Raw genomic sequence first — 72,089 nt, forward strand, 5'->3', positions numbered from 1 at the left:
AGCCCCACGCTCGATGATCGCTTTCTCCTCCTCTAAAGCTTCTCGTAGGCCTCCATCATGGTCGTGTACCCAGAAAAGAACCTCATGTTCCCGGCCTCCTAAATTTTCAAGGTTTTATTAGCTTCTTAGCTAAAAATAAAGAAGATAAATATAATTGGTTTAATATAAAGACAAGGTCGAAGTTTACCATGCTCCTTGCCGCACGATACAACAAGTGACTCTCCGCTGACCAAATGAGATGTCGACCATCCCATGTAACACCCCGGCCCAAACCGGGTCGGGAGCGGTTACTTATGATAGCTCACCAGGTTGTGTACATGGACCACTGATCAACACGGGTCCCTTCCAGCGCATTTTGTCCTCACTCATGCGCATCCCGGAAACCTTCCCAGGAGGTCACCCATCCTAAGACTGCTCCCAGTCAAGCACGCTTAACTTTGGAGTTCTTTTGCATGGACAACCAGAAAAGAAAGTGCACTTTGTTGATATGAGTAGTATTTTCAATCCCCTTCAGCACTAGTCATTTAAGCCTATCACTGTACCTCTTTAGTTAGCGTGGGGTGTTACATCCCACTCGTCTGCCCACTGAGGCGCAGACACAAGCTGGCGCCCTCTCCTCCTCGCATTCACCCTCCGCGCCACCTCTTCCTCCTCCATGTCTTCCCCGTGAACTACCTGGGTCAAAAGGGGATCAACGTCAACCTCCATGGCATCTCGCGCCGAGGTAGAAGGTACATCCTCTGCAAAAGGAAAGAAGAAAAGCGAAATCAAGGCATTTAGAGGCCGTTTTGAGGCGTTTTCGAGGCATATCTCAAGCCCTACCATCAAGCAAGTCAACAAAGTGATAAAACTACGTTCCTACGTAGCTAAACTAAGCTTAGTCACGGTCACAAGCCGAAAATTTGGCAGCATTTTGCTACTATAAGCCTAAACCCATACAAAAAGTGTCCCGGAAGACCTGCGACAAACAAAAATTTCGACATGCTAGGAAGTTTAACCATCGTCCTAGGATTCTGAAACATCAAGTTTCATCAACAATCGACAAGTTTTGAGCTATTTTCGAGTCCTTTGAAGCGGTTTAGCAAGATCGTCTTATTTTGGACAAAATTTCATCAAAACTCAATAGAAATTCGAAATGAATATGTGGTTATGGTCCTAGCATGTTCAATTATGCATTTCTAATGTCAATTTAAAGGGACAAATTCATTTGGGACGGAACCCCCAAATTTTTGACATTTTAGGGCATTCAAACCCTAATGTTTTCTATCCAATTCCAGGTACAAATGCAATATAAAGAAAAGGCGAGACACATACCTGGATTTGTCATGATTAATGGCGGATTTTGATCGAATTTTTGTAAAATTTGGTTGGGTTTTGGGTGTTTGTTGAGAGGATGAAGAAGAAGAAAGGTTTTGTGTTTAAATGATACGAACTCGCGCTGAGTTCTGTTTTACTCAGGCACGGATGAACCAAGGAGAAAACGTAGCTCTTGCTGCGCCCTTTCCTCAGGTCTATTCTTTGCTGCGTCTATTCCTCAGCAGGTTTTTGTAGCAGCTTTCTTTTCAAGTCGTTATAAACTCGTTAGGGGTGGACCCAAGCCCTATACTTTCCCGCCTTGGGATGTTTCCATTGATGCAACGAGTATTTTTTACTCCGAATATTTTCTACGGATGTACTCTTTTCACCCATCCAGTGTACATTCTCCCCAACGGTTGCAAGGTTTTGTTCCCCAACGAGAGTTCAATTCAAGTTTTCAACCAAGTCAAGTTTTCAACCGAATCAAGTTTTCAATCAAATCAAGTTTCAATCAAATCAAGTTTTCAATCAAATCAAGTTTCTAACAAAATCAAGTTATCCTTCAGTGGTTCTCAGAGATATCCGCCTCCTTCAAGTCAATTAACCCTGATGCCTTCAGTTGCCAAATTATCTTCAGACAAAAGAGATTTATCGAAGCGCTTTCGATCCCGTTTCGCCCAGAGAAATCTCAGGTATGATTTTTTATTATGGCTGGCGAGCCTCCTTAGCTTATGTAGTTTAATGGATTTTAAACGACCCTCTCCGATAGTCGACAAACTCTAAAATGTTCCCGACGACAGGTCCCTGGCTCAGACCCCTTGAGCCGCCTCGCGTCGCCATAATCTTCAGGTTGTAATCTTCGATTGACCTGAGTGCTATACTTTGACATTTGCCTTGTCCAAGCCACAGTCAAAGTGGGGGCTCTGTAGACACCTCGTTTCTGCACCTCCTGCTAACCAACCAGAGATGATTGGGCCGCATGTTTGATTATGCGGAGCGATTTATGACATTTCATAAGTTCGTCGACACCTGATAGCTCAAACAGTCGAGTCAACTTCATGGTCGTTATCTACGCGCTGATACGGTCATTTTGAAAGTAATTAGAGTTCATTTGGAGTCCGGGTCAAAAACCGCTTCCATTTTCTAAACCGTTTAAAACCCGAGTCGGAATATTCTGGAATTTTCCGGAGTAATATTCCTAAATTTTATCTATTATCACGGAAATATCTACCTTGCGGAATAAGGAAGCTTACATCTTCCCTAATTCCAAAAATCAACCGTGGAAATCTTTCTTGCTGAGGAGGAAACTGCCCAAGAGAGAACGCAGCAGGTACTGCGCCTCTTGGAAAGGTCGCAGTTCCTGCTGCGCCTCTTCCTGGGCTGCTTTTTCTCCAGTTTCCATATTTCCTCCAGATTCCTTTTCTAATTCTACCCTTTCCATAATTTCTTCGTGTGATTAGTAAAAATAGAGGCCTCCGCCTCACATATTTCTCACGCGAGTGTCCGCCCTTCTCTTCTCCCTTTGCATTCTAAGACGACGCTCTTGCTTTTCGACGCCTACGTGCTTGATCAATCGACCACGTAAGCTCAGATCCTTCTGAGTACCAGTCATGTTTGCATGACCGACCAATTTGACTACTACACTTTAATCAATTTAATCAATTTTTTCTAATTCCTCTTTAGAGGGCACTTTCATTCTACATCGAGTTGAGCAATCACTAATACGACAACTTAGTTAATCTCGGTTCATCAAACATGTAAGTCTGAGGGTGTAAATCCCAATTTGTTTATTGTATTTTATTTTGTATCAATTAATGTATGAGTTTATATCACGAGTATGTTAAAACCGTTTTCAAAATCACGTTTTAAACCCTTTTTTTACGGAACAGCACAGAGACACCGTCGAGAAGAAATAAAATAACTGTTGCAACTTTTGGAATAGTCGCAGCACTTGCTGCGCCTTTTCCAGAGGCTGCTTAGCCGTTGTTGCCCTTCGTCTTCTTCCTCATGCGTCTTTATTATTTTGTTCGAAGGTTTTCTTCCGTTTTCTTCCTTATTCCTTTCAGGTCTTCTTTCTTTTCATTTACAAAATTTGTTTTATAAAATACCTTTCGATAATTCCGAACTAAATCCCTTATAATTCGATTTTTGCGGGTTTTCATCATTAAATTCGAACCCGGATTCAAGAGGCTCGATTTGTTCATATCAAGTCCCTCGAATTCGTCTTTGACACATGTTTTTAACTCTGTTTCTATTCTTCTTTTTATCTTTTAAATCTCGTCTCTAATTTAAAGTTTGTATATAAATCCATTTTCCGACATCGCCTAATGACTAATTCGTAATAATTCGTTTTAATTCGTTTTTATTGCTTTATGACGGCGCTTTATGCATATAATGTATTTAAATCACTTCTACTCGAGTTGTGTGTTTATAATCAACCTTAATCAATCAACGAACTATAACGATTAACAAGTCTGACTTTCACAGTCAGAACTCAACTCAAGAACAGTCGCATGAACTGATGCGCCTCCTCTAAGAGACGCAGCAGATGCTGCGCCTGTTCTGAGGTGGTTTCTGCCTCTGAACTCGTCTTGTTTTGACGTAGGCCTTTTTAATTAGGTTTTAATCGGTTATTATCCTTATTATCACTACTAATTCGACATACTTGTGACGTAAACTCGATTATTCATTGTAATTCGATTGTAATTTATTTCTTGTAATTCATCTATTGCAATTTATCATTCTTGTATGATTTACTTACTTGGCAATTCATATGTAATGAATCTAATTCCCACTTCGACCTTTAAATTGAATGCTAAATTGTTTGTCAAACCAATATAGTCTAATTTCACATGATTGGATTAAAATGTGGATGTTGCATTGCATGCATATAATTGACATCATTTCGAGTATAAATAACTTCTCTGATCATTAGTAGAGGCCGCTATCGAGGCGGGCGGGATTAGGTGTTCAAATAAACGAGCTTTGTAATACGTACCCTTATCCCTTACTCAAGATCTCTGTGAATATCCGTGTTCATTGGCATCACGAGAGTCATTCTAGACATATAATGCTATGGGTAACGAATTTCTTAGTGTTCATGTCCCTACGTTGTGTCTTGACATGACGCGAAGTATTCGAACGATTCCAATTTTCCATAAAAATTAGTGACGACTCCACAAATGTAGGCTTGTCAAACCTTTCACCGGTTTCAATGCCTTTCAAATCATTAACGGCCCATGACGTGCCTCGGCCTCGCGCCGGAGTTCCGTGGGAGAAGTGTCGCCGCCACGAAACCAACGCGCGGGTGCACGCGGCGCAGGTGGCCGTGTCCACACATAGAAAATATATGTAGTGAAAAATTAGATTCTTGTCAAATTGAACAATAACCACGCGTGAAATGTAGTGTGAGAGTCATATCGGTTCATATATTTCAAGTAATAAGAAAATGGCAAGCATGGGCAGTTGGTACTCCTATAGAGTAAAGTAATTTGGATGTCTCGGAAGTGACAGAGATATTTGAATGATAATAGATGGCCTATATAGAAAAGGAATTGTACCATATATATATATATATATATATATATATATATATATATATATATATATATATATATATATATATATATCGAATCACTCCTGACAATATTACGAGATCTTGAAATTATATCGATATAGTTGAGGAACTGATATGCATTTGAGCGCGAAGTTTAATGGACTAGAGAATGGGAATCTGATATTTAAGTCCAGTTTTATTGTTGACACATAATCAAATGATTATAAATGACCTGAAATCAGTTTAAGTTATGAATATTGGAAAAAGAAGTTGTACAGTTTGCATTATCGAGTCAATCATCATGTGCATATAGATAGTATGTTCATCATTGCATTTAGTTTTACTATATAAATTATTATTATTGCATTGTTTTAGAATATGTTATTTAGAAATTTGTTTCATATCATGTAACTCCCCCTCATACCAAGGTACCTTACCAAGGACTACCCTAGCATGAAAGGCTGTCACCATCTCGGTTGCCCGAGGTTAGTATATAGAAAAGTAACAATCCAAAACACGTTTATTAAAGTATGAAAGAGTAAAGTTTACATCGTCACAAGGAATCCCAAAATAAAGTACTGTTATGAAATTAACAACTACAAATGACACTAGAACTCTTGACAGCGGAAGCTAAGCTTGTGTGGTGACTCCCCATGACTGTCCGAAAGCTAAACGACTGCATCACCTATCACAATCTGCTCACCATCCCCGAATGGATCACCACAGATTTTACAAAATAACAACGGGGTCAGTTACTGAATGATTAAAATAAGACAAGTACAACAAGGTAACCAGCTGTTCACCATCCACCCCGTCTCCCGATCACACACAATCATTGACTACACACCAAGGTGTGTAGCCCTGCCAGATTACTCATCGCAACAGTAATCCTCGCCGCCAGTGAGGGACCGCAGCCAATCCCCACCTAAACCCCGCTCATCAATGAGCGATAACCCTGTCCCATTAATGTGCACATCCCCTCCCGTGGCGGGTTCCACGGAGGGCGAAACTAGGGCGTGAAGCCACTCCCGCAAGTGACTCCACTCAGCCGAGGATGCACCTCGCGAACCAATATCATCATCAATCACCACAACACCACCACCCACTCCAATACTCCAACAACAACAGAAAATCACAACAAAAATTACCACAATCGCAATACAAATTAATTCAATTAAACAGGAACTGAGTAGGGAAACCCTACCTTAGCACAACAGCAAGAACACAAGCAAGCAGTCTAGAATGGCTCCTCTACGAAGTCCTCGCCTAACAACAATCACATAACAACAATTACTATATGCAAAACCCCATTTTCCCCCAAATCATAATTAAAGCCAAACCCTAACATATGAATCAATGAATTATAGAAACAAAGACTTACCGACGATGAAACAACGGAATGAATGCACTTGTTAATGATCACACACACTTTAGGGAGAGATTTGGAGAGGATTAGAGCGTCGTTGAGTGATTAGGTTTTGTAAAAGTGTAATTAGAAACTGATTTACGTTTTTATATAACTCTAATCATTTTCAAATCAAACCGCGGAAATAACACTCGACGGACCGGATACTCGGTCGAGTATAGAGTATACTCGGCCGAGTACCCTCTACTCGGTCGAGTATTCCACATACTCGGCCGAGTGTTCCTAGGCAGTAGCCAATCCAGGAAACACGACTCGCTATACTCGACCGAGTAGGCCATACTCAGTCGAGTACCAACCTAGGAAAACCGTAGTATTACAGTCTTCCCCCCTTATAAAGAACTTCGTCTCCGAAGTTCACACTCTACAAATACACTCTACAACCAAACACAACCAACAACCTCCCGACACAACACACCAAACATCATAAAACATAACTAAGCCGAGTCAAACTAACCCAAAAACACACATGCGACCATCTCCTACCCCCCTAAAAAGACAATGGTTACGTCCCCGTAACCAACCATACCTGATAAAAAAGGTTAGGAAAACGCTCTCGCATAGCCTCCTCAGGTTCCCATGTGGCCTCTTCCACATTATGATTGGACCAAAGCACCTTGAGTAAGACGGTCTCACCATTCCTTGTCTTGCGTACTTTGCGGTCTAGAATCTCTTTAGGAACCTCAGCATAAGACAAGGACTCATCAAGCTAGATGTTCTCAACCTCAAGTACATGTGACGGGTCACTTACATACTTCCGGAGCTGTGAAACATGAAAAACATTGTGGACTCGATCCAAAGCTGGTGGTAGAGCTAACCTGTAGGCTACTTCACCTACACGATCCAAAATCTCATATGAACCGATAAACTTCTGGCTCAACTTACCCTTCTTCCCAAATCTCATCACTCCTCGCATTGGTGACACTTTCAGAAGGACTTTATCACCCACTGCAAACTCGATGTCCCTGCGGTGCAAGTCGGCATAACTCTTCTGACGATCTTGAGCTGCTTTCATCTTTTGACGAATTAGCCGAACTTGTTCAACCATATCCTGTACCAACTGTGGTCTTAAAACCACTGTCTCTGAACTGTCATCCCAACAAACTAGACTTCGGCACTTCCGGCAATACAAAGCCTCGAAAGGTGCCATCCCGATACTAGTATGGTAACTGTTGTTGTACGAAAACTCGATCAAATCCAGTCTGTCCTCCCAACTTCCCCCAAACTCCATGGCACAAGCTCTCAACATGTCCTCCAAGGTCTTGATAGTCCTCTCAGTCTGACCATCAGTTGCAGGATGAAAATTTGTACTCATCTTTAAGGTAGTATCCATCAAATCCTGCAGTTCTTGCCAAAACTTGGATATAAACCTCACATCTCGGTCGGACACTATATCCTTAGTTATACCATGTAACCGGACCATATGTTTCCTGTAACCCAAGGCCAGCTGCATCTTAGTCCAGGTATCCTTCATAGGAACGAAGTGAGCTGACTTTGTTAACCGGTCGACAATCACCCAGATCATATTGTTACCTTGTTATGTCCTAGGTAACCCCACGATAAAGTCCATAGAGATCGACTGCCACTTCCACTCAGGTACCTCAAGAGATTTAATCTTACCCTGTGGTCTCCTGTAACACCCCGTATTTTAATAAGTTGGATAAAATTCTTTTAATTGCTACTTTATATTTAATTTCGTTGGTTAACGATTTATATATTTATTTTCTCAGCTAATTAATTAATTTCATTATAATTCGTTACGTTAAATTTAATAATCGTTAATAAGTTCTTTTAAAAGTTAGCTCGAGTTTGTTTAGTTGACTTTTTATGGGTTCATGTAAATAGTTTTATTTATTTAATAACTTTTTGTTTCTTTCTAAGTCCCTTATCGAAGTCGAGCTAAGTGGGCTCCAGACGGATCAGTTAGCTATTTCGAGTTTGTTCCGCTAAATTAGCAAATATCTTTAAAAGCCGCTAATTTAGTTAAAATCTCTAATAATTCCGATTCGAGCTAATTTCGTATTATTTTAGTTAACTAGCTGAGTTTATTTTATTTTCATTCATTAAATTTATTTATTATTGAGTATGTTTTATCTCGAAAAACTTTACTAAAATCGCTTCTATTTAACTCGAGACGATTTTAAAAACGAGTGAAATTACTTAACGATGAAGAAACGTACGTATAATATATAGCAGGCAAGCAAGCTCGCCACTCATTCTTTTATTATTATTATTATTACACCCGTCCCTACCCCATTCTTTTCCCCTTCCTTTCGTGTTTCACCAGCAACAACGAAACAATAGCAACAATCAACAGAACCCCAAATCACCATTTTTCCGTCGACATTCAACCTTAGATCCCGGCCCATTTCTCGACCAAATTCCGTAATTTTTGTACCATTCTCTTCCCCTTTCCTTCCTCCTCCTTTTAAGGTAAGAAAGTCTCCTTTTTGTAGTGGTTTCGTCTTTCGCCGTCTTATAAAAGTGTCGTCTTTTAGCTTCTTTATTCCATTTTCTTGCCCTTTTATGAAGGATTTGAAGACCCGGAGCAGTTTGAGTCGGAAATTCGTGAGGTTAAAGGTAACGGTGATAGGTTACTCGACTTGAACCTTTATGTTTTTCTCGTTTGTATGTAAATTTTTCCGTCTCAAAATGATGCTGGTTTTGGAGCCGTGTTTGGCACGGTTTCATGTAGTTTAGTGGACTGTTGTTGGCTCGGTTTCTCTAGGGGATTTGGATGTGAAGGGTGCGGCTGAGACTGACCATACTCAATAATAAATAAATTTAATGAATGAAAATAAAATAAACTCAGCTAGTTAACTAAAATAATACGAAATTAGCTCGAATCGGAATTATTAGAGATTTTAACTAAATTAGCGGCTTTTAAAGATATTTGCTAATTTAGCGGAACAAACTCGAAATAGCTAATCGATCCGTCCTGGAGCCCACTTAGCTCGACTTCGATAAGGGACTTAGAAAGAAACAAAAAGTTATTAAATAAATAAAACTATTTACATGAACCCATAAAAAGTCAACTAAACAAACTCGAGCTAACTTTTAAAAGAACTTATTAACGATTATTAAATTTAATGTAACGAATTATAATGAAATTAATTAATTAGCTGAGAAAATAAATATATAAATCGTTAACCAACGAAATTAAATATAAAGTAGCAATTAAAAGAATTTTATCCAACTTATTAAAATACGGGGTGTTACATCTCCGCTGCTCACCCTTGACTCTCTGACAGGTCAAACATCTAGCCACGAACTCGGCCACACCCCTCTTCATATTAGGCCACCAAAAAGTCTTCTTGAGATCTTTATACAGCTTGTCACCTCCTGGGTGAACCGAATAAGGAGTGCAATGAGCCTCTGTCAGGATTACCCTCCTTAAATCTGCATCATCAGGAACACACCATCTCCCATCAAAGCGAACACTCCCGTCTGTGTGGATAGAAAACCTGGAAACTGTGCCACTCTCCACCCTAGACTTCCACTCTTGGATCTTAGGATCAAGCTCTTGTTTACTCTTGATGTTCTTATATAAATCCGGCTCGATCGTCAGATCCCCGATGGCATTCCCTTTCCTAATCATATAGATCCCCATCTTGGACATCTCATCCCTCATCTTCAGCAAGGACATAGCTGTACATAGCGAATGAACTCTCTTCCTACTCAAAGCATCTGCAACGATGTTAGCCTTACTCTCGTGATAGATGATCTCCATATCGTAGTCCCCGATCAACTCCATCCATCGTCTCCGTCGCATGTTAAGCTCCTTTTGAGTGTAGATATACTTCAGACTCTTATGATCTGAAAACTCCTTAAAGGTTACCCCGTAAAGGTAGTGCCTCCAAATCTTAAGAGCAAAGACAACTACACCCAGTTCCAAATCATGAGTAGGGTAGTTCTCCTCATACGGCTTCAGCTACCTCGACGCATAAGTTATCACCTTCCCATTCTGCATCAAAATACAACCCAAACCATTATTTGAAGCATCAGTATATACTTCAAAGTTCTCATATCCCTCTGGCAAAGCTAGAATATGAGTTGTGGTCAAACGCTCCTTTAAGGTCTGGAACGCCGTCTCACAACTCTCATCCCATACAAATCTGGTCTCTTTCCTCATCAAGGCAGGCATAGGCCATGCTATCGTAGAAAAGTCTTTCACGAACCTCCTGTAGTAACCAGCTAGACCCAAGAAACTCTGAATCTCAGCAACATTCTTCGGTGATTCCCACTTGGTCACTGCCTCAATCTTGCTAGGATCCACGGACACACCCTTTTTAGATATAACATGACCCAGAAAAGCCACCTCCTCTAACCAGAACTCACACTTGGACAGCTTGACATAAAGTTGGTTGTCCCTCAAAGTCTGCAAAACTAGCCTCAAGTGCTCTTCATGTTCTTCCTTAGTCTTAGAGTAGACTAAGATGTCATCAATGAAGACAACCACAAACCTGTCCAAAAACGGACTAAAAATCCAGTTCATCAAATCCATAAAGGCTGCTGGTGCATTCGTCAAACCAAAAGGCATCACGACATACTCATAGTGACCATAACGGGACCAGAAAGCCGTCTTGGGAATATCCTCGTCTGCTATCCTCAATTGGTGATAACCTGAACTCAGATCGATCTTAGAGAATACCCCTGCTCCACTCAGCTGGTCAAACATATCATCACTCCTAGGCAAAGGATACTTGTTCTTCACCGTGACACGATTAAGTTCCATGTAGTCGATACATAGCCTCATGCTCCCATCTTTCTTCTTTACAAACAACACTAGTGCTCCCCATGGTGATACAATAGGCCGGATATACCCCTTGTCTAACAGATCATGCAGCTGTTTCTTCAACTCTTCCAGTTCTTTAGGTGTCATACGATATGGTGCTTTAGATATAGGACCTGTTCCCGGTTTAAGCTCCACGTTGAAGTCGATATCTCTCTTTGGCGGTAACCCCGGTATCTCTTCTGGAAAGACATCACTAAACTCTCCCACCACATGTATGTCAGAAGCTATCAGCAGTTCCGCCCGTCGATCTCTCACTTGACAAAGAATCAAGGGACACTTTTTCCTCAAACATGACTTTAAAGTCATTACCGCGATGAACTTACACTTAGGCCTCACAACAAACCCCTTATAAGACACCCTTATACCCTTAGGACCCTTTAAAGACACTTTCTTTGGCCGACAATCTATCTTGGCATCATACTTACCCAACCAATCCATCCCGACGATAACCTCAAACCCATCCATAGGAAACTCTAGCAAGTTAACGGTAAGTCTACCCCTCCAACCAACATGGACACGCTCCTATACAACTTAACACATGACACCAACTCCCCAAAAGGTATAAACACATCATCTTTTACAAGCTCAAACTCCCCCAAACCCATAGACAAGGCATGACCCCTAGACACAAAAGAGTGTGTTGCCCCAGAGTCAAACAAAACAAAAGACGGTGTATTATGAACAAGAAAGGTACCGGTAACTACATGAGCATCGTTCTCAGTTTCTTGCTTGCCCATCATGAAGAGCTTCCCACTGCTTTTCTGACCTCCACCCTGGACCGAGGCATTAGAAGTACTCGGCTTAGCTGCCGAAATCTGGGTGGCACTGTTGTTCGGGCGCTGGTAAGATCCTCCACTGTTGCGGTTAAAACCACCATTATTGTTCTGTTCCCCACGGTTGCTCCACGACCCAGATGGCCTGTTGCTAGCGAAGCTCTGACTCGGACCCTGTGAGAAATTCCCCTGAAAAGCTCCCGAGCCTCCTCCAGTTCTGGCACTCGTGCAGTCACGTCTCTTGTGGCCTACGCCACCACAGTTGAAGCAAGAAAGGTTGGAGTTGTCACTCACACTCCGTCCACCACCCCTACCCCAAGCTCGTGATCCGCCAGAAAACCCAGCTCCGCCTGAAAAAGCTCTTGCTTGATTGAAGTTGCCCTTCTTGTTACCTGACTGGTTGTTATTCCCACTCTCTGATTTCCTCTTATCAGCAGCGGTTCTCTTAGTAGCTTCCTTAGAGAGATCTACTAACCTCTCCGCTTATCCAGCCCTCAAATACACATCTTTCAGATCGGTGATTACCCCAGCTGGTAACCGGTTCATGATCTTGGACGACAAACCCCTCTCGAAACGGAGAGCCAAACCCCTTTGCCCTAACTGCATATCTTCCGCATAGCGAGACAACTCAAGGAACCTGTGATAGTACTCGGTGACCGTCATGTCTTCAGTCATGGTAAAGGAATCGAACTCAGATCTCATCTTGTGACGGATATGCTCCGGCATAAACAGTTCTCTCATAGCACTCTTCAAGCCCGACCACGGTATAACACCGAGTCCCTCACCCTGATAGAAAGCTCTGGCATCTTCTTTGACATTCTGCCGCCATACTGCAGCTTCGCCCCTCAGGTAGTACACTGCCTGCTCAACAGCCAACTCCGGAGGACACTTAACAACCTCCGGAAGACTCTCCATCTCACGATGCCAATTTTTGAGCAACTTTGGTTCTCCGACGCCCTCGTAAGTAGGTGGATTGAAGCGGGCGATGATAGTGCTCAGGTGGGTAGCATCCACCGGTTTATCCGCTCCTTTACCCACATTCTTGAGAGTCTCAAGGAGTGCCTCTTGCTGCTCGATCATACGGGCTATCTCATCGATAGTCATCTTAGATGCCTAGATTTGCGCGGCAGTTCTCTTTGGCGGCAGCTGATAAGAAGCAAGGAAACGTAAGCACAAAAGCCTATGGCTCAAAATATAAACGATCCTCCGCCAAAGAAGCACTCGACCGAGTATGGGTGGATACTCGGTCGAGTATAACTGATACTCGGTCGAGTAATCCACTTCAGTAGCCAACGTCAAAAACACAGGAATCATACTCGGTCGAGTATAGACCATACTCGGTCGAGTATGCTCTACTCGGTCGAGTACACTGACATACTCGGTCGAGTACACTGACATACTCGGTCGAGTAGACACAACCAGTAGCTACTGCTACACACACCCAAACAACACTCGGTCGAGTGCTTGGTTACTCGGCCGAGTACTCCCTACTCGGTCGAGTACCTGCCCTGCTCGGCCGAGTCTGGCCAAAAACGAGTTACTGCTATCCGTAAACATATCTATACATGCTTTTCTACTCCAAAGATACTTGCAATACATCATTACTCTTTAAAAGCCACGTAATAAACACGTAACATGCCATCATATTCCATACTAAAATCCAAATCAGTAAATCTCGCCACGTTTTCACATGTTTCCACATACCACTTCTCATACCGCATTATCCAACCATTCAAGTTCCAAGTACCACACACATACATTGACTTGACATACAACAATTTCCCCTCCTGGTGACCAGTTTGAGATCGTAAGGGCCTTAGTGCGACTTCGGCACGTCTCCCAAGTCTTTGCAGTAGCTCCAAATAACTATCCCCGAGTTCATTTTATTTAGATTCCCTAAGTTCATTGGGTTCATTAGTTTTAGGTGCCGGAATCGTTGGCTCTTATACCACTTTGTAACACCCCCTCATACCAAGGTACCTTACCAAGGACTACCCTAGCATGAAAGGTTGTTACCATCTCGGTTGCCCGAGGTTAGTATATCAAAAGTAACAATCCAAAACACGTTTATTAAAGTATGAAAGAGTAAAGTTTACATCGTCTCAAGAAATCCCAAAATAACGTACTGTTATGAAATTAACAACTACAAACGACACTAGAACTCTTGACAGTGTAAGCTAAGCTTGTGTGGTGACTCCCCATGACTGCCCCAAAGCTAAACGACTGCATCACCTGTCACAATCTGCTCACCATATCCGAATAGATCACCACAGATTTTACAAAACAACAACGGGGTTAGTTACTGAATGATTAAAATAAGACAAGTACAACAAGGTAACCAGCTGTTCATCATCCACCCCGTCTCCCAATCACACACAATCACTGACTACACACCAAGGTGTGTAGCCCTACCAGATTACCAATCGCAACAGGTAATCCTCGCCGCCAGTGGGGTACCGCAGCCAATCCCTACCTAAACCCTTCTCATCAACGAACGATAACCTTGTCCCATTAATGTGCACATCCCCTCCCGTGTCGGGTTCCACGGAGGGCGAAACTAGGGCGTGAAGCCACTCCCGCAGGTGACTCCACTCAGCCGAGGACGCACCTCGCGAACCAATATCATCACCAATCACCACAACACCACCACCCACTCCAATACTCCAACAACAGATAATCACAACAACAATTACCACAATCGCAATACAAACTTAATTCAATTAAACAGGAACTGAGTAGGGAAACTCTACCTTAGCACAACAGCAAGAACACAAGCAAGCGTTCTAGAATGGCTCCTCTACGAAGTCCTCGCCTAACAACAATCACATAACAACAATTACTATATGCAAAACCCCATTTTTCCCCAAATCATAATTAAAGCCAAACCCTAATATATGAATCAATGAATTATAGAAACAAAGACTTACCGACGATGAAACAAAGGAATGAATGCACTTGCTAATGATCACACACACTTTAGGGAGAGATTTGGAGAGGATTAGAGCGTCGTTGAGTGATTAGGTTTTGTAAAAGTGTAATTAGAAACTGATTACGTTTTTATATAACTCTAATCATTTCCAAATCAAACCGCGGAAATAACACTCAACGGACTGGATACTCGGTCGAGTATAGAGTATACTCGACCGAGTACCCTCTACTCGGTCGAGTATTCCACATACTCGGCCGAGTGTTCCTGGGCAGTAGCTAGCCAATCCAGGGAAACACGACACACTATACTCGACCGAGTAGGCCATACTCGGCTGAGTACCAACCTAGAAAAACCGTAGTATTACATATCATATGCATGCACATGTTAATAAATGTTTAAAAAGGAGAAATTTTATCTTATGAGATACTCTAACGAGGATAACTCCCTATAGGAGCCTCTTATAAACGATCATCAAATGATGATGTTTTATTAATTGAGTTTTGGGAACTAGTGATTATATATGAACTTCTAAGACACGATTAAAAGGTTATCGTGATTATGTCCAAAAGGGAAAATTCAAACTCATGTAGAGTTACTTGAAGAAAATTATTATTGTCTCAACCTGAAGTTGAGCATATGAGAATTCCGATTTAAATGAGCTTCTTGCTAAACATATGAAATTAGTTTATAGTCTAGAAGTACCATAACGATTGGAAAATAATGTAGTTAAAGTCTACTATGAGAATGTCAATCCATACATATGTGGTTTAGCAAAGAAAATTACTCACAGGTATTGGATGATTTATTTAATAATTATCGGATTGATTCTTCTCAAGACAAGGACTTAAGGAATGATAGCTACACTCTTTTCCCTTTGACTAGGTTTTTTGTCCCAATGGGTTTTTCCTAGCACGCTTTTTAACGAGGTAGCACTATAAGCGCATTATTATGCTATAGTCATGTCATCGTGATTGTTGAGATGGCAATTGTCTTAGACATATAATGTTATGTCATTTATTGAGGAAAAACTATATCACTATTACGGAAGTATTATTTTGAAATGAAGATCCAAGAGTTATTATAAAATGATTATATCCGGATTGTGAGTTCTCAAAGAAATATGATACCGAAGCTGCCATGGATTTCTATTGACCGAAGATTCAAGTTTATCAACCACAATGGGTACTACTTCAACGATCATCAAGAAGTAATGTCAAAGCATGGATCATTTCAAGATTTATCAAGTTATGTAATCATCAGGGGGAGTTTAAATTTGCTGTACTCTTTTTCATTATCCATGGTTTTGTCCCACTGGGTTTTCTATGGAAAGGTTTTAACGAGGCAACTGTTATTATGCGTGTTTGAAAATTATTGTACTCTTTTCCTTTCTAGCATTTTTTCCCATAGGGTTTTTCTAGTAAGGTTTTTAACGAGGCATTTTATTCAGTAATGGACATCCAAGGGGGAGTGTTATGAAATATTATTATATGGATGTCCATATCTTAGAATATTCTACAGTGTATTATTGTATGGAGACTCTACCTTCATTGTATGTGTATATATACCCCCTCATAATGAAATAATATATGGTTCTGTCTCTCCCTATATTCTCTCCAACTTCTTTCTACAATCCTCTTGTCTTTATTTCACAATAATCCCTTTTTAAATTTAACAACTTTATTAGATTTCACTAGTTTTAAATCCGTGCAGAAAATACACGGGTCGTAATAACAGACGCTATCATTAAATATATGGGCATATAAATGAAGTTTATTAAATAGTCAATGCAATACGACAACATATTATCTCGACAATGTAGTAACCCACAATCCTAATCTGCCCAAATTACAATAGGGCCGACGTTCTCATTGCTTTAAAAACTCATACGACTATAATGTGAGTATGAAACTAATACTCTCTCGTCCCGATCTTTTGTTATCTATTTGGAGAGAGAGTAATTAAATGTCTATTATTAACATGGGGGACCCTACTTACATAAATTATTTTTCAAGCCCTAAAACCAGGAGCCAATGAGAATCCAAGAAAAAACTCATCTTTTATACTATGTAGATGCCCGGCCAACGTAATATAAAAAAATAGTTTTTGAATATTTATCTTTAGATGGTTGCTTTGAAGCACTTCATAATGAAAAATGCTTTTCAATGTTGCAACGTAGAGAATTTTCCTTTCTTGTATTTTAATTTTATAATTCGTACTAATGTCTTGTGATTTCTGGGGGTTCGATTCTTACCCGTGACATAGTGCGTTCATTTGAAAAAAAATGTCTTATGTTCGCTTTAATTGTACAAATCTTGTAGAACTCCGCTCCACTTGGCCACTAATATGATCGCACAAGGGTCAAATAGTAACCTTTGTAGAGCGACAGAATTCGACTTAGTGAATACACTGACATTACTGATTGTAGAAATTGGCATGCCTCAATGATAGAGACATTAAATGTCTAAATGACGCGTTCATGTCAAATGATATAAATCAATAATGGTGTCCTCCTTATATACACATGTCAAAACTTGTATGAATATACGTCAATATATACATAAATGTAGTGATATATAATGATAGAAATTTAGAAGTTTTAGATTTATTGTAGTTCTCTTATTTGTATCAAAAGTATCCCATCCTAGTTCATATAGATTCTATATATGTAGGAATTCCGATGAAGATCATTCACTATTGCACATCTAAATACATTATTTTATAGAATTAGTAGTTCGCAATATTTGGATTCCCCAATATTACTCGAACGTCATTTCCAAAAGTTAATTAGACCCTCTAGTATCGCTTTAAAAATTCCTTTAATAAGTTACGGCCTTAAAGTGTTTGATTGCTACAAATGAAACTTAAATGGTTTAATTTCACCATTAAACAAAGTTAAAGGGATCATTTGCTACCTTTTTATGGGCCTGTTTGGCCTCGTTTTAGAAAAATTGTTTTTGCTTTTAAAAATGAGTTTTTTAATAAGCTACTTTTGGATAAAACTGTTGGTGTTTGGCCTAACATTTTACAAAAAAACTACTTCTCAACAAGACTTTTTACGTAAACGGATGAAAAATGAAATTTTTTGTTGAAAAGTATATCAAGATGGGTCTCGATTTGTAAAGAATGAAAAAAAAAATGAATTAATAAGTATTAATTTTTTTTTTGACATGTTTACAACATATAATTTGTCATTTATGCATTAAAAATCTTTAAAGTAAATGTGAAAGCTAGAAGCACCAATTACTTCTGACTCTCAAAATTGACTTTTGGGCTTAAAAAAACTATTTTAACTTCTTCAAAATTGATTGTTTGGCCTAAGTTATACTTATTCAGTGGAACAACACTTCTAAAAGCCGGGCCAAACAACACCTATATATTTTATTATTGGCTTCTATAATTTCTTAAAATTTTGACTCTTGAAGATCGTTTTAATGTCACTCGGAAGAAATAAAATGCAATATAATAAAATAATTTTTAAAATAAATTGTAACCCGAAATGACCCGTTATTTTAAGGTCAAAATCTGCCCCGATGGGTTAAAGATAAGTTAAGAGTATTACTAAAATATTAATATTTTTATATTATATTTGAAATAATAAATATAAAAAATATCATTTTAATATTTTTAGTTAAAAAATTAATTTAAAATTCAATTTTATATCATTGAATAATAAAATAATTTTTAAAATAATGAATATAATAATATTATTAATATTAAATATGGTTTAATTTTAAAAAGCATGTTTATTCGGATGAAAAATGATAAAATAAAAGACGTCTTAATCTTTTTTTCTGACCCGTATTTTGACCCTAAATTGACCAATATTCAACCCGTCCCATTTTTCGATCCGACTTGTATAACACGACCCGGGACATGACGGACCGTTTGAAGGTGTAAATTTGCAAGTGATGATGTAGCCCTGACACATTTTATTTTATAAGCAATTAGTGATCAAGTTGAGAAAAGTGAAATGGAGGTTGACTTGAAGGTGAAAATGTGATAAAGTCAAGAGTTTAGAAAAGTGTTGTCTTGTAAATAGAAAGGAGTCTTATCAGTTATCACTTTAGACGGACATTATTCGTCTAAAATTGTAAAAGAGTTAAATATATAATCAATTACATAATAATATAAATAATAAGTGAGATGAAGAAATTATTTTATGCAAAAATGAGATTAATCGACCCGTTTACATTTTTAAATGAATTAATTGACCCATATACAATGAGACTAATTGATTATAGGCGGGCAGGCGGCTAACAATTCCTCATGTCTTGGTCAAAACATCTGTCATGATAGTGCTGTTTTAATTTAAAACTTTGATTGTTTGGCTGAGTAAACCCTAGACCTGGCAAACGGGTCAACCGGGTCGGGTTCGGGTCGGGCCAGTTTAGGTCGGGTCATTTCGGGTTTCTCAAATTTTCGGGTTAGTTTGGATCGGGTCAGTTCATTTCGGGTTACGGGTCTATTTCGGGTTTGTTGGTCGGGTGTGTTTCGGGTCAAGCGGGTCGGGTTAATTCGGGTCGAGCCATTTTCGGTCAAAGATTAAGAGAAGAGAGGCATTTCAAGTCTATTAGAGTCAATTAAAGTTATATTTTGTCGGGTCATTTTCGGGTTGAATGGTTTCGGATTGGTCGTTTGCCTGGAGTCTCATTACGGGTCTAAGAAAGATCGGGTCATTTTCGGGTCGGGTCGGGTCACTTCGGGCTTCGGATGTCATTCGGGTTCAGCAATTCGGGTCAATTTCGGGTCTCGGGTCATCCTTTTCGGGTCGGGTCAACCGGGTCGGGTTGATTTTGCCAGGTCTAGACTAAACCCACAGTTTGTTTTCATTACAGTATAATTTAACAATAGGTCTTGGTATAGACGGGTGGAGCGAATAGACGGGTAAAGACCTCTAATAAAATGGGTAGGGGGACAAGGTGGGACACCCATGTGCTTTCCACTTTATAACAAATGGGTATTTTGTGAGGGAAAATGGTATCCGTCTATACGTATAGAGGGATAGTGTCCGTCTATAATGAGAAATAGGTATAATTTAATAAAATGATATCTTATCTTAATTAGTGCTTAAATCCACCAACTCCCTCCCTCCATTCCAGTCCAGGTCCAGCTCTCCAATCGGAACTCCGATCAAAATACGTCATGTACAAACCAAGTATTGGTACTGGTGAAGCATGCTGCTGCCTAACATTATTTCTTGTTTTCTTCTTCATATCTTCCTTTGCTCAATCACAAAACTCTACTGCCACCCCCGTCACTGCTCCTAAAGAAGGTACTTTAATTTTCCTCTCCGAACTCTGCGTTTTTTTTTTATTTTTTTGTTTTTTTTTATTTATAGTTTTGGTTCAAATGAGCGCATTATGTTACGGATAAGAATTGAACCTCTCATGGTTGGAGTAAGAGAAAGAGAGCTAACTCTTGTCTAAAACCGTTTTTACATCATCAAAGTGGGCATATACGCTTGCTGGCTTACTACAACAACACATGGAAATTACTCTTGTTAGTCCTAATTTTTATGATCACACTTGTCAAAAACAGCTTGTCCTCGGAATTGCTATATCTTAACATTACTATCATTATTCGCATCCACACAAGCTCAAACTTCCCACTCTCATTCAAATAAGTTTCCTATTCTATACTCCCTCCATCCCAATTATTTGTTTATGTTTTTTTTTTTTTTTTTTTTTTTAAAAATTCTTTGCGAGGTGTACTTTAATCATAGATAAACAGTTGATTGGAACTGAGGGAGTATTTATATTACTCTGATAACACAAATCTTAACTTGAAATACAAATGTATATAAACGAATGGAAGACGTATACTGTATACAATTCAATGGAAATGAGGGACTTTATTTTTTTTCATTACAACCAAGGTTTGAATACTCCGTGATTTTTTTCAGAAATAATTTTAGTTGGAACTTTTTGAGAGCAAGTTTAAAAAACACGAAAAGAAAGTATTCCGGGTCTGTCCTAGGCACATGAATGTGATTATGTGGTACTCTTTTACTCTTTATACGGAGTATGTCTAAATCCATTTTGTACAAGGTTTAAAATCTAACATTAAAGAGGTAAGTATTATTTGTATGAGTGGGGTTAAAGTTGATTATGACTTGTAATGGAACCGGCCGTCCTCTTTTCCAAGGTTATTAGAATCCTTTTTTTTTTCTTTTTTTTTTTTGGCAAGCGGAAAAAAAGGTTCCTAATGCTCCCTCATAGCCCTTTTAGCCATGGTATGAGCTCTTCTGTTAAGGTTTATGTGAACAAAACTAAAACATAAACAGGGAAAGCTTGCTCTGATAGATGCTATCTCTCCCATGATGCCTTTAATGTGGTGATGTTTGCTTTCCTTTCCTGCCCATTGCTGTAACAGGCTAAGACAGTCCGAGGAGACTTCCAAGTGAAGGATACCCTGATCCTTAGCCCATTCCAGTACCTTTAGAACCCCAATAGCCTCTGCTTGAAGCGGTGATTTTGCACGTCACTTCCTTTTCCTCTCAAAAAACGGACCCCCTACCTCTCCAAACACAGCCCAACCAAAAGCAGCAAAACCCGACACTTCCCAGCTTGCATCCACCATTACCCTCATCCTAGGACAAGAGCCAAAAGGGCCTATAAGGAAAACAGGGTGACCATCCTTAATACGTTTTACCTCATAGTCAAGATCCTGGGACCCTTGCGAGCCATTATGACACTCTGCCATACCCCATTCACTCTTCTTAGATTCCTTCATGGCCAATGAGGCCAAGCTATTTAGCTGCTTAAAGAACACTTTTTGTATAAAACTTTCTCCTCTAAATATAGAATTGTTACGCAGAGTCCAAATACTATTCAAGGTAGCTAAAAAGTGTGTTATGCTGCGAAAACTGTGCTCACAATCCTTAAGATAGTTAATCCAATTAATAATCCACTCACCAATTCCCAAGGAGTTATTCTGATCCGTCCTGATGCCTAGTGCTCAACCAAACCAAATTCTTGCAGAAACTTCGCAATCCCTAAATAAGTGTTCCAGTGTTTCGACCTCTCTATTTCGGGTCCCATCCAAAGTTTCTCTTGACAAACTCACTCCCGATTGGAAGGGAACTAGTGATGATCTTCCATAGCAGAATTTTCCAAGACTGAGGTCCTGGGAGCTTCCATAGGGTGGTTTTACAGAACCTCTTCTTCTTTTCATTTATCCTTTCCTTATCCTTAAAGGATCCCTTTTTGTCAAAGAAGTCCCCAAAGATCACCCTATATCCACTTTTCATGTAGATTCCTTCATTTGAGTAAGGCCAGAAGACTTCATCTTGTGTCCTAGAGGAAATAAGCGGAGTTGCCACCTATATCTAACATAAGATCCAGTGTTAGGATCAAATCGAGGATCATGAGATCCTACAAATAGTTTGTTGGTAATTTAAGTGTAATTACCGGTTTATTTTGGCGTATTTAAGTTTGGTTCATAGATGGGTAATTTCTAAATAATGTGATGTGAGTTCGGGAAGTACGGAGTGTACGCTTGCATAATTATTACAGAATTACGGTATAATTTTCGTTCGAATAACTATGACGGGGTTGAATCTGGTTGAATTTATGAAGAGTAACAACTCTTCAGGGATACATTCTCCCCCTTTTCCCCTTCATATCTATATAAATAGACATGGGGAATGTGAAGAAAAGATACAGAAAAATAATCTCATCTTCTGCATCATAGAACAACCTAACAATCTACCCACAATACTTCTGAATTACTTCTCTGATTTGATTTTTGGTTTGTGCCCAAAATCAGAGGGACAACGTCTTATCTCAATAGGAAATTCGGATTAACTCGGGTACAAATAAGGGTCGAATTGTTCTATTAGGAAAGCGAAGTCGATTCAGTGTGGTTAGTTATTGTCAAACCTTATTCGTGCATATCCATTTTTCTAACATAGTTTGGATAAATCCGCTTTTGCAAAAGCTTTCCTATGATTTGTACCGTATAATGAAGTGACTCTCTAAAATTATATGGATATATTACATACACTTTCTCGGTTCTGATGCTTAGATTAAGCTGTGGAAGGACCTACAAACTACAAATAAGTGAGATATAAAATTCAAACGCAATGGCTCATTGTGCTATTAAATTCCAAAAATTATTAGTATCATGGGAATTATTATTGTTTAGGTTTAGTCAATTAGATTAGTATTCTAGTAGTGCCTCACTGCCTGTATTCAGTACGGGAAATTATATGAAATGGTTATCGGAATTTTTGTATTCTCCCCTTAATATGAAAATGGTTTTCTGTAACCGTGTTCTATTTGCAGCACAAGCATTAAGCTCTATATTACAACAATGGGGGACACCGGCAAATACCCAACAATGGAATACAACCGGATGTAAGACTTATGATTTTTGAATGTAATAAGTTGTATTCACAAAGCTTGATGATACATGGTTTATATAGGTTACAATATGTGCAAAATAAGGTAAGAACTATATTACAAGATATATGATATGCTATATTAACAATATACAAAGATTTGAGAAAAATATTTCCTAAGTTTAGGAAATACGGTTAATACGCCCCCGCAAGATGGACGTCCGAGGAGTAAGGCCAATCTTGGAACGAAGGTCGAGGTAGTGGGTCTTGTGAAGTGGTTTGGTGAGAATATCGGCCAACTGATCTTTGCTTGCAACGTGTTGAATGCGAATGTGACCATGAAGCAGCTGCTGTTTGACGAAGTGGAAGGAAAGGGCCATGTGCTTCATGCGAGAGTGAAAGACCGGGTTTCTGGCATAGAGTGTAGCGGAGATGTTGTCACAGAAGATTGCTGGAGGGTTGGTGACGGAGATATGGAGCTCGTGAAGAAGGTTACAGAGCCATAGTGTCTCGGTAGTGACGGTAGCAACGGCGCGAAATTCAGCTTCGGTAGTGGAGAGAGCAAGGCCATGTTGATTCTTGGATGACCAGGAGATGGGATTCCGTCCGAGATAGATGATATAGCCGGTGGTGGAAACATAGGTGTCCTTATCACCGGCATGGTCTGCATCACAAAAGGCATGAAGGCGAGAGGGGGAATTGTGGTATAACTGAAGGCCAATGGTTTGAGTTCCTTGCAGATAACGCAGGAGGCGTTTTAGGGCAGTCCAGTGAGTGGCAGTGGGATGGTGCAAGAATTGAGCTAGACGGTTGATAGCAAAGGCAATGTCGGGTCTTGTAAGAGAGAGGTGCTGAAGGCTGCCAACAATAGCACGATACTCAGAGTGGTCTTGGATAGGTAGGTGGTCTTCACGAGCTAAGGTGGGGGAGGTAGCCATTGGTGTAGTATTAGGTTTTGCGTCTATCATTTTGAACTTGGTGAGGAGGTCAAAAATGTACTTTGATTGGTTTGAGATGAAAACCATGTGAGTTGTGAGTGACTTCAATGCCTAAAAAATAAGATAAGGGTCCGAGGTCTTTGAGGGAAAAGCGTTGCGATAGTTTGTCAATAAAGGAACGAAGTTGAGTGGGGTGCGGTCCAGTGACGATAATGTCATCGACGTAGACAAGCATGTAAATAAAGGTATCTTTGGTGTGTAGAATAAATAACGAGGAGTCAGATATAGACTGTTTAAAACCATAGGATAGGAGGTAAGAGGTTAATTCGGTGTACCAAGCGCGTGGAGCTTGTTTTAAGCCATAAATCGCTTTATTTAATTTGCAAACATAATCTATTTTTGTTTGATTCACAAAACCAGGGGGTTGAGTCATAAAAACATCATCGGTGAGTGTCCCTTGAAGGAACGCGTTATTAACATCTAATTGTCGTAGAGACCACGAGTTAGTGACAGCTAAGGATAGGATAAGACGAACTGTAGTTGGTTTAATGACAGGACTAAAGGTTTCGGTGAAATCAATACCAGGTCGTTGATGAAATCCCTTAGCAACCAGACGAGCTTTGTGTTGCTTAAGGGTACCATCGGGATTAAATTTATTTCGGTAAATCCACTTGCAGCCTATAACATTTTGTGAGGTGGTGCGTGGAACAAGAGTCCACGTTTGATTTCGCTCAAGCGCATCATATTCTGCTTGCATAGCGTGACGCCATTGAGGGAGAACAAGTGCCTGCTTGACTGTATTCGGTAGTATGTCGTTGGTGGAGGAAGCTTGAGCGTGATTGTTGCTGTAATTTGGGTTCGGTTTTCTGATCCCATTGGTGAGGCGAGTGACAATAGTCTTAGGTGGTGGAGGGAGTGTACTTTTACGTGGCTTGGGGTCGGGTTGGATGGGTGCAGCGGAAGAGGAAGGGGGGTTAGGAGGGGGTTGTTCGTGGGTAGAAGCAGTGAGCGAGGGTTGAGGACGACGAGCATAGACCTGGGTAATTGGTGGTTTGACAGGAAGAGTGGGTGTCGTGGTGGTGGGTGTTCCCGGGACTGTAGTGACAGTGGGTGTCGGAGGAGGAAGTAGAGGAATGTGAAGGGTACACCAATCATCAGTGGCGATGGATGGAGAAAGAGTAGGTTGCGAAGCAAGGGCTCGAAATGGGTAGATATCGTCGCAAAATTTGACATGTCGAGAAGTGTAAATGCGATGGGTCTTAGGGTCTAAGCAGTGATAAGCACTTTGCGTATTTGAATAACCTACAAAAATACATGCAATCGAGCGGTTGTCTAATTTATGTGTCGCGTATGGTCGGAGCCATGGATAGCATAAGCTCCCGAAATTATGCAATTTATTATAATTTGGTTGAGTTTTATGTAGTTTAAAATAAGGTGAGTCTCCTCCCAGTCCTAGTCCTTTTGTGGGAAGACGATTAATTAAGTAAGTAGCAGTACAAAAAGCGAGAGGCCAATAGGTTGTGGGTAGGCCGGCATGATTTAATAATGCAAGGCCGGTTTCGACGATGTGGCGATGTTGTCGTTCGGCGTAGCCATTGTGTTTCGGTGTATGTGGAGGACTAGTACTGTGCGAGATACCTTCAGTGAGAAGCGATTGGTTTAGCTTTACGTACTCTCCACCATTGTCACTAAAAAATCGTCGTATGGGTCTATTGAAATACTTTTCGACTAAGGCTTTAAATTGCATAAAAATTGTAGTGGTCTCGGACTTACGTTTTAGAGGGTATAGCCATACATATTTAGTATAGTGGTCTACGAAAACGACGTAGTATTTATAATGGTCGTAGGAGAGAACCGGACTAGTCCAAAGATCAGAAAAAAGGAAGTCCAATGGTGCGTGCGAGGTGAATGACGAAGCAGAAAAAGGTAATTTCGTGCTTTTCGAAACACAACAGGAATCACAATGATCAAAATCAGGAATGCAAAAAGATAAATTTTTATTGATAAGTTTGGTTACATCGTATGTTGGATGACCTAACTTATGGTGCCACGAAAGAGGCGTGGTTCCTTTCCACGAAGGAGGCGTGGTTCCTCTAGGATGAAGCGCGGCTTGATTGACGACGGGGGGTGGTTGCCATTCATACACTCCCTTGGTTGCTCGGCCCTGGAGAAGGGTTTTCTGGGTTCGACGATCCTTTACAAAGAAACAATTGTCAGTAAATAGGACATATGCATTGTTGTCATAGCATAACTTAGAAATCGAGATTATGTTACGCGAAATTTTTGGAACATGAAGGACATGCTTAAAGTGAAGATTGTGCATCGTAAACGAACCTATATTGGTGATTTGGAGAGCCGAGCCATCTCCTATGATGAGGTCATCGAGATCATCGTAGGGAGAGTGAAAAGCGAGGGTGTCCAAATCGTGAGTTAAATGGTGCGATGCGCCACTGTCGAATAAAAAGTTGGGTTTGGATTGGTGTTGGTGAATGGCGAATTGGTAGGGGCGATGGGTGCATAAGACGAGTTGCCATAATTTGCAATATGTGCTTGCGGTTGAGTAGTGTGTTGACGGTAGGTAGGTTCAGGGAACGTGATATTGGGAAAGAGTTTCCTGAAAAGCGCGCAATTTGCGATGACATGACCCACTTCGCGACACCATTGGCATCGACCTTTGAAGGGGCGAGGAGTAGACTGGTTGTTTTGTTGGTACTGAGGGTTTGGTTGATGATAAGTGGTGGCTGATTGGTGATAGTTGTTGGCAGATTGGTGGAAGGTGGGTGTGTTTGAGGAACGAGAAGTGTTACGTTGTTGGTGGTGATGTCGATATGCGGGGTTGGCGGATGGTGTAAAGTGAGATGGAGTGGTTGGATTGTCGTGTTTGCTAAGTAGTTCATGCTGTAGCAATTTTTCATGTAGGGCCTCGAAAGATATAGGTGTATCGCGGGCACGGACGGTGGTAATGACGGGTTTAAAGGCTTCATAATCGAGACCTTTAAGGACTTGGGCAATAACATCTTCCGGGTCAAGAATTTTGCCCATAAGAGCTAATTGGTCGACACAAACTTTGATAGAGTTCATGTAGTCTGAGACGGTTTGTTCTGTGGTTTTGGTTATGGAATCGAAGCGTTCTTTTAATTGCATAATATGTGCCCGAGAGGGGTTTGCGTAGGTGGAAGCAAGGATATCCCATGCTTCCTTCGCGGTTTTCGCTCTTACTATTAAAGGTTGTAAGGCAGAAGACAAGGTATCCATGAGGGCACCAAGAATTAGTCCATCCTGTTTGAGCCATGTCAAATAGGACGGGTTTGGTTGTTGGACGTTTTTATCGTCTGTGATGGTTTCTTTTGGTGGTTGATCGATTCCGATTCTGGCCAAGAAGGTGAAACCGAATAGTATATTGGTGAGTTGGAAACGCCACGCGGTGTAGTTGAGCGGGTTAAGCTTAACACAATGATTGAGGTTAAGCGATGTTAATGGTTTTGACGATTCATGAGGGTTTGGTACGACAATGTCGTTATGGTTGAGGTTTCCTGCCATGACAATTGACGGAAGGGTGATGGATGATGAAGAGTTTCGGCGTTTGAACGAGAGGGGTTTAGGTCGAAGGTTAGGGTTGGATCGATTTGTGACTTTTGATACCATGTAAGACTTATGATTTTTGAATGTAATAAGTTGTATTCACAAAGCTTGATGATACATGGTTTATATAGGTTACAATATGTGCAAAATAAGGTAAGAACTATATTACAAGATATATGATATGCTATATTAACAATATACAAAGATTTGAGAAAAATATTTCCTAAGTTTAGGAAATACGGTTAATACCGGAGACCCTTGTTCTGGAAAGGGCATTGATGGTTCTGCGTCTATTGATGACACTCAGTATAATCCATTCATCAAATGTGATTGTACCTATGATGGCAATGCTACCTGTCATATCATTGCTCTATAAGATATGCAGCATCTTTGATTTAGTCCAGTCTGTTATAACCCATTATTGTTGGGAAAGTCGAGCCAACTTCTTGTGATTCAACATTTGGGTGATTCATTAGAAACACCACCATGGGTGTGCTATAGGGCAAGACACGCCAAGTTCTGAAACACACTCATATCGTTATAAAATTGTGAATTACTATTGCTGCTTGATTCAATGTATTCTACCTTGACCATGACTGGCATTTACCCTATTGTTGAGACTTGAGAGGCCTTTAACTTATTTGGAAACTTGAGAGGCCTTTTTCTAATTCTCTTAACATTATTTATGTTTGTTTCGTTTGTTGTAAAAATCGATCGCTTGTGATGTCTTCAATACTATCGCTGGTGTTTTTTTGTGGTCTTGTCCCTTATCTAGGGCCCTTACATGCATTTACTGATCATCTTGATCTGGAATTATTGAATATAATTCAAGCTAGCAGTTCATGACTGAAATCAACTTTGTTGGACCTTTAGTCCTAATTAATTGTTTTGATAATGACAATAATGATTTGTATATGGACTTAATATATAAACATATACGTGTAATTGTGTGCTTAAGTCTTAATTTAGAAAGGAACAATTACAATGACGCAAGCTTGAAGTTTGGACCAAGGAGGTACAACTTCAAATACACTTGATCGATGTATTCAAGCAAGATCAAGATTAGAAAACAACCACGAGACTCAAGATGAGAGACTTGTGAATAGACGATTCGTTTACTGAAGATCTACTGAAGATTAGATAGTATAGGTCGTCATCCTAGTAATGATTTTACTTTGTTTGATTTAAAGGTTAGTGAAGTTATGACCTCATAGCCATAACTTCATTGCTAGACAAAAAATGATGCGTTAATTTTTGGAAAATATATTTTTAATGGTTTATAAAAATAAGAGAGTATTTATTTTAATTGGAATTAATTAATTAGAATTTAAGTTAAATAAACTATTGGTTTGTAACACGATATTTATATCGTCATGCAACCTAGGGCTTTAACTAAATTCTATCTCGATTTGTTGTGGGCTATAGAAGCAAGAAGTGGACCGAAGGAGCCCTAGAGGCCGGCCAAACCCTAGGTGGCCGAACCCTAGGTGGGCCGAACCCTAGGGAGGCCGAAACCCTAGGGAGGCCGAATCCCTAGGGAGGCCAAACTCCTCCTTTTGCTTCTTACTTGTTCATCAAGTCATTTAGGGATTTATGTTTCCAGAACATTCCTATGCCCTAATTTCAGAACATTCCAAACCCTAATTCACTCTACTATAAATACTCTCATTCATTCAACAATAATTGTTGACACACACATCTACACTTTTAGAGAGAAAAATATTTTAAGCAAAATTCTTTGAGCTTTAATTCTTATTTTACAAATTTGTTTATACAAAAATTGCGCATCAAATTTGTCAATCACTCGAAGAAAAATCGTTATAGGATACTAAGTACACAAGGATAGTATACTCACTCGCATAACGTGAGATTAGTATTTGTCGTTGTACTTTTCTTATTAACGTAAGAGCAACCTAGAGTATTTAGCGATACTCGATCTGAGTTATAATCATATAGTTGATTATACGAGTGGATTGGTAATTTTTGTAATTTGGAGAAAGGTACTAAAAATTATTAATCGAGAATAGTGGACGTAGGTTTCGACTTGTGAAACTGAACCACTTCAAAAATCCCGTGTGTCTCTCTTTCTCTCTCTCTCTTTATTATTGTTATTTCGATTTTGCATTTATTGTTAATAATTTAATTAGTTGATTTTAATCAATAAAATCAAGTAATTAATTTATATCATATATTTCGAAAAAGCGGTCATCGTTTTTAATATTCAATTCACCCCCCCCCCCCCTCTTTCGTATTCGATCAATAGACTCCTCAATTGGTATCAGAGCCTCGTGCTCTTGATAGCCTAACAGCTAGAGTTGATCGTTTTTTTGTAGTCTATTTATCGTCTTTTCCGCTGCATTTATTTTTTATCAAATGGATTCCAAACACCTAAAGTGTCCTATATTCAATGGGAAGAACTATGGTTTATGGAAAAATATGATGACCCACTTCATTAAGAGAAACGACTGGGAGTGTTGGTTGATTATCAAGAATGGTCCGAATAAGATCTTACTTTGAACCAAGAATGGCACTACCGTCGAAAAGAAAGAAGAAGACTATATTGAGGCGGATTATAAAAAGGCTGAGAAGAATTCAAAAGTAATAAGCTTATTGCAAAACGGTATGATTGCTACCGACCCGATCGTTTCTCAACAAATCATCCGCCAAGGAAATATGGGATGGTCTAGAATTAGCCTATGAGGGAACCACTATTGTCAAAAAGCAACGTATGGCATTACTAATGCGAAAATACGAGCCGTTTGCCATGGAGCAAAACGAGTCAGTTGATAGCATGTCCTCTCGCTTTTCTAGCATCATCAATGAGTTAAAGAATTTAGGAAGAACTTTTGACTCAGGAAATTGCTAGAAAAATACTCGAAGTATGTCTCATGAGATGGAGACATAAAGTATCTGTCATATAAGAATGTAAGGACCTAACTTCATTATCCTATCAGGAGCTACTCGGAACCTTAATGGCTCACGAGATTACTCTGAATCAGGATGAGGAGGAAGTTAACACAAGCAAAAAGATGGCCTTACAAGCTGAGTCTAGCAAAGTTGATGATTCTTCAGATATTGAATATTGAAGATGAAACTGCGTTGCTTATTAAACGTCTTAAGAAAAGGTCTTTCTTTCAAAATCAAAATAGGACAAATAACAAATCAAAGCAAACTCCCAAGAAAACTTTTGAGTCAAAAGGGTCCTTCTCTAATCGTGGATGCTTCAAATGTGGTGATAATGATCACATGATCAAAGATTGCCCTACATGGAAGAAAATTAAAGACAAAAATTAACGTGACAAAACAAAGAGAGAATTCAAGCAAGTTATGATGGCATATTGTTGGGGAGACTTGGACTCTGAAGATGGCGAATCCGAAGATGAAGAAGAAACTGCCAACGTCTGTCTAAGTAGCGTCAGTCTTGACTTATTCTCCGAAAGCGACAATGAAAGCAATGCTTCAAATGCTGAGAAGTGTCTTGTTGGAAATTGAGATTCAGATTCAGAGGATGAAGAGGTAAGTTATCTTGAACTTAAAAAGCGAGTTAAGAAACTTTCTAAGGATAATTTAATTAAGTGTTGTGAACAATCCCTTGATCATTGTCATGAACAAAGTTTAGAGTTAAAAGACCTTAAGGAACAAATATTAGATATTGCTGAGGAAAACCAACTTCTAAAAGCTAAAGCCAAAAAGCTCAAATCTAAAGTTATGGCTACTCCAGCTATAACTTCAGAAAAGACAAAGACAAATGCTGACAAATGCTGAGATAAACGCTCTTGAATCAAAAGTTAAGGCTAGTGATGCCATAACTTCAGAGCTTAAACTAAACATTAAGCATCTTCAAGCTAAAGTTACAGCTAGTGATGCTATAACTTCTGAGTTGAAGAAAGTCAATGAGATTTTAAAAGATGAGCTTAGTGGCAAAGATAGTGTGGTTTCCGAACACAAGAGAGAAATTGTATTTCTCTCTAAGCAATTAGAAGAAGCTAGTAAAAGTCTGTCTCAACTTAAGGAACAACATGAAGATGAGAAACGTGTCTTGAATGAACGTTTTGATAAATTTCGTGAAGACTTTGAGAAAGGTAACTCTTCCAAGGATTCAAGTGTAGATCATTCAAAATGTGAAAAAGAAATTGAGTCCTTGAAAGAATTACTTTTACATGCACGAAAAGTTCATGATAAATGGGAAGGAAGCACAAAGGTTTTAAACTTCCTTACTGAACAATCTGATAACAACATGAAGATGGGACTTGGTCATGAATGCTATAGTCGTAGCGACCATGATAAATGCAAATCTAATCCTTCCAAAATGATTTGGAAAAAAGAAAATACGTTAATCTTCCGAATACTTGATTTGCAATTACTCGTGGCTCTCATCGGACATATACAAGTCAATTGTGTCAAACTTGCTTGGGATAAGAAAAAAGAATGTTGAAACTGTTAAGACTTGTGATTTCATAGTGGAAGATGATGTCTCTACTATAGATGAACCTAACGACAATGAAGAACGCAATAATGAGTTTAGATGGACTTATGATATGGCTTTTGATTACTCATCTGTTCCTTCAAAATCAAACAAAATAAATGAGAATCGAAAGCATACATTCAAGCCTAAAGTTCATAACTCTAAACCTAAAGCGTCTCATGAAGGTACTAGACCTAAAGCTACTTTCGATAGAACAAAACCTAGAGTACCTCATGTTCCGATTGTTAGACAAAAATCAAGAAAACCCAATGTTAAAGCCAAAAGAATAATAAGACAAGTATGGGTTAGAAAGGATCAAATATATAAAATTACTAACCATAAAGGACCCAACTTAGCTTGGGTACCTAAAAGTCAGTATTTGATTCATTTGCGGTAGAAGTGAAAGAAAATAATCTATGGTATCTCGACAAAGGATGCTCGAGACACATGACAGAGACAAAATCTTTTTCTTTCACTAGAGCCCTTCTTTGATGGCAAGGTTACCTTTGGAGATAACAAGAAGGGTATGATTATTGGAGTAGGAAAAATTGGAATTTCAACCTCTCATTCAATCGATAAAGTATATCCGTAAGTGGTCTTAAACATAATTTACTTAGTATTTCTCAATTATGTGACAAAGGAAATAGAGTTGTTTTTCATGCCGATGTTTGTCGTATCATAATTGAAGGTACTAGTAATGTTTTACTTGAAGGTCACCGTATGAGGAATGTGTATATGATTGACTTAAATGTTGTCAATACAAATTCCTTTGCGTGTATGAAAGCAACCTCAGATGAGTCTTGCTTGTGGCACAAGAGGTTTGCACACATTAGTCCAACTATTTTAAAGAAACTTAAGTCCATGGATTTAGTTGAAGGCTTGCCCTCAATTAAATTCGAGCAAGAGACAATGTGTGACTCATGTGCCCGCTGCAAACATGTTAGATCCTCTTTTAAACCTAAGAGAATAGTTAGCACTAAACGACCACTTGAGATGGTACACATGGATTTATGTGGACCTATGAGAGTTAGAGGCCGTGGTGGATCAAAGTATGTATTTGTTCTAGTCGATGATTACTCAAGGTATGTCTGGCCAATCTTTCTTTCCTCTAAAGATGAAACTTTCGATGAATTTGTGGTATTAATGAAGCTTGCCCAAAATAGATATGATAATAAACTTATTTCGATTCGGACGGATCACGGCACGGAATTTGATAATCAATTATTTATAGAATATTGTAGGGAAAATGGTGTGGGGCATAACTTCTCCGCACCACGTACCCCACAACAAAATGGTGTCGTGGAACGTATGAATCGAACCCTAGAGGATATGGCTCGTACTATGCTTTTGTGTAGTGGCCTTCCTAGAAGCTTTTGGGCAGAAGCTGTTAATACCGCATGCTATGTGCATAATAGAGCTATGATCCGACCTATTTTGAAAAAGACTCCCTATGAACTTTTAAGAGGGAGAAAACCTAATATATCACATCTCCGTTGCTTCGGGAGCAAATGCTTTGTTCACAATAATGGAAAAGAAAATTTAGGAAAATTTGACCCCCCGAAGTGATGAAGCTGTTTTTCTGGGATATTCGAATCATAGTAAAGCTTACAAAGTGTTCAATAAAAGAACCTTGCGCATAGAAGAAAGTATTCATTTTCGATTTGAAGAAGATAATGTGTTTGATAAAGTTGAACAGGAAGAAGAGGATCCAGATGAGCCCGATTTCTTTCTAGCAAGAAATGAGCCCTTAAATGAAGATGAAGATATTCAAGGTATCAATGATGAACTAGAAAATTCTGCAAACGATCCTAAGAGAAGTGATGAGTCCATAGTTAATGATACTATCGACCCTTCCTTAGATAAAGAAAAAGATCTTGAAGTTATACCTAATGATGTTGTAACTTCCGATCCAAATCATGATATTTCTAATGAAGTTAGTGATACTTCAAGAAAATCCCGAGTTCAACTCGTGGGGAACAAATCATGATTCCACGTCTGCAGATGATGCGAGTTCATCAAATGATAATGAGCCTAGAGTTCTCAAAAAGTGGAAACATCAAAGCTCCCACCCTTTGGACAAAATCCTAGGGGATCTAGAGCAAGGCATTAAAACTAGAAGGTCCTTCAATAATTTCTGCTCGTTCTTTTCATTTCTATCAACCATTGAACCTACCAATATTAAAGAAGCTCTTGCGGAACCCGATTGGATAACTGCTATGCAAGATGAGCTTCAACAATTCGAACGCAATAAGGTATGGCACTTGGTGCCACGACCTAGTGATCGAATCCGTTATTGGTACAAGATGGGTGTTCGAAACAAATTGGACGATACAGACTTATTACGAAAACAAGGCACGACTAGTTCTCCAAGGCTACAATCAACAAGAAGGGATCGATTATGACGAGACCTTTGCACCCGTAGCAAGACTTGAGGCTATTCATCTCATTATTGTCTTTCTTTGCGCTTCATAAAGGAATGAAATTATTCCAAATGGACGTTAAGACAAAGATTTCTTAATGGTTATTTGGAGGAAGAAGTCTATGTAGAACAACCTCCCGGATTTTTAGATAGCAAGTTTCAAAACCACGTTTATAAATTAGACAAAGCTTTATATGGTTTGAAACAAGCTCCAAGGGCATGGTATGACAGATTATCCAAGTTTTTGTTACAAAATAATTTTACAAGAGGATCTGTCGATAAAACCTTGTTCCTAAAATCCGAGGGTTCTAATTTACTTGTTGTGCAAATTTATGTAGACGATATTATTTTCGGTTCTACTAATGAAAAATTGTGCAAGTATTTTTCAGATCTAATGACTTCTGAGTTTGAAATGAGCATGATGGGAGAACTGAAGTACTTTCTAGGCTTACAAATTCAACAAACAAAGGATGGTATAAAGATTCACCAATAGAAATATATCAAGGAACTGATTCGAAAATTCGGTATGGAAAATGCAAAATCATACGATACACCTATGGTACTTGAAAAGAAGATGACTATAGATGAACATGGTAAGTGTGTCGATGAGACTACATATCGAGGTATGATTGGTTTACTTTTATATTTAACCGCAAGTCGTCCCGATATAATGTTTAGCGTATGTGTCCAGCGCGATATCAATCGTGTCCTAAAGAGTCACATATGATTGCGGTTAAACGTATCTTGAGATATTTAATTGGTACATCTAATTTATACTTATGGTATCCACTGAGTGTAATTTCGATCTAGTAGGATATTCGATGCACATGCAGGATGTTCTTTAGATAGAAAAGCACTTCGAGTTTGCTACGTTTGTTGGACCTTGTATCATCACATGGGATCAAAGAAACAAAATTCGATTTGAATGTCTCATCTTTGAAGCCAAGTATGTATCCGCGGGACTCGTATGTTCTCAATTACTTTGGTTAAAGCAACAACTATGTGATTATGGTATAAATGTAGGTCGTATGCCTATTATGTGTGACAATACGAGTGTTATAGTAATTTCTAAGAACCCTGCCCAGCACTCGAGGACCAAACATATAGATATTCGACACCATTTCCTACGAGATCATGTAGAGAAAGGCAACATTTCACTTGAATTTTGTAGTACCGAAAGGCAATGGGCTGATATCTTGACTAAGGCATTAGCTAGAAAACGCTTTGAGTTATTGAGACTTGAGATTGGTTTAATTAGCGATAATTAAATCCGTCATAATTATGTCTGGGAACCTGAATGACTGGCTAGGAAGATGAGATTGTACGATTGTGTCCGTATATTTTTGTTGCAAGTTTACTTATGTTAAATAATATTTATTTTACGTGTTATATCTTGCTTATGTGTATGGTAGTATTTTATTTTCTGCATAATCACATTTCCTTACAAAAATTCGACAAAATCTACAATATATTGCCTAAATATAATAAAGATATTTCTATCTTATTATATTCCTACACAAATCCTGCCTAAACTCTATCACAAGATTTTCTTTCTTAATCTTACTTCAAAGAGGATTCTTTTCTTATTATTGTCATATAAGAAATAGGAAATAGTACCAAAAACAAAAAAAAAGGAAGCACAAAAAAAATGCCGTAAAAAAAAGGGGGCACGAAAAAAAAAGGGAAAGTGCCGTGAAAAAAAAAAAAGGAAAAAAAAGAAAGTGCCGAAAAAAAAGGAAAGGCATTAAAGAATTTAAGGAAATTGGTATTATTTTCTATCTTTAAGGAATCCTATTCTTACCTAAACTCAAATTCCTTATGCTATTTATACCTCTTTAATCCCTCCATAATTGGAAATTGGATTTCTCGAATTTTAGAGAAGAAAGGAGTTATTGGGAAGCATAGTTATGGAGTTATAACAAATGACGAGATGAGCGATCTTTATCTATCTTATATGAAGCTCGTTATTAATGGCACGGAATTAGGTTTTGAGACAAAAGGAGAAAAGGGAGAAAAAGGAGGAAGAAGCAATGTGAATTTTGATATGTTGGATTCAAAGATGGATTCAAACTTTACTTCTATTCTTGGAAGGATTAATGAGCAAGACAAGAAATTAGGAGAATTGTTTGATCTTAGTAAAAGGGAAAGGAGAGTTGATACTAGTGGACCATGTGAAGTTAGCCCGGCTCGTATCAATACCGTGTTGTCACGATTTGAAACGAAAATTGAAAGTGCTCTTAAGGCCGCCGTGCGAACACATTCTGAGTCTACTCATATGAGGGAAGGTTTGGATAGTATGACTTTGAGGATTGGTAACTTCGATACTCGATTGACTGTCCAAGCTGCACTCCTAGACCATTGTCATGCGCGACTCGAGGACTTGGAATACCGAACCCGTCCTAGGTCACACCCGCCGAGCCCACGTTACCCTTGACCTAATCCATTCAACCTAGCCTTATCTTTTTAATTCCTTTGCTCACAATAAAAAATCCATCCTTATGGATATTAGCTTTTTCAATTCCGCATTATTCCTTTTGTGATTGCAAGTTTATAATATTATTATGCTAATTAAGAACTAGATTGCGTTTAATATAATATGTTTTTCATGATTAATTCTTGTCTCATAATATATTATTCTGGTCGTTTTATGTTTGTTCTTATCTTTTCAATGATGCCAAGAGGGGGAATTGTTTTTATGATTTGCGACCGTCTCAAGTTAATTCTCTCATGGCGTTCTATAGTTATAAGTTTGAAGAGATCATTAGTTTCTGCGCTCAAACTGTTCTATAATTTGGGAAGTATTATGTTGAGGGGGAACTAGACTTAGACACAAATCATAGGAGACTTGTCATCATCAAAAAGGGGGAATTTGTTGGACCTTTAGTCCTAATTAATTGTTTTGATAATGACAGTAATGATTTGTATATGGACTTAATATATAAACATATGCGTGTAATTGTGTGCTTAAGTCTTAATTTAGAAAGGAACAATTACAATGACGCAAGCTTGAAGTTTGGACCAAGGAGGTACAACTTCAAATACACTTGATCGATGTATTCAAGCAAGATCAAGATTAGAAAACAACCACGAGACTCAAGATGAGAGACTTGTGAATAGACGATTCGTTTACTGAAGATCTACTGAAGATTAGATAGTATAGGTCGTCATCCGGTAATGATTTTACTTAGTTTGATTTAAAGGTTAGTGAAGTTATGACCTAATAGCCATAACTTCATTGCTAGACAAAAATGATGCGTTAATTTTTGGAAAATATATTTTTAATGGTTTATAAAAATAAGAGAGTATTTATTTTAATTGGAATTAATTAATTAGAATTTAAGTTAAATAAACTATTGGTTTGTAACACGATATTTATATCGTCATGCAACCTAGGGCTTTAACTAAATTCTATCTCGATTTGTTGTGGGCTATAGAAGCAAGAAGTGGACCGAAGGAGCCCTAGAGGCCGGCCAAACCCTAGGTGGCCGAACCCTAGGTGGGCCGAACCCTAGGGAGGCCGAAACCCTAGGGAGGCCGAATCCCTAGGGAGGCCAAACTCCTCCTTTTGCTTCTTACTTGTTCATCAAGTCATTTAGGGATTTATGTTTCCAGGACATTCCTATGCCCTAATTCCAGAACATTCCAAACCCTAATTCACTCTACTATAAATACTCTCATTCATTCAATAATAATTGTTGACACACACATCTACACTTTTAGAGAGAAAAATATTTTAAGCAAAATTCTTTGAGCTTTAATTCTTATTTTACAAATTTGTTTATACAAAAATTGCGCATCAAATTTGTCAATCACTCGAAGAAAAATCGTTATAGGATACTAAGTACACAAGGATAGTATACTCACTCGCATAACGTGAGATTAGTATTTGTCGTTGTACTTTTCTTATTAACGTAAGAGCAACCTAGAGTATTTAGCGATACTCAATCTAAGTTATAATCATATAGTTGATTATACGAGTGGATTGGTAATTTTTGTAATCCGGAGAAAGATACTAAAAATTATTAATCGAGAATAGTGGACGTAGGTTTCGACTTGTGAAACTGAACCACTTCAAAAATCCCGTGTGTCTCTCTTTCTCTCTCTTTATTATTGTTATTTCGATTTTGCATTTATTGTTAATAATTTAATTAGTTGATTTCAATCAATAAAATCAAGTAATTAATTTATATCATATATTTCGAAAAAGCGGTCATCGTTTTCAATACTCAATTCACCCCCCCCCCCCCCTCTTTCGTATTCGATCAATAGACTCCTCAAACTTCTATTCTGACAGGAAAGTCTATGCAATTGACGCAATTGGGGTGCTACCAGATGATCTATGGAATTTGCTTTACCTCACAAATTTGTATGGTTTTCTAATTAACTCATGATAACATGTCTGTCATAGTTTATCTGCAAAGACTAAGTGCTGGCTCTTCATCACATAATTTGCAGATAAGACTCCATAGATATGATACACCATCTAATATGCGTCAACTTCTTGTGGTGTAGGAAAATATCACAGAACTACTTAACAGGCCCCTTATCTTCAGGCATTGGAAACCTAACTCGCTTGCAGTACCTGTATGTGAATCAATCTATTGACTTGTTTGATACAATGACTTGGTATTAAATCTTGGCTTGAAATTTATTCTCAAAATCAGTCGTTGAAGACTGATCTTGGTCGATGCACCATAAATACGACCAACACCACCTCAAAACGCGGTCACGTGGAGCCCGTAACTTTCAAAACACTTTTAGTCAATAAATTGGCCGTGATGTGGTGCCACGTCCCAAATATAATACCATAATGGAGATTTTGATCTTTGATGGTGTGCAATGCAATGTTTTTTTTTCCTGACTATATTGTGTTATTTTTGGTCATTTAAGGGACATTGGTATTAACGCATTGTCTGGTCCACTTCCAAAAGAAATAGGTCAGTTAACTGACTTGAGATCGCTGTAAGTTTTCTGCTGCTTAATGCTTCTCTTATCACTTATTTTTCAGCTTAATTCCAGTTATTTAATTGAGGTCATAGCATAATACTGAGCTCCTTTTTTTATCAAATGATTTAATTAGAAGTATTACTTTGTTTAGATTGCTTCTCATTTAAATTTAAAGTCGAGTATCACTGTGCATGGTTTATGAAATCTGCAGAGGTTTTGGGTCAAACAATTTCTCTGGCTCCCTGCCATCAGAGATGGGAAATCTTAAGAAGTTGCAACAGCTGTAAGTTAATGAACATATACCTAGTATTTTTATATTTTTGTCAAGCCGATGTTGGCTTTAGTGTATTGGCTGTGTACTTTCTTGTTTCTTCTATTTTTTTTTTTCCGAAAAATTATTGCGAGGTTATCTAATTTGTTATGAATACGGGACATCCGGTATGCATTACGCTTTTATAAGAGTATCTGTTATATGTAGATTTTAAGCAAGCGCCATAATAAAAGACGTTCGAGCCGATTCACAATTTGCTTACATTGAGAGAATCGGGTAACTCAGGTCCCAAGCTAGATTGGTACTTCTTGACTACCTGCTTTCTATTTCGTTAGACTACTGATTGAAGTGACAGTCATTAGTCTTTTACACCTCCTAAATCATTTATCTCTGCTCATTACGAGGCAATCAATACAATTCTGATGAATATTTATATAATAAAAATCATTTCTCTTCGTGTCTGTCTGAAAGTGATTAGTACGTTTTTCTTCCTCATCACCGTCAAGAGATAACATGAATCAGACTTTCTTTCCTCCTTGTGGGTGTGGCTCATCCGTTTTTTGTGTTATTTCTTATAATATCAGAGGCCTTTGCTTCGACATTGGTTTGATTAGTTTAGAAATGGTCGTTCTTTAGCAGCTAGAGAAGGTCCTTTTTTTGAGGGTTTGGAATTACCATTTGGGGTTGGAATTTGAGTACAAGTGTACAACCATGTAACTCTGGTTGGGATTTTAATCTTTGATTTCTTAGCAATTTAATCTGACAAACTTGGAATTTGAGTACAAACTCCTTTTTTTTTCCTCTTTATGTTTTTTAATAATTTCATTTAAGATTGTAAGAACAAAGCTTCTGCCAATTTTTTTTAAAAAAAGCCGAGTCCATATTTAGATTCTGGATCCTTCAAAAACATGTCCATGAGTCCTTGATTCTGAAAATTCAAGGATCTGAACCTAGGATCTATACCCAAGTCCGAGCATCATAGTTTCTATATGGTTTTGGGATGAAACCTTCTTTGGGTTTATGAAATTAGAGTTAACGTATCCATTGTCTTCTAAAACTTCTCCTCAAGAAGTTAGTAGTGAGGCGCTGTATTCCCTTTTGATTCTTTTAAACTATTTACTTGAGGTTTTTTTCTTTCTTTTTTTTTTTTTTTTTTTTTTTTTTTTTTTTTTTTTTTTCTATACTGCTTACAGGTACATAGATAGCTCTGGAGTGAGTGGCCCGATCCCTTCTACATTCGCCAATTTGCAGAACCTACAGAACCTGTAAGCACTAAGCATGCTCCCTTCTGAACTGCTTAAACACCATTTCCCTACAGATGTTCTTGGTTTAGTCATTGCAAAAGTTATCTTATTTTAAACTCCTTACTCCCATATTTACTAACTGGCGGCAAATACTTTCTAATTTCCATCATTCAGGTGGGCATCAGACACTGACCTTACGGGAGCTATACCCAAATTTATTGGCGGTTGGAGCCAGCTTCAAGTCTTGTGAGAATTATTGACTGGAAAATCCTGTCCATTAACTTTACCACTTTTCTTTCTGTGCTGCTTCAATCATTTAATTTTAATTCCTCTGAAAGCTATACTATTGTACGTATGCAGAATGTGGTGTGACACCACAATCTTAAACATCCTATGTTAACTGAAACATGTGAAATCTGTAATGTAGGAGGCTCGAGGGGAACGCGTTCAGTGGACCAATACCATCTGAATTATCTGATCTAACCTCTTTGAAAGAATTGTGAGTTGTTTCCTTTTCAGGGCGATTTTTCTCTTCCTGTAGCACTTGCACACTCTTTCTGTTCATACGTCTCGATTTGAGTATATCATGAGTATGAGTGTTCCCGTCTGTTCATCAGTCTTATAAGTGTAACTAATCATTTATTAAATCATGCCATCTCTAGGAGAATAAGCGGCTTGTCAAATAGCAGCACTTCGCTGGAATTTGTAACTAATTTGACATCCTTGAACATCTTGTAAGTCAACCAAGCACACTGATGATATTCTTCACAATTTCATTTTCTGATAACCCTTTTTTCCCCTGACAAGTTTATCTTATTTAATATCCTTTAGAGCTTTGAAGAATAACATCATCACAGGTATTATACCCAGCAGCATTGGACAACTACAAAGTCTGACTTTTCTGTAAGTAGGGTGCGTTTCTTGGTGTTTGTGGATTGTTTCCTGAATGACTTAGACAAGGGCTATTAGAAGTTGGTTTTGGTGGTATTTTCAAAGAAACTCTATATACGCGTGATAAGTAAAGACTAGGTGTCGTTATAACTAGAATTAACTATCAAATTAACAATTTCTAAAACCAAACTCAACTCTACACTATGCAATTAAGAACAATAGTATAGCATAAGTAAGGGTCGAACCCAAGAGAAGGTCTAACAACTAAAACTTGAATGGTAAACTATTTAAGACACTAAGTAAGACTCTACTACTAATTAAGACCTTAATGACGATTTAAACTTTAACAAATGGAGTTAATCACAAACAATGGATATTAACAATGTTCAACTAGTAGGAGACATAGATGGAAAAGGCATTTGGTTGGAAACAAACATGAAAAAGAGTAAAAATGGAGATTTCTTATTGAGACAATTCAACAAACAACTTGTATGCAAGATTCAATATAAAGGAGAAAACTTGGTGTAACTTGGTCAATCACTATTCCTTAAGCCACAAAGACACCTCCTTTTCTTTCTTCAATAACTACCTAATACTACTTTCATAAGATGGTAAAAATTTTCTTCCTAAGCTAGAAGAAAACAATTCTACTCATGTATTATCCCAAATGAAAACCACACAAAGGATAGCACATAAGAGCATTAAGAACAAAACCAAATGAAAGAGCTAGTATTAACTTGTGAGAGCTTAAACCAACTAACCCAAGACTAACTTTCAAACCTTACTCATAAAGTTACAAACTTTACAACAAATTCATAACAACACAAGTTTGCTTCATATATTTCTAGAGATGTGAACACAATACTAGAAATTGCAATAGTTCAATGAGTAATATGCAAGGTTAGCTACTCCCAACACACAAACATTCAACATAAACAAGTAAACAAAAGGAAATGAAATGATTATTGAAGAAAGATTAAGAATGTTCTTACAAAGCTTAAAAGAAGTAGAGAATTCCAAATTACATCAAGTAAAAAGGTCTAGCCTTCCATAACCATGGATGAATCCAAGGTGAATGGAAAGATTGACATCAAAATCCAACAAAAGATTACAACTTTCTCCAAAATACTAAGTTTTTCCTTCATACAAGTCCTTTTTGATTATTCAATAATAAGGTCTTTTTTTAGGTCTTCAAAACATGAGCTATATATAGGGTGCACTCTCTTCTAGGTTAAATCGTCATATCAAATCCCAAACACGGAATGTTAAGTTAGGATCCTGGCAGTGGCGCAGGCTGCGCAAATGCGCAAGACTCCGTCACCAAAATCTGCTCATTAGCTTGGTTCTTTACTTTCCCGTCTTCACTTGTATTTGCTTGGTTAGTGTGAGCTTCATATCCTGGTTGATGCAAAACGAAATCTTCACCTCGACTCATTGAAATGGATGCTTGAATTTGTCTTATGAGATGAACAACCCAAGGTAGAGCGCATTGCGACCAAAGCTACAAGGAAACGGAATAGGCCGGTGCATGTCCAAGATTAGTGCATAACTTGGCCTCAAAACTTGAATAAACAACCTAATAGACACAATTAGACACGACATATTTGACTCCATCAACGCGTAAATTTATGGAACTTGCCTCTTGTCTTTTGTATCTATTTCTTTTTCCGATTTGGGCATTGCATTTCCAATAACCAAATATTCATTTTTCATTGTGGCAATAGAAAAAATGGCTCACTAACCTATCCACACACACACACAAAAAAAAAAAACAGAAAAAAAAAGAAAAAAAAAAGGGAAAATTGCATGAAAAACTGTTTGCACTTATTATATTGTGAAGTTGTAGTTGGTCAATGCATTATTATCGCAATTCACCTTAGATGTCATTTACTCATTCATCATCTCCTTATACGTCATTCCCCATCCGAAAACCGCCTCGCTTCGGCTTTGAGGCATTGGGCTTGATGTTGTTAAGTATTTCTTTTCCCTTTTTTGCTTTGTTAAGAAAAGTGAATTTTCAACAGGGACATCAGCTTTAACAGCATCACTGGACAAATCCCAGATTCACTTTTCAGCCTCAGCTCTCTTGGTTATTTGTAAGTTACTTTTCTTTTAATTATATTGAAGTTACAGGTGTACTAACTATCTTAGACTATAGTTGAATTCTCTTATCCATTTGTAAGACCAGGTTCATTATGCAGCAAGCGGTCTGATAATGATTATGTATTATTGCTTAGATTTCTTGGAAATAACAAGCTTACAGGTGGCCTTCCTGCTCAGAAGAGTTCGTCTCTGATCAATATGTGAGTTCTACAAGCTTGATATGTAATGTTTCTTCATGCTTTTGAAGAGATGTCAAACAGTTGGGTAGGTAGAATATAATGAACATCAAGCATGATTTGTTTTTTCACCTTGAATATCAGATTATTAAATATCATAAATTAATGTAGACAAGGACCAAGGCTTTGTTGTTGTTGTTGTCATCTGGAAAGAATCAATTTGGAGGAGCTGCCTCTTTGTACTGTTAACTAGGGTAAGGGCGTAGGGTTGTGTACATCCGACCCCTTTACTCCGCAATTTGGGGGAGCCCTTGAGGCACTAGGGTAATTTTGTTGTTGTACTGTTATGTTAGATATGACATTTGCTCCTGTTTAGATACGTAGACTCTCTGTTGTCCTTTATGAGCTTCAGTTTATAGTAGTGCTTTGAACGTTAACTTTTATTGTGCAAAAGTGGCATTGCTTGACATTTTAACTCCCCGGACCTTGAAATTATTAGGCTGTTTTAAACAGAGGGATCTCATATTTTATTTTTTCATTCTGAATTTACTATATGAGTAGGGAGTGTTCTTATGGATGCTAGCAAACTGTTTCGATATTTTTCTCATGCTTTGAGCTCTAAAGTGTGAGAAGTATATGAAAGCAGAAGGAGAATATAAGGTTAATCATATAAAGAGGGTAACTAGTTATAGCAGAGACACTATATTATAATGACAATGAAAGGTATGATCAACATACAGCAAGTTGCAAACATCAGACTTGAACTAGTCAGCCGTAATATGATTAACCTTAAATATAACAATCTATTTATATGAAACTTCTCTTTATCATCCTAACGTACTGTTTGACATGCTTGTGTGCAGAGATGTGTCATACAATCAGTTATCTGGAAGCATCCCATCTTGGGTTAGCCAACTAAGTATGCAACTGTATGTTTTATATTCTACGGTACCTACATTATTTCTCTAATTAAGATAAGTGATCACTTGTGCCGTAAACAGTTGAGTGTTCTTATCCCGTATTTAGCATGCCTGTCCCCCTTGGATCTTAACCTAACCTTTTTTTTTTTCACTTGTGAACACAGCAACTTGGTCGCGAATAATTTCTCGGATGCAAGCGCTAACAGCAGGTGAATGCCTTTTTTTCTGGAAAATATTTTTACTTCATAATTCCATTTTGATAAGGCAATTATATAGTAAGCAGCCAATAGGTCCCATTTTTATTATAAATATGTACTCTGTAGTCTCTTCTATTAAAAATAAACTTCCCATTTTCCATTTTAGGCTCATTCACAAAGACCTTCCTGTTTGTACTTCAGGAAACTAATTCCACATCAAATGAGGCATCTATTGCACTCAAAATAAGTTTACGTCCATGCCGTATCTGGAAAGACAAATTTCACCAACATTAGAAAACTAGACTCCTACTAAGTTACACCTATATGCCTTTGTCGCTCTATGGTTGTTGTCTGAATTTCAACATGTCTCTAGTCCTGCATTTTCCGAGATAAACGTGTTCATGAGAACACTTAGTACCTTACTGTACACCATTTCCATTTCCTATGGGGACATAGACACATTTTTAATCTCTGAAATATAATGGAATAAAGAAAATGGTTCACTTAACTATTTGAGCTTCTTATATTCCGTAGTATGTCGTAGTTGGTCTATACAACTTTTGAGGAAATTTTCATAATAGGTCATTGGAAAACAGCTTTGTTTTGTGACAGAGGTACGGCCTCAGATCTATTCTGCCGCCGCCTTAGGCCTGAGCTTTTCAGGCACTATGCCCTGTGACAAAACCGAACGACTTGCTTTAATAGGAACATTATCTTCTTTCGCGACTCATTCTACAATTCTTGCGCTTCTGATTCTGGGTTTCTAGATTATGCTTAAATCTTTTTATCATTAAGGTATTAATACTCACGTGCTTGTGCGTGTACTTAAATTTTTTTATCATTAAGGTATTAATACTCACGTGCTTGTGGCACTTGAACATTTCATTTTTAGCTAACGAGATCCGAGTTTTTCAAAGTAGCCGCGTCTGACATTTGCACACACAAGTATTGAAGACATTTAAAGTTAAACAAGTCTGAGTAGCAGAGGTGCATGTGTGTTCGTGCGTGAGTTTGAACATGTTTTTTTTATCCCAAGTATTGGGTAGATGGAAGTTAGATTGGAAGAAAAAGCTCCTATCGACACTTCATCACACTTTTCTTACGTCTTGTAAGGAGTGCGATGAGATCTAAAAAACCAAAATGCAACTAATTTAGCACTTTCTTTGTAGAGCTTTGCCTTCAGGGTTGAACTGTGTGCAGAACGGATTTCCTTGCAACAGTGGTCTAGGACGCTGTAAGTGCATTTAGACACTATTCTTTCGTACTTGTCTGCTTGTGAACTAGTTTCAAATTCTCAGTGTATATATCACCACATTTCTGATTGATTGGTTTTTGTATACTGCGTTACTAGGAATTAGATCTTTTTTGTTTTCCCTAAAATTGTCAAGGTTTACATCTGATAGAACATACTCTATGCTGTGTTTCCTGAACAAGAAACTAGGATCTTGGCATAAATTAAATGTGGTGGAGGCGGGCCTCTAGCTGCGGGGCAGCAGCTAAGCTTTTGATAAATAAAAGGCAGATTCAAATCGACAACAAAACCTGAGACTCAAAATGATTTTGGGGTCGGCTAACATGAATCATCGTTCGAAACCATTGGGCACGAGTTCAATAATGCACAAAAAAAAAAAGAGAAATAATAATAATGATCATAATATCTGTAAAAACAAAAAATAAATGTAAACAAAACTAATAGGTTGTAAAATTTAGACAATGTGGGAACAAAAAAATTGAGTGGTAGAAAGGTTTGAAAAATAGAAGATGATAAAAAAGCTGTAAATTAATGATTTTTTTTTAAAAAAAAAAAATTATAAATGGAAGTAGAACAACAATCCAGAAAACAAACTATACATCCTGCACCCAAATTTTCTCTCCAGAGTGCCCTCTCCAATGCCATGTTTTCTCTGACAATATTATCGTTTCCCCATTTTCAAGTCTCGTAAATCCTAATTGGTACCTTCTCTGATCTACGTCTCACTTGGCCAAACCAGCTTAACGATTTTCCTTCATCTTATCCTCTATACTCTATAGACGCAGCTCCTACCTTTTCCCGAACCATCTCGTTCTTCAACCTTTCTTTCCTTGTATGGCCGCACATCCAGCTTGAGCTTACAGATTTCCGATACACTCGGCTCAAGTTAAGGTATACCCAAATCACATAGACCATGTGAAACTCTTCGAATTCAATCATCCTGCTTTCATTCTTTGTGCTACATCACCATCCAATTCTCCATTATTCTCTTTAAAAGTTTCTAAATACCTAAAAAAGTTAAAACCTTGAACAAATTTCCCATCAAGAGTAATTGTCCCTGCCTCCCTACATCCGCTCGACCGTTCTCACTATAGTTACACTTCAAAAATTCCGTTTCTACTTGGTAAAAAGCCACGAGATTTTGACATCCGTCTCCAAAGCAAACTTCTTTTTGACTTCATCCTTTATCTCGTCAATCAACACAATATCATCTGTGAACATTATACCATAGAACCTCCTCTTGAGTTGATATCGTCAATTCGCCCATAATAATAGCAAATAAAGGACTAAGAGCAGAACCTCGAACTTGAATTGGAAACTCTTCTGGCTTCCCAACATTAGTCCGTATACTTGTAGTAGCTCCCTCGTACATGTCTTTTATGAGATCAACATATTTTTGCGACACAAAGTGAGGAAAAGGCAAAAGGCCAATCCAAAAGCTTAATATTGAATATTTCACGTGTTCATCATGTCAATGTGATCTACACTCATAAAATACATTGCAGAAGGTGCTGAAAATTTGGAAACCTATAAACTGTCTTCATTATGAAAATATGTTTCTATAAAGTTGTTGCGCTTGTAAACTTCAGTAGTCATGTGTGATATATCTATGATTAAAGAACAATTTGCGTAGTTCCACTCTCCTTTTTCTCGTGGAGTCTAGTTACTGCGACACATAAGTATACGATACAACATAAGTAGACACAACACTGATATAGTAGATGTTAAGGTTTCCATTTTTAAGTTTGAGTAATGGTAAAAGAGACGAGAAGAAGGAAAGCGACGATCTGTTGTAATGAAAAATAAGAGGGGAGGAGAAGAAAAGCAATGATCTGTTACAAGGAAGGAAAAGAAGAGAGTTAGGGGGCGTTTGGTTGGGGGTCTTTAGGAAAGGGAAAGGGAAAGGGAAAGGGAATCAAAAGGTATGATTCCCTTTGTTGTTGTTGTTTGTGTGACATCCCCTTTACCCATTTTCAGGTTTAGGATTACCCTCTATTCCTCCAAAATGATTCCCCACCCTACCCCAAGGTTTCCCATTCCCTTTCCCCGTTTCCCCACCTAACACTAATACTCACTATCAATAACACACAATCACCCTGCTCTACGCCGTCAAAAACTACTTTATATTTAGGGGTATTTGTATAAAGACTACCTTATTTTTATTTTCATTTTGTTTTCCACTGCCTTTGTTTTATTTATCTTTGCTCGAAACTACCTATGTTAAGAGCCACGCGAGTTTTGCTCAATTTTTCTACTACGAAAGGTTATTTTCAGTCGTTGGCCTATCAAAATAAATCCTAGCTAGCAGTAAGAAAGGGTCGAATCAGGGGCGGATCTAGCCTTTGGGCTATATGGGCTATAGCCCTATATAAATTTGGGGATAAATAAAATTTGCTTTCATAACATACATGGCATTAAGGTAGCACAGGTGGTTGGAACACTTGCTTTAAGAACAATTCAATGGATAAATGGTGGGGGTTCAAACCCCCTTCACATCACCTTTTTTTAAAGTTCCAATAAATAAAGTTATTTAATCATACTCCCTTAGTTTTTCTTTTTTTCCGTGGATAATTTTTTACATTCATAATCTATAAAAATATACTCCGTAACTTATTAGTCGGTGTGTAACCAAAAAATAATTATTAGTCGGTAAATCATATAATTAAATTACTCTCTCCCCGTTGTTTCATATATGAAGTTTTCGTTTTACCGAGGTGAATCATTGACTTTTATTTTTATAAAAATATACTCCGTAATATTATAGTCGATAATTTATAAAATTAAATTACTAATTTGTTTAAAAAAAAGGGAAATCTGTATATGTGTGTTTCTTCTTTAAAATTACTCCGTCTTATTCTCAACTTTTTGTACAAGTAGCATATATAAATAGTACTTATACTAGCTTACCATCAGACTTGCTCTAATATAAGACCGGTCTAACATCATCTAAGTGGTTATTGAATATGTCCGGGATGGAATGATCGTGTCCAATAATAACAAATTCAGAATACAATTAGTAATTATTGAACTTTTATTTTGTAATGTAATATTTTATAATAATAACCAACACACATAAATAGGTTGATTATTATCCTAAAATATACAATATTCAAAATAAATTAAGGTTACATAAATACAAATATTATTATATAACAACATTCTTATGTCACCGTCTTATAACATAGGACAGACCCAAAAGAGAATAACCTATAATTAACATGAAATTTTATGTACATTTTAATTGTATCTTAATAAGCTGATATCTTATGATAGAATTTGACATATTTAAATCTGCAAGTTATTAAAATAAATTATTAGGTTCTCAATATAAAATATTTTCTACATATATATTAACTAACTAGTTTGAATGCCTGTGCGTTGCAACGAGGTAATTAACTTATTTATAATGCAAAAAAAATAAACATAAGTGTTTAATATTTACATTATATGTCTAATGATTTGTTTACATATTATTAAAATATCTCTTTCAAAAAAAATTAAAGATTAATATATACGTGGGTTAACTCTTATTTATAATCATATAATCACCCCACCTTATACTAATCTTTCGATGTGGGACAATTCTACTATTTATAAGTAATATATTCACCAAACTTGGATTATTTTTCTGATGTGGGACAATTCTACTATTTATACGTAGTATATCATCAAACCTGCATTATTTTTCAATGTGGGACAAATAACATACCCAGAATTACACCATCTTTTTTGCACTTAGTTTGACATTCAACCAGATCCCGAATACCGAATACGGTTAATTGTTACTCATTATATCTAATAGTTATATTTAAATTTAATAATAGTTATATTTAAATTTAATACCATATTTTTTGAACCTAATTCGACATCCAACCCGATTTAATAATAAGCAAATACTATATTATCTATTAATATTCATACGTTTGGTTTTTTAATTTTTTTATCATAATTAAAATATGTGCAAATGATATGAACCTATACTCTAATGATAGAATTTTTTTAAACACAATTCTAATTATATTATTTAAACGTAGTATATTTACCACACCTACACTATTTTTCAATGTGAGACATAAAAAAATCTATAGGTAGAAAATATAATGATATAAACTTTTAAGAGCTCTCCAAGACAATACTTAAGAGACTCAGAAGATTTTGGGTTGATGCTTAAGTTCCAAGTATGCATCCTATTTATAATTATAGAATCATCCACCTTATACTAATCTTTCGATGTGGGACAATTCTACTATTTATATGTAGTATGTTCACCACACCTACTACTATTTTTCAATGTGGGACAAAACATACAAAAAAGTACACAATTTTTCATATTAAGAAGTACACCATCTTTAATATGTGCAAATATATGAAATTTATACTCTAATGATAGCATTTTTTACCACAAAGCTAATTATATTATTTTCATAATTTTTGTAACGATATTTTTTTTGACAAATGAAATGTAAAAGTTTGATATAAAAATTGGAAATATCACTTAAATATAATTTAGGAAATATACATATTATAATAATTAAAAGATTCTCCACTTTATTTTTTACATCAAAAATTTAACTTTCCTAAATTTATTTTTGATGATGTGGACGCTCTCCGATCGCTCGAAAAAACTCTCTTTTATATATATATATATATATATATATATAGATTTATTTAAGAAAAATTCTTGTATCCTCCGGAAGAACCATCCTCCTTACACATAAAAGCAATCCACCAATAAAATATTATAAAGGCTTGGATATAAGGAGTACGGTCCTCCCGGAGGACACACAAATTTTTTTGTATTAAAATATTTCTCGTAAAACAAAACATTCTTGTGAAATTGAGAGGTACTTAGATTTATTTAAATTTTACCCGCGTACAAATTCAACATATTATCATTTCTTATAAGTTATAAATATAGGTTCCACCCAATTTCGAACCTAGAATTTTTTTTTGTTTCAACAGTTTCGAAATTTTAGCCCGACATAACTTCTTCAAATCCTGGCTCCGCCCCTGGGTCGAATGGAGGCGAGTTAATTATTCTAGTTTGCTAATTTTTAAGTTCGTCTTAAAGTAACCGTTTTCTTGAAGGATTTGATTGGTTTGCTAAAAACTAATTGCGATGTAAATAAAGACAAATTCAATAATATTAAAGAGTTTAGGGATGAAGTTCACTAGGTAGTTATTCGGGGGTCAGATTTAATTCATTAACAGAGCTAATTACGTTGTTCAAGGTTATATGATCGGTTGATTCAATATTCCCTTTAGATCTAATTTAACATGCAGTCGCTATCATTAAATTATCATTAAATTATCTCTATTCAGTTATCGCAACCTATATTGATTCTAACCCGGTCGGTGCAAGTCTCAATTCGCTATACTAGTCAATTAACCCTGACTAGTAATTAACTAACTAGATGAAGAACAATAAATTGAACAACAACGAATAAGCAATTTAACTATCAATTCATTAATTAATCACCCTTCTAACAACCTAGATCCCCTTTCACCCTAGATGATTAAATTAGCTACTCATGCTATTAAGATTAACCACAAATACTATCTTACAACCAATTGTATATTAGCATTGTACAACCGCTTTAAAGTTGTTGAGTTCTTTACACAAAGTTGTCGAACTATTTTATAAGTTATTGAGCTAATTTAAAAAGTTATTGAGTTTAATAATTATTCCTCTTAAGCTCAATAACTTTGTATTGTAACTCGACAATTTTGTTAGTAAAGCTCGACAACTTTATAACCAAACTCGACAACATTGAAAATGTTGTACATAAACTACATACAACCAGTTGTATAATCTACTAATTGAAGATTAACAACAACAATGATAATTGAAGACATAATTGAAGACATGCAATAAGAACAATAACAATTGAATAACTAATTTGAATAATTAATGAAGAAAGATTAAATACCGTAGTAAACAAAGGTAGAACGAGTTGTAGATCCGGAAGTAATAGCAAAAGAACTAAGGGGGCGTTTGGTACGGGGTAATAAAGAAAGGGAAAGGGAATGAAAATGCTCTATTCCCTTTGTTGGTGTTTGTTTGACACTTTTTTTTGTTTCCCTTTCCCCATTCCCACAATGGGTTCACCCCAATTCCATCTGGTTTGATACCCCTACCCCCCTAAGGGTTTCCAATACCCTTTCCCTTCTCTCTCCATACACAACCTCTTCACCACCTATACCAACTACCGTCGACACCTACTACAACCCATCACGTCGGTACCACCACCGACAGTGTCGCCGCCGTTCCCTCCCTCCATCGTCAGCGTCGGCGCGAATATCCTTCTCCATCCCGACCACCTTTGAACGCCATTTTAAACCTGCCAAGACCACCACTTACACCTGATAAAATTCTTGCCCCACCCACAAAACCTCCTTCTCCGCCCTCTAAACATAAGGTCTGGTGTTTTGGAGGGTGGGGAAGGAGGTTTCGGGAGTGGGGGAGGGATCTTATTAGGTAGAAGTGGTTGTTAGGGTTTGTGGGTAAGGGATTTCGACGGATTGTGAGGGAGATCTCCGGTGACGTGAATGGTGTTGGCGGTTTCGGGCGTCAGGCAGGAGTTGGTAGTGGTGGTGCGAGGTTGTCTGTGGTGAAAGTGGTGATGAGTGTTGGTGGTGATAATGGTTGAGGTGGTTGAAGTCCATAATTCCCTCCCTCTTCCAATTTCAAACCAAACATGTGAGTAGGATAGGGGTGAAATCTTTCCTTTCCTTTTCATTCCTTTTTCCGAATCCATACCCTTTCCCTTAGTTGAACCAAATGCCCCCTAACCTAAGAGTTTTTAGAGAGTTTTCTAGGGTAAAATCTACGTAGCTAGGTAAAATAAAGCGTAAAAATAACATAGGGTACGAGGGTATTTATAGTAAAACATAACCGACTTAAGGAAATTGCGGAAATATCCTCAAAATAGTGTGTACTCATCTAGCCTGGGTGTGTCACTTGGGCTTGATCGAGTATGCTCCCTGTTTGAGTTCTTTTCTTCGTGTTGTCTTCTTCACTTCTCTTCCTTTATTCTTCTAGATTCCCGTGCCATGCTCCGTGTATTCCTTCATGCCCACTCCGCGGTGATCATTTCATTCCTTTGCTCCATAAATGCATCATTCCTGCATTATACACCGAATAGCTGAAGTATCGACATTCTAGCATAAAAGGCATGTAATTAATATAAACTAACACGAAAAACGTAACAAAAGTAATTAAGGGGAGGCATAAATATGTATATAATTATGACTCATCAACGATCAAACTCATGTGCTTAGCGTAACCTTTATGTATGCTTTTACTCCCTTTCCACACCTCCAAATTGATTTATCTCTCGTCTTTCCCCAAAGCAACATGCATTTTATCCCTCTTATTCTCTTTTCTAAAGCAAGATAAGATCCTTATTTGCACATTTTTAGGTGTTCAAAGGGAAGAAAATCATAAGCGAATGCTACCTCAAGTGTGCGAGTTTGATCAATGTCGGAAAATTGATTAAAACTCACTAAACTCCAACATAGGTAGTTTTGTAACAAAAGTAAACAAAACAAAGGTAGTGGAAAACAAAATAATAAAAGTAAGGTAGTCTTTTAACAAACACCATAAAAGGTAATTTATGACAAAAAAAACCATATAGTTATTTACAGTTCTTCCAAGATGAAAGAAAATTTTTGTTCACGCTTGTGACCTGAAATTATATATACCAATCTTTTTCTACATCGATTATATATATTTATATTTACATTTGGAATTATGCTCTACTTAAGGTTTGTTTAGAATTAGAGGATTTCGAGGGAAAAGGAAGGGAGGGAAAGGTGGAATGGAGGGATCCATCTTCCATCACCCAAGGCAAATTAGAAACCCTCCAACATAGAAAAGATTTGGGGGGAAAACTCCTCTACTCCATTCCCCTTCCCTTCCCTCCCCTCCCTTTTTGCCCCCCTTCATCCACTTCCTCTCCCTTTCCCTCACCTCCATCGACCTCTCCTCCCTTTCCCTCTTTTTATACCCAAACACACCCTTATTTTTCTGCTTGTTAACGTGGCTTTTTACATGCTTTTTTGTTTCCCTTCAGATATTCAATTAGAGTGACTTATCTGTGTGCCTGCCGACTTTTGTGCAGACTCCGACTTTGCAATTAAATGCGGTGGTCGACAGATTAGAGCGTCTAATCAAGTTCTTTATGAAAATGATGATGAAACGCTTGGTCCTGCAAATTATTTTGTGACGAGTACTGACAAGTGGGCAGTCAGTAATGTGGGATTATTCACCTCAAATAACAATGTAACGTACACATACGTTTCTCCACGCCAGTTTACTAGTCTGGACTCTGAGCTGTTCCAGACAGCAAGACTGTCAGCTGGATCACTAAGGTACTATGGGATCGGGCTTCAGAATGGTAAATACAGTGTGCTGTTACAGTTTGCAGAGCTACAAATTGAGAATGGTAAAACATGGAAAAGTCTTGGGAGGCGTGTTTTTGACATATATATTCAGGTAACATGTTGACCAAAGCTTCTAATATTCATATCATTTTTTTGTTCCCCTTTTCATCTATTATTGTTATTGATGATCAAATTTGGTAAATTGTTATCTTAACTACAACTACAATCATGAATTATTTGGAACATTGAAGCAAGGAATAGATGCAAGTATGAACACAATTCCATTGATATCAAAACTTATGCCCTAGTTTCTTTAGAGGTCTTACTTTTCTCTCTTCTAGATGGTCGTGGTTGCATGATGTTTTTCAGATGTTGTCAGTATTAGTACCCCTATGCCTATAAAGAGGCGCAGGCGAGATCCATTTTTCTTCCTACAAGTCAAATTAAAACCCTTCAAACATAGGAGATATTTGGAAAGAAGAACATGATACGACGCCCTAACCCCTTTACACTTTCTCACTATTAAAGTCTGATTATGACAATATGGTAAAGATTAGGTTTTAACCCATGGAAAATCAGCGTCTAGTATTTCATTTTCGTTTTGGTGCACGCCACTGTCCCAATCTGGTTGCATCTATTCAAACAAGTCCTAAATGGTCCTTCTGCTTCCCTGTTGATATTCGAACTAGGGAAATCGCGTGGAAACGGATTTTGACATTCGTAAGGAGGCACGAGGGCAGTCATACGCACCTGTTGGAAGGAATTACACCATTCAGGTGACATCAAACTACATTGAAATACATCTATTTTGGGCTGGAAAAGGGACATGCTGCATACCTTTTCAAGGAACATATGGACCTTCTATATCAGCTCTCAGTGCTACACCATGTAATATATATCCACTTTGGTGATTAATATCATACACTTGTTTTTATTTTTAAAACAAATCATTGCTGAACAACAATGTGGCTGTTCAGTGTTTCAGCCTAGGCCTGTAAGTTCAACTACAAACGCAAAACGAACTGGTGTCATTGTTGGAGTGGTTGTTTCCGTTGTAGTAATAGCCCTTCTCTCTTTCGCTGGTTGTTGGTATATTCGAAGAAAAAGGAGACTACGTGCAACAGAAGATGGTATGGCTGCAAATGCACTCTGTAGAAATAGCCAAAAAACGTCTTTTTGTACTTCAGTCCTGTCAGCCACATTTGATTATGCACTATTTCAATTTATTTTATGACTGTTGTTTGTTTGAACTTCCAGAGCTCCTTGGGATCAATGCCAAAACTTTCAGTTATGCTGAACTGAGGTCAGCCACTGGGGACTTCAACTCTTCAAATAAGCTAGGAGAGGGAGGGTTTGGACCTGTCTTTAAGGTACATGATTCTGCTCTTGATATGATTTAGAAAGTAGTGTCACAATTTGCTAGAGCTTTCCTGGTCATCCACAGATCTACCGAACTGCATTGGTAGCGTCTTAAATTATTTTTTAACTAAAAAATTGTTGAAGATTGATAGCCTCCAAGACTATATTATCATTGAATAATTCAAAATGGTTCACTAGACTGCATTTCTTATGTAGTGATTTAGCAGTCGCTTGATGCAGTAGGCTACGTGTATATGACCTTGCTCATCACACGCCGGGGAAGGACCTTTGAATCAAAAGCATATTTAGTTGTTCTTTCTGCTAGCGTATTATTTTCTTTGATTGAAAAAGATAGTCTTATGACTTAAGCACTTTACTTTTTGAATATAGTACTTTCGGTTTCAGACTTTCAGCTCATCCTTGTGTGAACTTCTGATCATGACTTATGTGGAGTCATTCATGAAGAGATAAACGCAATATTGCATTGCATTCATGTGATATACATATTCTACTCGCTAGGAGTGATAATGTGGCACAAACTGTGAGAATAAATGATTATAATGATTGATCTTTGTAGGAGTGAAGTTTTTTCACTTCTGTAAATATCACCCCTCTCCCCCACGAAGGACAGGAATTAATAAAATAAAGGGTTAAGGAGGTGAACAATGAGGAGCATTTCATACAAAATGATTCGTGGGAAGAAAATACTCAAGGGTTGCGAATCTGTGATACTAAAGTATTAATACTGCCATGCTATAGTCAAGTTGGTAGTTAACTGATTACCACATCCACACAGCAATATACACATTGTTGAAAAAGTAAATACAACAACAAAGAGGTTGTCGTAACATAATTTGGGGTCAGCTAAAAGGGCCGTATGGATCATCAAATTATAGTGCATCATTTTGAAAATGCGGAATTAGTGTAGCTGTCTGCTGTCGTGAACTCTTTGTTCTGGGGGAATGGAGGATGTCACGCAACGGCTTGCGATCAAGCCAGCGGTAATGTCAAGAATGTTTATCAAATGCATTAAATCTCCGCTTCTTAAGATCTGAACTGAGAGTTTATTATATGTTTGTTGTCTATCTTCTCTCTCATGTCTCTTTGCTTTTTTTTTTTTTTCTTTTTTTGTACTATTACCTCTTAGCATTTGTAAGTTTTTTTTTTCCAAAAAAAAAAAAAAAAAAAAAAAAAAAAAAAAAAAAAAAAAAAAAAAAAAAAAACAGGTAATATTATTAGATCATGTCCCTTATGATGTTGTTTTCTTTGAGTGATATATAACGGAAAATAACGGTAAGAGGATTTTATGCCATAGTGCTATGGTGAAATAAAGGAGGGAGGAGGAAAAGCCCTAGAGTAAGGGAAATGAGAAAAGAGAAAGGAAAAAAAAATTAAAAGTCAATATAGAAAATAAATTTAAACATTGATCAAAGTCTTTTGAGTAACCATAGAGTAATGTATAAGGTTTAAAATACAAAGGTGACTTTTTTAATACTTAGAAATTAGAATTCCTCATAAATCTCATTGTTCATTGAAACATGACGGTTGCAAATAGAAAAATAGAATGGATAATTCAATAATCTGAGTAGACAAAAAGTTATATGACTAACTCTTTAGCCTTATTGTCACTTACAGGGGGTGCTGAGTGATGGCAGAATAGTTGCAGTGAAACAGCTATCAGTAGCATCCCATCAAGGAAAACATCAATTTATGGCAGAAATAGCTGCTATTTCTGCTGTGCAACATCGCAACTTGGTGAAATTGTATGGATGCTGCCTGGAAGGCGAAAAACGCTTGCTTGTTTATGAATACTTGGAAAATAAGAGTCTTGATCAAGCCTTATTCGGTATGACCATTTGATATGCCTCAATGTTAAAGAATTATATTGTAGTTCTGTTTGCTTGAATTGTGTATGCTTCCAACAGGAGACAGTAACCTGAACCTCAATTGGGCCAAGAGGTTTGAGATATGCGTGGGTGTGGCAAGAGGTCTTACTTACCTCCATCAGGATTCAAGTGTTCGCATTGTGCACAGAGACGTCAAGGCCAGTAATATCCTGCTCGATGCCGATCTTAACCCCAAAATATCAGATTTTGGTTTGGCAAAATTATATGATGATAAAAAGACTCACATAAGTACCCGTGTTGCTGGAACAATGTAAGATCCATTAGTTTATTGCAGTTATTTCACTTTGTAATTTTGTATCATCTATCTTAATAGCCAGATTTGCTTTACCCAACTATGTCTCTTTGACACTTCACTTTGGCTGTGTCATGTTTGCACACGTTCCGACATGACACTAGTACTAAGATCTTTGGCCTATGCCAAAAATTAGTGTTTCACATTGCGACACACATCCATATCTGACTATGGGCGGAGCTAGGGGAACTGGGCACACACGGATAAAGATTAAAAACATGTGTTCTTACAAGAGACATAAGAAAGCCATCTTCTCTGTTAAACTATAAGGCAGGTTATGGTTCACATTCCTGAATTCATTTTTCTTATATAATAACTGTTTGGTCCTGCATCAGCCTAAAGTTTACAACCATGCTCCCACGGCTCTCTAAAGCTGGGCCTGCCACAAACTTTCTATGTGTCTCACTAACATAGTTTCGTAGTAGGAAGCAAAAATTTTTTTTTTGTTCCTGCCTCCTTTTATTTGCATTTAATTGTTTCTTCTACAGTGGGTACCTTGCACCTGAATATGCCATGCGTGGACATCTTACGGACAAGGTCGATGTGTTTGGTTTTGGTGTTGTTGCTCTGGAGGTCGTGAGCGGTAGACCCAATTCTGACTCCACCTTGGAAAGAGAACAAATGTATCTTCTTGACTGGGTACGTTGGTAGCACTTCTATCCTATTTTACCTATTCATGACCTCAAAACTACAAAATTTTGTTCCAATTCTCTTTATATGACTGAAGGTTCATGCTATCAAAGTTCTAGGGAAAGTAATGAAGGTAATAGTGAGTCTTGTATGAGACAACTTCACATGTAGGATCAACCTAAAGGCTAAATCCTTGGTCTCATATTTAAGACGTCTAGTATAAGTTTTTGTGTGAAGGTAAATTGCTTTTAAAAAACTGTGCATTCACTCACCTTTACATATGTAGGCTTGGCATCTTCACGAAAACAGTCAAGACGTGGATCTCGTCGATAAACGATTGTCAGAGTTCAACGAGGAAGAGGTGAGAAGAGTGATCAGTGTGGCTGTTTTATGCACCCAAACTTCACCAGGACACCGCCCAACAATGTCGCGGGCTCTGGCAATGCTAACTGGGAGTATCGAAGTCGGAACCATAACCTCAAAACCAACGTACTTGGCCGATTGGACCTTTGATGACTCGACCTTCATGACGAGTGACACGGAGAGTTCTAAATATGGTTACTTGACCAGTCAAAGCACAACTACGGTCTGACTCTGGTAGAGGGAAGATAATGTCAACTCCCTTAAAATTTGTGAAATGGAGTCTTATACACTTGTACATAAACGTCTCTCGCAAAGAGAGGCTGTCCTTGAATCTTTAAATGGGTGTAAGACTTGTTGCAGAATGCAATGCACCATGACACCACAACGTTTTGGTAATTTGTTGTAATTGTAGCTTGATGATTGTAACTGTGTAAAGGTCATGTCCAAGTAAGAGGGAGGTTCAAACATGACCTCTAATTTTACTCGTCATTTTGCGTCAAGATGCATCAAATTTTTTAAAAAGACTTGCGATGAGTCTTGGGGTCGATCAAATTGGTAGCGCTCCCAATTTTCCGGTCAAAGCTTTTAATGGATCTTAAGATGCTCAGTAGTTATTGTACAAGATCTGTCTCACACTATGAGACAGTCCCATTATATAAAAGGAAAATCCATTTATTAGTAATAAATATGGGTGGTGTTCATTTATGGACGAGTTTTACTTTTTCATGGACGTAAATTACCATTTTATCCCTTTCATTTATTTTAATTTCATTTTCTTTTTGTCCCAATTCAATTTGTTTCAATTTTCTCACTCTAGGCTCTAACCCCAATCACCACCACCCGTCAGTCACCATCCACCACCGTCAACGCCGCCCCTGATTACATTGGCCGGTCTTGACGGCCTCCTCAGACGATCTCAGAGATCCGCCTCTCATACCATACATCCCCTTCCCTAACACCACCGGACCACCTCATGCCGGCTGCCACCACACCGAGACGGCATGTGCAAGCGCAACACTCTTACAAGACACAATCCAGAAGGGGCCTTTTTATTTATTTATTTAAATTCCAATGAAGAGAGATCCATAGACATATATTGAGTGCCGTTAGTGGGCCACGATGGAAGTACAGGATGAACATATGTAATTGTTTTTCTCTTATGAAACCATCTTACTGTAAGGTTATGGTCAAATATAAGCTAAAAGAGTTGTGATCCCGACTTTATAACAACAAACTATTTTAATGTTTTTTAGTACTTGTCATTTGTAGCCTCAAATTTTACTGTCGACACACAGTTGCAAAGAAAAAAGAAAAAAAAACTGAATGAAGTTTAGTATGCATCAGAATGTAAATGCTGTCCAACTATGATGCAGTGATGTAGCTTGTCTTGGAAACCTTGTAGCCTACATGAGAGCATTCTAAAATCTAAATGCATCAAAACAGTCAATCATGAGAACATGAAAGCAGCTGCAGTTCTCCATTTACTTATGCACATTGCTGTGAGATGCTCATACAGGGAATTGATCTGGTCTCTAGGTTATGTGCTTCTCAGCATCAAAAAAAATATTTTGATATATGTCCGGTTTAGAAATTTATGTGACAGCATTAACTATACGGTGCCTTGTATGATCTCATTTTCCATTTGGTTTCTGTATACTCCGTATTATTTTGGCCGCATTGCTGCATTTCGTACAGGAATAATTTCACTAATTTGGAGTTACTTTTCTTGAAGTTTAACATTTAGTTGTCAGGCCACCATCAGCATCACCGACACAACTGTCGACGGACGCCATGCCTTTCCCCAACGTCGGCGATGACCGCCGCCCGTCACCCCAACGCCGGCGATGACCGCCGCCCGTCACCCCAACGCCGGCGACGGTTTAAACAAACCCTAATTTAATTAGTGTTCATTAATTCCTTAATTTGATAAAATATAATTAATAAAATTAAAAATTTGAATTATTACTTGATTGATACAAGGATTAACATCCATAATTGTGTAGTTTGATGGATTTAATTAGTTTTGTGCATTTGAGTAATGTTGTGGGGAGAGAATTAGAGAGTTTTTTTTAGGCAAAGGGCATACTATGGAAAAATAATGAGAAAAAGTACATGAAAGAGTAAAACTCGTCCATGAATGAGCAACTACGATAAATCATCAATACATATATATAAAGCAGGAACTTTTCGAGCGATATTAGAGAGTCCAACTTTTTTAGAATTTCTATCATGAGTAGATTTTGAAACAAATTTAATAAAGTTATCCTATAAAAGTAGATTTCGTAATATTTTAATAAGGTTATCCTAATATAAGTAGATTAAATTTATTTTAATAAAATTATTCTAATATAAGTAGGTGATACTCAAAATACACAATGTAACTAATTATATGGTATATTAATTATAATATAAACATTATTTATATACTATATCGATTTAATTAGATTTTACTCCCTTTTGAAATTCACATTTTTAAAATTACTTACTTTTGAGTTTTTTTTTTGCTAAAATTACTCCCAAGTTACATTTTTTTTTTTCTAAAATTACTTCAAAACTCCAATTTAAGTGACCTATTAATAGAGGGAGAGTTCAGAAATAGAGAAAATAAGTCACTCAAATTGAAGTTTTGAAGCAATTTTAGGAAAAAAATACAACTTAAGGGAGTGATTTTAGAAAAAAATTATCAAAAGGGAGTGATTTTTAAAATGTGGATTTCAAAACGGAGTAAAATATCATTAACTCTACTATATCTTAAATTTCATCTGTCATACTAACTGAAAAGTTAAACGAAACCTAAAAATGTAGCTTAAAAGGTAACTGAAAATTAAGAGCTGATAATTTAATTGATTAAGCCAAAAATGTTTGGCAAACTAACCGAAAGGTAGCTGTTTTTTTTGGTAAAATGATATAAGAGGACATAATAAGTTCTCTATATTTAATATTATAAACTGAATGAATACAAAAAACAGGTAACTTATTTCTCAGATACTACTCTTATTTTGGTAAATAATTTATCTATCAAATATTTACAAAAAAATTAAGATAAATGATTTTTTTCTCAAAAGCTAATTTCTTTGACATAAAGCCTAAATATGAGATTTTTCATGATCTTCCGACCTTCTTCATATCTAATTAATTACTTCTTGATGTTTTTTTTGCCAATGTTTACTTATTTTTGACCCAATTGTTAGTAGTTGATCTCAAGTTCCATTTTTAATTTTATAATCTCCATTATAGCTATTGGTTCAGAATAAATATTAGCAATTAGGCATTGTAAAATACAAGGTACATATATACTCCAAAATCATAAGTAACAGAATAAATAAATAATTGGTTCAAAATAAATGTTAACTTTTTACATAAGAATAAAAATTATTATTAGCTCTACAATAGGAAAAAAAGCAAATTACTTTGATCAAAAAGGAAAATCTATCACAAGTATCCAACTATATCACATTTGTCTTGGATATAGCGAATATAAATAAAGTTTTAGAGGGTGATTTCCTTACATATGACTACAACACAAATTAATTCCCACCATGTAGTAATTTTAAACATAATTCCCACTATATAGTTAAAAGTAGGATTGGATCACACAATGCCAAAGGTATGGAAAAGAATTCAAATTTAGTTTTTCTTAGGTAAGGTTTTGTGAAAAAATTATTCCCAATATATTGTTCCATTAATTTGAGTTTTTATTAGAAAATCATTCTCAATTATTTCACATATAAAATTATAAATTATTAGAATTTAAATCACATAAGTCATTAAAAAAAGTATTTGATTTTATTAGTTTATTTTTACTGAAAACACTTGTTCACCGCTTTACTAATTTTTATATAAAAAAGGGTCAAGTTGTATTTACACCAAATTTAACCTTGTATGTATTAAATATATTTTTAGGTATTAACGTTATAATGATAATGACTTAAAGAAAACACTTTAATACTTGAATTTTTGAAATATTGATATGACATTTACATATTATACGTAAATGCAGAAAAATACGGTAAAAATGTTATATCAATATTTCAAAAATTCAAGTATTAACGTTATAATGATAATGACTTCGCCTGTCAAATAAATCAGACAAGTTGGGGTTCGAGTCAGGTCATACCGGTCAGAGTATAACTTAAGTTAGATGTGTCACGAGTCGAGATAGGCTTATAAAATATGTAAATAATTTGTATATGTCAAAAAATAAACAAAACACTTTACATTCTCTTATCATAATTGTGATTCTAATTCTAATATTATAGAGTATAAAATTCTATGTGAATAAATTATAAAATACTATATCTTATTAAACTTTAATTAAAGAGACAATATATAGGGAATAATTTTTTCCTAAGACCTTACTCAAGGAAAATAGAATTTTTCATATTTTACATAATTTTGCATTGGTTATCCAAACCTAACTCAACTACAGAGAGGGAATTATGTTTCAATTAACTATATAGTGGGAATTAATTTGTCTCATAATCATATGTAAGGAAATCACCCAGTTTTAGACTAAAATTGAATTATATATGGGTAAAATAATATTAGAATTATTTGAAAAAGTTATAGAATAGACAATTATATGAGATTTAAATAGAACAGAACTATTTTAAAATCTCTCAAAGTTGAAGCGGTTATGGTTTTGAAAATTTTTACTTGCGACAAGTAGGGGCATGTAATTTTTCTATTAAATACGGGTATGAGAAGGCCTACATTCATCATGTCTTATCCCCCATTTGACATCCTTACTTTTAAGCATCGCTTTTGTTTTCATTATGCGAGATTTGGTCGAGTATTTTAGTTGATGTAGACTTTGGGAGTAAGATTCATTATCTTTTAGGAATTTCGCACTAAATGTATTTTATCCTCTTCGCAATGATCTTTCGTATTGCTTCTACACAATTTTTTATGCGGAAGTTTGATCATGATAATCGACATATTAATGGTCAAAGTTATAAAAGTTTGACCTCTAAGAAGCAAGGTGAAAGAGTTTAAGAAGGGGAAAAAGTATACATGATGATTTTTTTTAATATAACTCATAATAGTATGCTCTACCAAGTGTGGTATGTCGGTTACGTTGTAGAGGAACATTAACTCCATAAGAGGATTATCTAACAAGACCTGTCTTATTATCAATCACCCTGGAAAATTCATAGTAGAAGGGAAGATACTTACAGGTTCCAAAGTCGGCAAAGGTACTAAACCCGAGGGTAGTAATGACTTCCTCGAATACAAAGATTCGTTTCATTCTTAAGTAGAGACAATATACATTGAGGCCATGCTACGTAGACGTGACAAACACATCAGGTTGTGTCTGGTTAAGGTGTCACATTTAAATGGGTCACGAACTCTTCAGCCCAAACCCGATCCAATTAAATCTCGTGTCGTCTTCGTGTCGAACCAATTACATTAATAGGTCATCAAACCTCAACCCTAACTCGTTAATTGCATGTCGTGTTTTCGTGTCATGTCATATTTGGAAAGTGTAAATATATTTATGTGAGGATCAATAAAACTTGGGACTAATTTAGTAAATAGGTTATTCGTGTCGGGTTCATGCGTAGAGTGCTCAACCCAAACCTAGCATAACTAAATCTCGTGTCGTGTTCCTGTCGACCCACTCACATAAATGAGTCGTTAAATGTCAACCCAAACCTGTTAATTTCGTGTCGGATTCTTGTCGTGTTTTCGTATCGTGTCATTGTTTGCCAGCTCTAATGCTGCGCCATAACAATAAACAGGAGTAAGGGACAGTCACAAAATCATGTTGAAATTTACCTGCCGAAACCAATTTTTATTAATGGCCAGCTTTATGTAGTTTCAAGATCAACGTCATCCGAGCGATTAAGGTTCTACATCGATGATAGAGATCAAATGTATCAAGGCCACAAGGACATTGTTTACAAAGAAGTTTTCATAATTTACCAAATTAAGATGTCGTATTATATATTTTGCATGGAGTTTTTAAGGATAAGTAGTTAAAGACTATTTTGGTAAAAAAAATAGATGGTGCTAAGTCAATAAGAACGGTAACTCTATAATCCAACTATATCTCTGAATGTTAGTATAGAACTGATATAGTTAAATACCAAATGCCACAACGCTTTCGTTGCGTTTCTGTTACAGGAACTGATGATAAACCTGTCCTCATCTAAATCAACCCCCGAAATTTTGTTTGCTTCCATTTTTAGCATAGTTTGACTTGTTGTTAAATTTAATAATTTTCTATTACCATACCATGATAACTTAAAATAATGTTTTCAGCGGTACCATAAAATATATACTACTAAGTACTAACTGACATTATTATACTAACTTGGTAACCCGACTTTTTTAAAAAATGACATAAACTACTAATTAATGTTATCGCAAATAATACTACTAGGTGCCCGTGAATTCTATGTAATAGAATTAGAGATATTGCAAGATCTCTATAAGGTAATAGTCAAGGTAAAATTATGTTGTAAGAGATCTAACATTTTCTCTCAGCGCACAAATATATATAATTATGATACCTGCTGTTTTTTGTAACATCATTTAGTTTTACATAGTTGTAAAAAATTTGCAAAACCCATAAAGATATGTCTTCGTTATTAAGGGTTCATATTGGTGACCTCCACCATGTTTATAGAGAAAGCATTTTGTATTTAATTAAAAATCGATTGTGCCTGTAGCAATGAAAAAGCTAGCGACATACTATAACTATGTCACTTGATATTATACTAATCGATGGTAAAACTTTTATGCTAAAAACACTAATAATTCATCAGTTATCATCTATACCAATCACGATTTTTTTTCATCAATTTCAACATATTAGAACTTTTTTATCAACTTAAGAATATATTTTTACAGATAATCCTAACGGGAGCCCTGTGCATCGCACGGGCTTTCCAACTAGTATTAGTAATAAATTGAGAAGGGGGTTGATTTTCGTAGTACACATTTTACTCATCTCAATATATTAAATTGTTTAATAAGACGGTCTTATACCATAAGACCAGTCCAATTACTTAAAAGCCCAATCATATCCTAGACAAACACAATTACTCCGTAAAACAAAACCTACACACCTTACCCCTTTCTCTCATCCTCACTACTAGTCTCTCACAAGTTACAACACACTATAATCCATTAACGCCTGTAATCATCCATAATCGGATCTGTCACCTTCGTCGGTCATGACCATGCACAAAGTTGATGTTTTCATCACAAAACTGTAAGTTATAAAGCTCAATTCACGAAGTTGTCTAATTATGCAATCAAACTACTAGTCATGGAACATATAATTTAACATTATGAAAGACACAAAAAAGTCGTAGAATATGAACTTGTCAAACTAAAGCTAGAAGTTATTAAACTAAAATCCTATCTTACAAACAATTAAGATGAAGAAGCTATTAAGTATTCAATTTAAGGGCTTGCTTGGAATGAGAGTAATTATTAAGGGAGTAATTAAAGCTAAAATAAGAAGAAACTAGTATTGGTGCCCGACTTCGCCCGGGCTACCTCTACTTACCATTATTTTTTTTTCATTAAATAAAATTACTTAAAGTTGCATAACCCATAAATTTATCATTAATATATTTTTCTATGACATATCCTAAAATTACGATAAAATAAATTTTGAGACAAATTCACTACTCCCGCTATTAATATTTTACTCTTATTAATGAAACAATAGTAATAACATTTCAATACTTGCCCGTAATCATTGTTACTTTCACTACTCCCGCCGTAATTATTGTTATTGTCACTACTGCCGCATTAATATTGATAATTTCAGTACTCCTGCCGTAATTATTGTTACTTTCACTATTGCCGCATTAATATTGATTATTTCACTACCCCATTGTTGTTTCTACTACTTTCACTAATCTCGCTGATAATATTGTTACTTTTACTATTCAAATGAGTGATTATTATCATATAACTATAACCAATGTTACTACAGTTCTTTTCTTTACTGACGAAACTATTTTTACTACTTAGGCATGCAATTTTAAGAGGATTATATATTTATATAAATATATTACATATATGCATTAAATCAAATCGAAAGAATTATGCAATATTATATATTATGGAATCTAACTTGAAATATTTATAACCTACTTATATTATATTTTTGTATGTTAAAAATTAACATCTCTATACATCTAATAAACTATAAAGTTTAATAAAATTGGATAGATTTTAAATTTAATATATAATTTTATGATGATAATAATTAATACCGTAAGTGTGCATGTTTATACTAATTAATTATTTTATTTTAAGAAAATTGACCATCTTCTATAAATATTTAGGAAAATTACCAAGCATCTTTTTCTTTTAGTCTCCTTGAAATTGACTATCTTAATTAATTATTTTATTTTAAGGAAATTGACCATCTTAATTAATTATTTTATTTTAAGGAAATTGACCATGTTTTAGTCTATTACAAATGTTTAGGAAAATTACCAAATTTCTATATAATTTAATTTTAACCCAAACTATATAATATTTGCATTGAGATCCCTTAATCGGGTCCATCACACGGTGCTAGTGATTTAAAACTATATAGTATAATTAAGTTGCATAACTTTCATTAATTACATTGAAGTCCCTTGGTTTCTAGATTTAATATATAGTATTGATAGGAGGAGATTGGTGCTTTGTGGTGGTTGTGGAGGGTGGAAAGAGGAGGTGAGGGAGAAATTATTACCTCCATATGAGGGTAATGCATTACTTGAGGGGGGAGGGGAGTCTTAATGGTGTGACAATTACACTATATTTCCCTATTTCCATCCATTTCTATCTCCAACCCCCATCCCTTCTCTCCATTTTTTAGTTCATTTTAGCTTTATTACTCCCTTAGTAATTACTCTCATTCCAAGCAAGCCCTAAAGATTAAAGTTTTCAATCTAAAGGATTGAGTATTCAAGTTGAGACAACTAGTTATCAAAATTTAGTTGTACTAATTGTCTCAACTTGAAGACTTAATGGTTTAGATTGGAAACTCATATGGACTGAATTTTAATTGAAATCTGAAACTTCCAAGGTCGAAACCGGAATTGACTTGTTATTGACGTTGTCGGTGTTCGTCTTCTCGTGTTATTGGTTGGTGTAAGGAAAGAATCAGTGAGTTGTAATTGCAAACATGGCGGAGTCGGTGGCAGACCTGGTGGTAGAGATAGTGGGGACCGGGGACGGGGAAGACAATGGCGGCTGAGGCAGTTGTACTGGTACATCATTTGTTTAGTGGCTGAGAAAAGACTAGAAGGCGTTCATTTGTTTCTTAATTTTGTTTTGATTTTAACTCTTGTATCTTGTATTTGGGCTCTATTCTCCTATTGGGTCCGTCCTATGCTATAGGACGGTCATATTGAAGAGTTGTTGTATTGACAATTGTACCCTTCTCATTTCCCTCCCATTTCCCCTCTCTAAGTTATCTCTAGTCTATTATTTCAAATTTCACACATCCATCTTCCTCTAATTTCACCTACCCTATGGTTATTGATGTCGACGTTGAGGGTGAGGTGGTTCACCCGTCGACTAGGTTGCACTGGTGGGTTTAAGTGGATGGGAGGTTAATTATTTGATTGTTGTACTATTTACGCTGAAAATTATTGCTAATTGATGTACTACGTACAACAGTGCCACTGAGTGTTATTTTTTTGTTAAAATGTAGTACTTGCCTCCGTTGAACGGCCACAACAATCACCTCTGCCGTCCTTCTCGCCGACGACACCCACCCATGTCACCGGCGACATCCAATTACACTAATATCCCCAGTCCCTACCATCCCGCACTAATGAACCCTTAACTAATTTCAACATAAACCCTAATTAGAAAAGATAATAAAAACTATAATAAATAGTCAATTTAATTAGTAATAACTAAGGGATTAATGAATTATATATTTGCTATATACATGCATAATCATTCATAATTCAAGAAATTTGAAAAAGTTTGCATGACGAGGTGAAGGATTCAACCATATAGAGAGAAGGTAGAAAGAATTAGGTTTGAAATTTTTTAATTAGGGATAAACAAATGGAAAGTTGGTGTAAAAAGTACTATAATGAGTAAAAAGTGTGTTGTGAAAATAAATTGCGATTGAGAAAAGGGTTAGTTCAAGTAGTAAGAGCTCTTCTACCCCAACTATGAAGTGAGAGGTTCGATTCTCACATGCGACATAGTGCGCTCATTTGAACAAAAAAAAGTAATAAATGAACAAATTTTTAATAAAAGTGGACCGTCTCATGGTGTGAGACCGTCTTAAACTATAATTTGTGTAAGAGGTGTAAGAGGTTTTAAGCGACTAGTTGAACCGCAAACACGCGCGGTTCCCCTAAGTAGGGGTGTTCAAATTAAACCAAACCAAGAAACTAAAAATCGTGCATTTTTTTGGGTTCGGTTAATCGAACCGTTTTGACAAACCGGTTCAGTGAACCAAACCGTTCACTTTGACATGGAAACCGAACAGAAACGGTTTCGTTGACTTCCCATATGTTAAACCGAACCTTGTGTTCTCCGCAGCGTGTTTATAGAAATAGGTGCATGAGACTGACTCACAAGCAATTGATGTTCCATTCTAAAACCAATTGGTGATAGAAGTATCTCACTTACTTATAAGCCCTTCACTATTTTTCGCGGTGTGGGGCAATGCCCCCCACACATATGGGAAGAGACCTTAACAACAAGTTATCCAACACAAGGTGGTAATTAGCTAAATGTTACATATAACATTAGGTGATGTTAAATAAATGTTCATACATTTGTTTAACATTAAGGGAGAACGAATTAATTCTTTTAATTATTACGTGAAGTGAATTATGATGGTAACATCTAATTCCACTTCTGTAATTCTGTTAAAACGGTAAATTAATCAATCTTAAGTATGTTTATTCATTCATCAAAGCATCATATTTATAGGATTACAAACTAGCATCCTTGATAAACAAGAAATCGTCTTAGTTTCTGTAGAGCTCAAAATCTAGTTACCAAGTGTAACTCTAGTTCTAATAACAATAAAGAAACCGTGTTAGACTTCCCATAGAAGTCTTGTTAGACTCGGCATACTGTCACAACTTCGCCCGTACCAATAAAATGAGACATTAGACGAGATTTTGCGATGATTTTTGTGTGAATATCATTCATTATTCTTTCGGGGAGTCTGATAGTAAAATTATTATGAGGAACATATTGATTATTGATAGAATATTAGTAAGTAATGTAATTATTTCCGTAATATTAGTTTCTGTCTTATTTAGTAATTAAGTTGTAATTAGTTGTTATTGCCTAGTTTGTAGTATTTAGTTACCTTAATTATAGGCGAACCTAATTGTATTTAACTAACAAGATTCATTGAATACAATTCACCGATTAATCTCTTTCATGGTATCAGGAATTTAATCCTGCCTATCGCTTCCGCTCTTTCTCGCCTATTTTCAGCCGCCACTTCTCCGACCTCACGTCCGTTTATGGCTCCTGGAAAGGTTTTTCATCCGGCTTTCGCCGTCACAAATATCTCCAATCACATCTTGGTCAAATTGGGATTGGAGAATGACCAATATCCATTATGGGTCGCCCTATTCACGAATCACGCGAAATCTCACCGCGTGCTTCATCATATCATCACCTCGAAATCTGGTGCACCAAAGGCTCCGGTTACGGCTGACGAAATCAAACAATGGGAAACCCTCGATGCTACGGTCCTTCAGTGGATATACTCAACGATAACCACTGATCTCTTAGAAACTATTATCGAATCTGATTCTACCGCAATGGATACATGGGATCGGATCGCTGATATTTTCCAAGACAACAAGAACTCGCGCGCTGTCACCCTCGAGAAAGAGTTCTCTCATGTTGAGATGTCTGACTTTTCCTCGGCTTCGGCTTACTGTCAACGATTGAAATCCTTAGCGGATCAATTGAAGAATGTAGGTGCACCGGTTTCAAATAGCCGATTGGTTCTCCAATTGGTTTCCGGACTCACCGAGGCTTATCAAAGCGTTGGGTCTATTATCCGCCAACGTGATCCGCTTACCAAGTTTTATCAGGCTCGCTCGATGCTCACACTTGAGGAGGCGAGTTTCGCCAAGCAAGCCGCCACAACTGGTGCGGCCCTGTATGCGAAGACCTCTGGTGACAGCGACAGCGGCGGTGGTTCCTCTCGGAATTCGGGATCTACTTCTGGTAAGGGTAGTCGCAACACCACCGGTAACAGCAAGAAGAAAGGCAAGAACGACAAGGGTAAGACTCAATCCCCTATTTCCGCTCCTATTACAGCGCCTACATCTTCCCCTGTTACTGCTGGTTCCGCGCAAATGCAGTGGCCCACTCCTAGTTACGGGCAGTGGCAATGGTCCTCCTCTCCTTGGGGATACCCTCCATGCCCGTACCCAACTGGCCCGTGGACTAGGCCTGCTGCACTGAGTTGTCGACAGTCGGGTGTTTTGGGACCGAGACGTGCTAGGGCATACACGGCAGAAGGTCCTTCTCAGGCGGATATTGCCGCTGCTATGTACACTTTGGGACTTGGACCTTCGGAACCATGGGTTATGGATACTGGCGCAACTTCGCACATGACGTCGGACCAAGGTAAGCTCTCGTCTTTTGTTAATTCGAGTATTCCTAACGGTATA

At 37.0% G+C, this 72,089-nt stretch overlaps 1 protein-coding gene across 6 annotated transcripts; it reads left to right on the plus strand.

Moving 5' to 3' along the window:
- The first annotated feature begins 19,587 nt into the window (after positions 1 to 19,587).
- On the plus strand, positions 19,588 to 59,943 carry LOC141623800 (putative LRR receptor-like serine/threonine-protein kinase At1g56130). 6 transcript variants are annotated; one of them, XM_074439947.1, is made up of 24 exons: positions 19,842 to 20,044; positions 23,058 to 23,129; positions 38,812 to 38,883; positions 39,030 to 39,101; positions 39,408 to 39,479; positions 39,676 to 39,747; positions 40,929 to 41,000; positions 41,154 to 41,225; positions 41,407 to 41,478; positions 41,642 to 41,713; positions 41,811 to 41,882; positions 43,895 to 43,966; positions 44,108 to 44,173; positions 45,013 to 45,078; positions 45,234 to 45,278; positions 46,436 to 46,500; positions 54,642 to 55,015; positions 55,593 to 55,791; positions 55,881 to 56,033; positions 56,161 to 56,273; positions 57,898 to 58,108; positions 58,188 to 58,419; positions 58,950 to 59,100; positions 59,378 to 59,943. In XM_074439947.1, exons 2-24 carry the CDS (start codon positions 23,086 to 23,088, stop codon positions 59,681 to 59,683), a joined length of 2,745 nt encoding a protein of 914 aa, XP_074296048.1. In that variant the 5' UTR covers positions 19,842 to 20,044; positions 23,058 to 23,085; the 3' UTR covers positions 59,684 to 59,943. The 6 variants fall into 6 exon arrangements, with proteins under 6 accessions (XP_074296050.1, XP_074296052.1, XP_074296053.1 ...); XM_074439949.1 differs by lacking the exon at positions 38,812 to 38,883 and having other exon boundaries at positions 19,588 to 20,044; XM_074439951.1 differs by lacking the exon at positions 23,058 to 23,129 and having other exon boundaries at positions 19,835 to 20,044.
- The last annotated feature ends 12,146 nt before the right edge of the window (positions 59,944 to 72,089 follow it).

The sequence above is a fragment of the Silene latifolia genome, chromosome X (genome assembly GCF_048544455.1).
Source record: "Silene latifolia isolate original U9 population chromosome X, ASM4854445v1, whole genome shotgun sequence".
NCBI classification, from domain to species: Eukaryota; Viridiplantae; Streptophyta; class Magnoliopsida; order Caryophyllales; family Caryophyllaceae; genus Silene; species Silene latifolia.

Bases quoted from the DNA above. Each gene is read 5' to 3' on its own strand.
- LOC141623800 (XM_074439947.1), top strand. From the start codon at position 23,086: ATGGGGGACACCGGCAAATACCCAACAATGGAATACAACCGGAT. The intron at 23,130-38,811 runs GTAAGACTTATG...CTATTCTGACAG, and splicing joins ACAATGGAATACAACCGGAT to GAAAGTCTATGCAATTGACG. The intron at 55,016-55,592 runs GTAACATGTTGA...TATTCGAACTAG, and splicing joins TTTTTGACATATATATTCAG to GGAAATCGCGTGGAAACGGA.